Below are 72,089 nucleotides of genomic sequence, written 5' to 3'. Positions count from 1 at the left end.
TCGCAATGAGAAACTTGCACAACATCTTTTGTCCTACCAGCCGGTGGCAGCCGGGCCTCTAGGGAATCTACTGGAAATTAAGGTACTACTTTTAATAGAGCACCGGAGCAAAGCATTAACACTCCGTGAACACATGTGATCCTCATATCACCGCCTTCCCCTTCGGTTGTCCCAATTTCTGTCACTTTGGGGCCTCGGGTTCCGGACAACAATACGTGTATACAACTTGCGGGTAAGATCATAAAGCAATGAATATCATCATGAATTGATAACATGTTCAGATCTGAGATCATGGCACTCGGGCCCTAGTGACAAGCATTAAGCATAACAAGTTGCAAAAATATCATAAAAGTACCAATTACGGACACTAGGCACTATGCCCTAACAATCTTATGCTATTACATGACCAATCTCATCCAATCCCTACCACCCCCTTCAGCCTACAGCGGGGGAATTACTCACACATGGATGGGGGAAACATGGATGGTCGATGGAGAGGCGTCGGTGGTGATGATGGCGATGATCTCCTCCAATTCCCCGTCCCGGCGGAGTGCCAGAACGGAGTTTCTGGTCCCGAGACGGAGTTTCGCGATGGTGGCGGCGTTCTGGATGTCTTCTGGCGATTTTGTCTAACCCCCGTGCGTTTTTAGGTCGAAGGCGTTAAGTAGTCCAGAGAGGGGCGTCGGAGGCCAGCCGAGGGGGCCACATGCTAGGGCGGCGCGCCCCCCTCCAGGCCGCGCCGGCCTAGTGTGTGGGGGCCCTGGGCCTCCCCCATGCCTGCCCTTCTGGCTCCGTGATTCTTCTGGAAAAATAAGCCCTTCGCCATAAATTCCGAGGATTTTCCTGAAAGTTGAATTTCTGCACAAAAACGAGACACCAGAGCAATTCTGCTGAAAAAAGCGTTAGTCCGTGTTAGTTGCATCCAAAATACACAAATTAGAGGCAAAACAATAGCAAAAGTGTTCGGGAAAGTAGATACATTGTGGACGTATCAATGCTATTGAGTGAAACCGTTGAATCAAGGTTTTTGTTCAGATTGTTATCCATCATCATATCACCTTTGATCATGTTCCATATGATGTCTTGTGAGTAGTTCGTTTAGTTCTTGAGGACATGGGTGAAGTCTAAATGTTAGTAGTGAACTATGTTGAGTAATATTTAATGGTTTGATATTTAAGTTGTGGTGTTATTCTTCTAGTGGTGTCATGTGAACGTCGACTACATTACACTTCACCTTTATGGGCCTAGGGGAATGCATCTTGTATTCGTTTGCTAATTGTGGGGTTGCCGGAGTGACAGCAACCTGAACCCCCGTTGGTATATCGATGCATGAGGGATAACATGATCTCAGAGTTTAAGGCTGTGGTTAGATTTATCTTAATTACTTTCTTGTATTTGCGGATGCTTGCAAGGGGTTTAATCACAAGTATGTATTAGTCCTAGGAAGGGTGGTGCATTAGCATAGGTTCACCCACACAACACTTATCAAAACAATGAAGATTAATCAACTATATGAAGCGAAAGCACTAGACTAAATTCCCGTGTGTCCTCAAGAACGTTTGGTCATCATAAGTAAACAAACCGGCTTGTCCTTTGTGCTAAAAAGGATTGGGCCACTTGCTTCAATTATTATTCTCACATTTTACTTACTTGTATTTTATTTATCTGCTATATCAAAACCTCCTGAAAACTTGTCTGTGCGCATTTAGAGTGAATCCTTCATCGAAACTGCTTGTCAACACCTTCTGCTTCTCGTTGGGTTCGACACTCTTATTTATCGAAAGTACTACGATACACCCCCTATACTTGTGGGTCATCAAGACTATTTTCTGGCGCCGTTGCCGGGAGTGAAGTGCTATTGGTAAGTGGAATTGGTAAGGAAAACTTTTACCGTACGTGCTGTTTTTATTTCGCCTCGTTGCTATAATTCATTATGGAGAGATCTTCTCTTGAATTCCTATTTGGAAAATCTACTACTACTGCAAAGGTAGTGGATGAGGCGCCAGGTGAGAAAGTGATTCCATATAAAATACCTATGAAAATTATTGAACGTGTTGTGGATAACCGCTATGAAGGGGATGGAACTGTCCATCCTGGAGATCATTTATTGTTTTTACATGAATTATGCGGGTTATTTAAGTGTGCAGGTATTTCTATGGATGAAGTTAGGAAGAAACTATTCTCTATGTCGCTGTCTGGTAAAGCGGCACATTGGTATAAACTGCTGAAGAATGGGCATTCTCTTGATTGGAAGGATATTATGCCTCTATTTTATTCAAAATTCTATCCTCCAAGTGAAATTCACAAAGACCGAAACCGCATATATAATTTCTGGCCTCATGATGGAGAGAGTATTGCCCAAGCATGGGGGAGATTGAAGTCTTTAATGCTCAAATGCCCCATTCATGAGCTTCCTGGTAATATCATCATTGATAATTTCTATGCAAGACTTTCTTTTCAAGATAAAACCTTGTTGGATACTACTTGTTCGGGATCATTCACATGCAACAAAGAAGAGTTTAAATGGGACCTTCTTGATCGGATTCAGGAGAATACTCGAAGGATGGGAGAACGACAAAGGTAGAGAGTCGGTATAAATTATGATTATGAATGCATTGAAACTTTTATGGATACTGATAAATTTCGAAATATGAGTGCTACTTATGGTCTTGACTCTCAAGTTATTGCAAATTTTTATAAAGCTTTTGCCTCTCATTTTGAATTGCCTAGGAAGAGTTTTGATAAGTATCATGAACCTTACAAAGATAAAACTGATTCACCTATAGGTAAATGTATTGAAGTTAAAACTGTTGATCACATTTTTCCTGAAGCTTATATTGAAAAAATTCCCTTTCCTGCTAAAATGAAGGAGTATTCTGTTATAACTAGTGTGGTTAACAAAAGTGCAAAGAAACCTATAGAACCTGAGGAGCAAATAAATGTTGAACCTCGTTGTTGCAATAGTTAAAGACCTTGTGACTCGAAAATGTAGAAGATGGTCACATCATTTTTTGTGAAGATGCTTCTAATATTGTTTCACATCCTAGTAAGTCTAGGAAAGCCAGTGTTCCTATGCTCTCTGTTAGAATTGGTGATCATTATTATTATGGTTTATGCGATATTGGTGCAAGTTCTAGTGCCATTCCTTATGAGATTTACAGGGAAATCATGCATGAAATTGGTTCTTGTGAACTTGAAGATATTGATGTGGTTATTCGGCTAGCTAATAGAGAAACTATCTTTCCTATTGGTATTGTTCAAGATGTGGAAGTTCTATGTGGTAAGATTAAATATCCTGCTGACTTTTTGGTACTTGGTTCTGCTGCTAGTAAGACTTGTCCTATCATTTTTGGCAGACCTTTTCTAAATACTTGTGGAGCTATTATAGATTGCAAGAAAGACAAAATTGTGACTAAATTTGCTGGTGAATCTTATGAGTTTAATTTCTCTAAATTTGCCAAAGTTCCTTATGAAGCTGAATTGCCTAATGATGATTTTAGAGTTGAACAGCTTGCATCTTTTGCTCTTGCTCCTAATAATCCTTTGCAGCAATATTTGGAGGATCATGAGAGTGAAGTCTTTAGGGAAGAAAGGAATGAGCTTGATGAAATTTTCCTTCATCAACCCATTCTTAAACATGACTTACCGGTCGAAGATCTAGGTACAACACCACCACCAAAGGAAGATCCTGTTTTTGATTTGAAACCGTTACTCGATAATCTTAAGTATGCTTATATTGATGATAAGAAAACATATCCTATTATTATTAGTGCTAAGCTTTCAGATTTTGAGGAAGAAAGATTATTGGAAATATTGAAGAAACACCGAGGAGCTATTGGCTACACTCTTGATGATTTGAAGGGGATTTCCCCCTCTATTTTCCAACATGCCATCAACATGGAAGATGATGCAAAGCCTGTTGTTCAACATCAGCGTCGTCTAATTCCTAAGATGAAGGATGTGGTAAGGAATGAGGTATTGAAACTTCTTGAAGCTGGTATTATATATCCTATTGCTGATAGTAGATGGGTTAGTCTTGTGCATTGTGTTCCTAAGAAAGGAGGAATAAGCTGTTGTACCTAATGATAATGATGAGCTCATCCCTCAAAGAGTAGTTGTAGGGTATAGAATGTGCATTGATTTTCGAAAGGTTAATAAAGTTACTAAGAAAGATCATTACCCTTTACCTTTTATTGATCAAATGCTAGAAAGGTTATATAAAAATACTCATTTCTCGCTTTCTTGATGGTTATTCGGGTTTTCACAAATTGCTTGTTAAAGCTAAAGATCAAGAGAAAACCACTTTCACTTGTCCCTATGGAACTTATGCTTATAGGCGTATGCCTTTTGGTTTATGTAATGCTCCTGCTACTTTTCAAAGATGCATGTCTGCTATTTTTCATGGCTTTTGTGAAAAGATTGTAGAGGTATTCATGGATGATTTTTCTGTCTATGGGAATTCTTTTGATAATTGTTTGCAAAACCTTGATAAAGTTTTGCAGAGATGTGAAGAAACTAACCTTGTTCTTAATTGGGAGAAATGCCACTTTATGGTTAATGAAGGAATTGTATTGGGACATAAAACTTCTGAGAGAGGTATTGAAGTTGATAGAGCTAAAGTTGAAGCAATTGAGAAGATGCCCTATCCTAGGGATGTTAAAGGTATTCGTAGTATTCTTGATCATGCTGGTTTTTATAGGAGATTTATTAAAGATTTCTCTAAAATTTCAAAGCCTCTTACTAATCTTCTTCAAAAAGATGTACCTTTTGTTTTTGATGATGATTGTAAGGAAGCTTTTGAAACTCTAAAGAAAGCCTTAACAACCGCTCCTGTAGTTGAACCTCCTGATTGGAATTTACCTTTTGAAATTATGTGTGATGCTAGTGATTTTGCTGTAGGTGCTGTTCTTGGACAGCGAGTAGATAAAAAGTTGAATGTTATTCATTATGCTAGTAAAACTCTTGATGCTGCTCAAAGAAATTATGCTACAACTGAAAAAGAGTTATTAGCTGTAGTTTTTGCTTGTGACAAGTTTAGACCTTATATTGTTGATTCAAAAGTCACAATTCATACTGATCATGTTGCAATTAGGTACCTTATGGAAAAGAAAGATGCTAAGCCAAGGCTTATTAGATGGGTGCTTCTTTTGCAAGAATTTGATTTACATATTGTAGATAGGAAAGGTGCTGATAATCCTGTTGCTGATAATTTCTCTAGATTGGAAAATATTTCTTATGATCCTGTTCTCGTTAATGATAGTTTTCCAAATGAACAATTGGCTGCAATAAAGGTGAGCTCGCGGGATAGTCCTTGGTATGCTGATTATGCTAACTTTATTGTTTCCAAGTACTTGCCTCCAACCTTTTCAGCTCAGCAAAGGAGGAAATTCTTTTCCGACTTGAGGCATTATTTTTGGGATGACCCACACTTATATAAAGAAGGAGTGGATGGTATTATGCGAAGATGTGTCCCCGAATATGAACAACAAGAGATATTGACTAAGTGTCATGGTAGTGTTTATGTAGGACATCACGCCGGAGATAGAACCACACAAAAGGTTCTACAGTCAGGTTTTTATTGGCCAACTCTCTTTAAAGATGCAAGAAAGTTTATTTTATCTTGTGATGAATGTCAAAGAGTTGGTAATATCTCTAGACGCAATGAAATTCCTATGAATTATACTCTTGTTATTGAACCATTTGATTGTTGGGGATTTGACTTCATGGGTCCTTTCCCTTCTTCAGAAGGTAACACTCATATACTTGTTGTTGTTGATTATGTTACTGAATGGGTGGAAGCCACACCCACAAAAAGTGCTGATGGTGAGACCTCTTTAAAAATGCTTTTAGATGTTATTTTTCCTAGGTTTGGAGTACCTAGATATCTTATGACTGATGGAGGTTCTCATTTTATTCATGGTGGTTTTAGAAAAACTCTTGCTAAATATGGTATTAATCATAGAATTGCTTCAGCTTATCATCCTCAAACTAGTGGGCAACTAGAATTATCAAATAGAGAAATTAAATCCATCTTGCAAAAGATTGTTAATAAATCTAGGAAAAATTGGGCTAGTAAGTTGAAGGAAGCGTTGTGGGCTTACAGAACTGCTTATACAAATCCTATGGGTATGTCTCCTTAATTATAAAATGGTTTATGGAAAAGCTTGTCATTTACCTTTAGAGCTAGAGCACAAAGCTTATTGGGCTGTAAGAGAACTTAATAAAGATTTTAAACTTGCCGGTAAGAAATGGTTGCTACAATTGAGTTCTTTGGATGAGTGGAGAAGTGAAGCTTATGAAAATGCTAGACTTTTTAAGGAGAAAGTTAAGAAATGGCATGATAGAAGAATTATTAAAATAGAATTTAATATTGGAGATAAAATCCTATTGTATCGGTCTCGTCTCAGATTTTTTGCAGGGAAATTACTCTCAAAATGGGAAGGACCATATGTCATTGTGGAGGTGTATCGTTCAGGGGCAGTAAAAATTGCTTCGCTGAAAGATGATGCCACACAAGTGGTGAATGGACAAAGACTCAAACATTATATTTCTGGAGATTCTTATAATGAAGATGTTGATGTTATTCGAGTGGTGACTCCGGAAACTTTCATCAAAGATCAAATTGATAGTTCTACAGAGTTCGACTTCGAATAGGTAACAGTTTTGGTAGTAAAAAGTCCGCGTTTAACTTTCCGAACAATATTTTTGCTATTTTTAGAAAATATGAAAAATTACGAGATCGAATCGGAGTGGAGGAGACGCACGAGGGCGCGTCCCCACGTGGTGGCACGGGCCCCACCCTGGCCGCGCCGCCATATGGGGACGGATCCTTGGAGTCCCTCTCCCACTCGGTTTCGACCTGGTACTTTCCTTTTGTCGTGAATTTTTTTGTTATATAATCCCCCGGATCCCCCGAGGTCCGTATATCGTCTTCTCATCGTGTTTTGTTTCGAGCTGTTTTCTGCCAGATATTGTTTTCAGATCTAGAGCCACCATGTCTTCGTCGGGAACTCCGAAGGACAGCTTCTTTGAGAACGTCGTCAACCCGTACATGAACGAGCTGAAGATGCATCCCAAGGAATCGCTGCTCGTAGATGGAGAGTTGCAGATAGAAGATGTCCGGGGTCCTTGATGGCGCGTGATGCACACGTCCATTGGGAACCCCAAGAGGAAGGTGTGATGCGCACAGCAGTAAGTTTTCCCTCAGAAAGAAACCAAGGTTATCGAACCAGTAGGAGATGAAGGCCACGTGAAGGTTGTTGGTGGAGCAGTGTAGTGCGGCGCAACACCGGGGATTCCGGCGCCAACGTGGAACCTGCACAACACAATCAAAATACTTTGCCCCAACTTAACGGTGAGGTTGTCAATCTCACCGGCTTGCTGTAAACAAAGGATTAAACGTATGGTGTGGAGAATGATGTTTGTTTGCGAAGAACAACAAAGAACAGAGTTTGCAGTAGATTGTATTTCAGATGTAAAAGAATGGACCGGGGTCCACAGTTCATTAGTGGTGTCTCTCCAATAAGAAATAGCATGTTGGGTGAACAAATTACAATTGGGCAATTGACAAATAGAGAGGGCATAACAATGCACATACATATCACGATGACTAATATGAGATTTAATCAGGGCATTACGACAAAGTACATAGACCGCTATCCGAGCATGCATCTATGCCTAAAAGTCCACCTTCGGGTTAGCATCCGCACCCCTTCCGGTATTAAGTTGCAAACAACAGACAATTGCATTAAGTATGGTGCGTAATGTAATCAACACAAATATCCTTAGACAAAGCATTGATGTTTTATCCCTAGTGGCAACGAGCACATCCACAACCTTAGAACTTTCTGTCATTGTCCCGGATTCAATGGAGGCATGAACCCACTATCGAGCATAAATACTCCCTCTTGGAGTCACAAGTATCAACTTGGCCGGAGCCTCTACTAGCAACGGAGAGCATGCAAGAACATAAACAACACATATATGATAGATCAATAATCAACTTGACATTGTATTCCATATTCATCGGATCCCAACAAACACAACATGTAGCATTACAAATAGACGATCTTGATCATGATAAGCAGCTCACAAGATCTAACATGATAGCACAAGAGGAGAAGACAACCATCTAGCTACTCCTATGGACCCATAGTCCAAGGATGAACTACTCACACATCAGTCCGGAGGCGATCATGGTGATGTAGAGTCCTCCGGGTGATGATTACCCTCTCCGGCAGGGTGCCGGAGGCGATCTCCTGAATCCCCCGAGATGGGATTGGCGGCGGCGGCGTCTCTGGAACTTTTTCCGTATCGTGGCTCTCGGTAATAGGGTTTTCGCGACGGAGAGTATAAGTATGTGGAAGGGCAGAGTCGGGAGGCTAGCGAGGGGCCCACACCATAGGGCGGCGCGGGCCCCCCTTGGTCGCGCCGCCTTGTGGTGTCGCCACCTCGTGGCCCCACTTCGTATCCTCTTCGGTCTTCTGGAAGCTCCGTGGAAAAATAAGACCCTGGGCGTTCGTTTCGTCCAATTCCGAGAATATTTCTGTGTAGGATTTCGAAACCAAAAACAGCACAAAACAGGAACTGGCACTTCAGCATCTCGTTAATAGGTTAGTGCCAGAAAATGCATAATAATGATGTGAAGTGTGTATAAAACATGTGAGTATTATCATAAAACTAGCATGGAACATAAGAAATTATAGATACCTTTGAGACGTATCAAGCATCCCCAAGCTTAGTTCCTACTCGCCCTCGAGTAGGTAAACGATAACAAGGATAATTTCTGAAGTGACATGCTATCATAATCTTGATCAATACTATTGTAAAGCATATGAAATGAATGAAGTGATTCGAAGCAATGGTAAAGACAATGACTTAAACAACTGAATCATATAGCAAAGACTTTTCATGAATAGTACTTTCAAGACAAGCATCAGTAAGACTTGCCCAGGAGTTAACTCATAAAGCAATAAATTCTTAGTAGAAAGTTTTGAAGCAACACAAAGGAGGATCTAAGTTTCAGCGGTTGCTTTCAACTTCAACATGTTTATCTCATGGATATATCTCATGGATAATTGTCAACACAAAGTAATATGATGAATGCAAATAAGCAAGTATGTAGGAATCAATGCACACAGTTGACACAAGTGTTTGCTCCTAAGATAGAAAGAAATAGGTAAACTGACTCAACATAAAGTAAAAGAATGGACCCTTCGCGGAGGGAAGCATGGATTACTGTTTTTGTGCTAGAGCTTTTCATTTTGAAAACATAGAAACAATTTTGTCAACGGTAGTAATAATTCACATGTGTTATGCATAAGATGTCATATAAGTTGCAAGCCTCATGCATCGAGTACCAATAGTGCTCGCACCTTGTCCTAATTAGCTTGGATTTTCATGGATTATCATTGCATAACATATGTTTCAACCAAGTGTCACAAAGGGTACCTCTATGTCACCTGTACAAAGGTCCAAGGAGATAGATCGCATTTGATTTCTTGTTTTTGATAGATCTCAACTTAGGACATCCATACCGGGACAACATAGACAACAGATAATGGACTCCTCTTTAATGCTTAAGCATTCAACAACAGATAATATTCTCATAAGAGATTTGAGGATTAATGTCCAAACTAAAACTTCCACCATGATTCATGGTTTTAGTTAGCGGCCCAATGTTCTTCTCTAACAATATGCATACTCAAACCATTTGATCATGATAAATCACCCTTACTTCAGACAAGACGAACATGCATAGCAACTCGCATGATATTCAACAAAGGTGTAATAGTTGATGGCGTCCCCAGAAACATGGTTATCTCTCAACAAGCAACTTATAAGAAATAAGACACATAAGCTACATATTCAATACCACAATAGTTTTTAAGGCTATTTTCCCATGAGCTATGTATTGCAAAGACAAGGAATGAAATTTTAAAGGTAGCACTCAAGTAATTTACTTTGGAATGGCAGAGAAATACCACGTAGTAGGTAGGTATGGTGGACACAAGGTATTTCTCTGCCATTTCTCTGCCATGGTGGACACATGGTAGGTAGGTATGGTGGACACAAGGTATTTCTCTGCCATTTCTCTGCCATTCCAAAGTAAATTACTTAAGTGCTACCTTTAAAATTTCATTCCTTGTCTTTGCAATATATAGCTCATGGGAAAATAGCCTTAAAAACTATTGTGGTATTGAATATGTAGCTTATGTATCTTATTTCTTATAAGTTGCTTGTTGAGCGGTAACCATGTTTCTGGGGACGCCATCAACTATTACACCTTTGTTGAATATCATGTGAGTTGCTATGCATGTTCGTCTTGTTTGAAGTAAGGGTGATTTATCATGATCAAATGGTTTGAGTATGCACATTGTTAGAGAAGAACATTGGGCCGCTAACTAAAGCCATGAATCATGGTGGAAGTTTCAGTTTGAACATTAATCCTCAATCTCTTATGAGTATATTATCTGTTGTTGAATGCTTATGCATTAAAGAGGAGTCCATTATCTGTTTTCTATGTTGTCCCGGTATGGATGTCCTAAGTTGAGATTTATCCAAAACGAGAAATCAAATGCGATCTATCTCCTTGGACCTTTGTACAGGCGACATAGAGGTACCCCTTTGTGACACTTGGTTGAAACATATGTTATGCAATGATAATCCATGTAAATCCAAGCTAATTAGGTAAAGGTGCGAGCACTATTGGTATTCTATGCATGAGGCTTGCAACTTATAGGATGTTGATACCACCACCAAAGGAAGATCCTGTTTTTGATTTAAAACCATTGCCTGATAATCTTAAGTATGCTCATATTGATGATAAGAAAATATATACTGTTATTATTAGTTCTAAGCTTTCAGATATTGAGGAAGAAAGGTTATTGGAAATATTGAAGAAACACCGAGGGGCTATTGGCTACACTCTTGATGACTTGAAGGGGATTTCTCCCTCTATTTGCCAACATGCTATTGATACGTCCAATTTGCATCACTATTTTATATCATAATTTGCTGTTATTCATTGATATATTTCATATTTGGAGATAATACTTATGTTATTTCATCTATTTTGCATGTTTCATGATTATTGGAGGATCGCGCACCGGAGCCAGGATTCTGCTGGAAAAAGCACCGTCAGAATGCAATATTTCGGAAGATCAACAATTGACGGGAATTACACGAAAAATCCTATTTTTCCAAATGACGAAGGGATCCAGAAGGGGGAGAAGAGGGGAAATTCCCTCCCGGAGGGGGAAATCGACGCCATCGTCACCGTCATCGAGCTGGACATCATCTCCATCACCATTGTCGTCGTGGTGAACGAGCAGATGCCATAGGATGGCTTAAGTTGGGGCCGAATGGACGTATGAGGATTCGGGGGAGGGTTTGCGATTAGATGAGAAGAACTTCCGGATGCTTTCCTCAAGAACACAACCAAAGGTCGGTACACAAGAAGAGAGACAAGAGGAAGAACTCTTTACTAGATCGCTAGCTTCATTGATCTCAACATGGTTACAAGTTCTTGTTCACCGATCTCTCTCGTGGTCTCGCGCCCGTAAGAGGCGTACTCCCTCTCCTTATATAGAGGAGAGGGTGGCTTACACTAGAAGAAACCCTAATGGCATCTTTGACTAGACAAACTACTTTACAAAGCTACTTTAATCATAGATGACACCGGAGTCCTCTTTAATCGTGGGCGCCGGCGTCCTCCGGCTTCTTTGACCGTCATCCTTCTCTTTATCGTCGGCCCTTCGTCTAAAGTTACTTTGCTTAGCTCATCTTTGTCTTCTAGCTCGGAGAGAATCTTTGACCAGTCCCGCCGACCTGCTCGTCCTTCCGGAGGTCCGGTATCTTTACTCGGTTCCGGTATACCCCTCTTGGGGATACCGGCTTAGCTCCACTTAGGTAAACCTTTATCTTTTAGTTCCGGTACGAACATTAAACCGGTATCTTGATGGCTCAAACCATCCGGTTTGGCATGCCTTTGGCATACCGGGGGTCATCCCCCCAACATTAGTCCCCGAAGCTGGTATAGTCTGGCGGATCCTATCCGACAGACCATGCCAGGTTCTTTCTTTTTAGGATACCGGTTTAATCTATCCGGCCTTAGGCTTGGATCCGGCATCTTTGCCCAGATCGCCACTATCTCTTCTCCTTAAGGTGTTATCCGGTGTCTTATCTTCCGGTATCTATGGTCATTAAATACTTCCTCGGCGGTGTCGAGAATATTTTGGGCCCCGCGCCTGTCAGTGACATGCGCACTGTGACTGTCGTAGCAGTGTCAGTTGTCACTTCGTTTCGACTCCCGCGCGCCCATTTAATGCACCACCGCGGATCCCACTAACCGGCTCTGGATCTCGTGTGCGCCTCCGTGTGGCCACCTCTTTTCTCGCGTGTACCTCTTCGCCACGTGGCGGCCCGCGGCGCGAACCGTCGCGGCCCGCGAGGCGAACCGCCGCGGCCCGGCCGGTTTTCAGCCCATCTTCTCTCTCCTTTATAAGCACAACTGCCCCTTCTTCTTCCTCTCCTTCGCATTCCTCTTCCTTCGCGCACAGTGCTTCTCGCCTCTGTGCCTCCGCCGCTCTTCGTCCGCCGTCGCTTGCACCAGCTCCGGCGCCCGACGAACTCACGCCGCGCCTCCGCCGGACTTCGCTGTGCAGGAGGCCCTAGCAGCAGTTCCACCGCGCCCGCTGCATTCACGCTTCTTCGCGAGCTTCTCCGCCTCGCCGTCGACGGAGCTCGTCGGCGACCGTAGGTCCGTTCCAGCACCGGCGAACATCTTCCTCTGCGACTGCGCCGCTCCAGGTTGGTACCAATCTTGCTTTGCTCGCTATTTGCTTGCTTTTCAGATCTTGGGTCCTCGGTGTTCTTATTCCCTCTTTTTTCTTTGGTTTTCTTCTTACTCGTAGATCTTCACGCGGGGTTCAAGTGTGGGATTTCTGTTTTTTCACCTTCCCATTCAATGTCCGACGAATCCTCCTCCGCATCTTCTTCTTCTTCCCCTTCCGTTAAACACCGTGATCAATCTCCCGGTGGATCCAACGCTCCAGATCCGATGGAGACCGATTCCGGCAACCAGCAAGGATCCGGTAGCCACCAAGAATCCGGTGGACCTCTAGAATCCGGTAGCTTTAGCCAAGCTTCCGGTAGCCAAGAGGCGAGTAGTTCTGGCGAAGCATCCGGTAGCTCCAGCCAATCATCCGGCGCTGAGCCTTCCCCAATCACCCGCGGAGCCTGGATGGGTTCCAGTGTCACTGAGTATGAGATCGATTGGTTGTACCGGTCTCGACGGATTCCGGAAGGAGTTTCTTGCCGGATTCCCGACAACGAAATCGAACCGGACCCTGAGCCCGATGAATATGTTGTTTTCCTCGCTCACTTTGAGCGCGGCTTCGGCCTTCCTGCCTCCCCTTTCTTCCGTGAGTTTTTAGATTTCTACAAACTCCAACCTCACCATCTCCCTGGCAACGCCATCTTCTACCTCTCTTGCTACGCCACCTTCATGGAGGCCTACATCGGCATTCGTCCCACTCGCGAGACGTTTGCCCGCTTCTTTGCTCTTCGGATCAATTCCGTTCGGGGCAAGGATATTCCTAAACCCAAACCCCCGTTCAATGCGGGTCTTGCATCATCGGCTCCCGTCAAGGGAGCCCCTTTTTTAAGTTTTCCGGCCTCGAATCTTGCCGGTTGTGGCAAGGGACTTTCTTCTATGTGAAGAACAGCGGCCGCGCCGATCTTATCGATCTTCCTCCTTTCGAAGCGGGGCCTCCCAGCAGGACCAACTGGAGCTACAACCCGAAGTCTGATCATGCTGAAACCAGCCGGGTGGTACGCTTCTTGGCCTCTTTGAAGAAGGAGACCAACATCTGCTCGGATGATATCATCCGCACGTTTATCTCACGCCGGGTGCTTCCTCTGAAGCGCCGTGCGCATAGGATGAGCGAGATGTACGGCCCAAGCGATCCTACCAAGATCACAGGCCGTCCGCTTAGCAAGAAGGACGTTGTTCGCAAGGCTAGCGGATCTGCCAAACTGCTATGCCATTTGACCGGGAATGGGGCCTCCTCCCCTTCAAGCACCGATAACCCTCCGACCCAAGAAGTAAGGGATTATGCGACCGGGGTCGTTTTTGGCCGGTAGCTTTCTCGCTCTTGCTAATCTTACTTTTTTCTTGTTTCGGGCCAAGGACCGCTTCCCCTCATTGAAGCGGCAGCGGCGTGGACCTTGCCAGCCTCGCGCCCTTGACTCCTTTGACCCAGATCCCTACATTTTCTGGAAGGATCTGAAGATGGGCAAGACTCCGGCAGCGCACCTTGGCCGGTCTCCGCCAAAGCCAACCGGGTCCGCTGACGACTTGACCACGTTGGAGGTATTTTCTTTTCCGGTTTCCTTTACCTTCCGTTATCACTTTCCTGCGAATTGCTTCTTAGCCAAACTTGATTCATAGATCCATGAGCGCGTGCCGCCCCTGCGCGCCGAGGCCGGCTCCGAGTTCGTGGACAAGCTCATGGCCCAGGGCCAAAAGAACAAGCAGCCGGCATCTGATGCCGGTGCCAGTCAGGCCCCTCCCTCCAAGCGCTTCCGGACCGAGCCCGTGGGGGAGAAGCAGGTGGGCATGCGTCGCTACGGGCGCAAGGCGATGCCAACCTCTTCCGGGTAAGTTATTCATTTTCCGGCCTACTTCTTTTTTGCCAAGTCTTTTTCCGGTTTCTCTTTCCCAACCGTCTTTCTCTCTTTTTCTCAGCACTGCGCTCAAGCTTGGCCCAAGACAATCGGGCTCTGAAGACTCCGCAAGGACTTCAACCCCTCCTCCTCGCTCAAGCCGGCACCACCCGGTGCCGGCAACATCTCTCGCCTCCCTTTCGGGGGCACAACAAATTCGGGGCGTGCGGCCCCTTCATCATCAGATCACCGCACGGAGGAGGATCCTTCCTTCCCTCCAGAGACTCAGGATACCGGCGCCAGCAACATCGGCGCCGGAGAAGAAAAAGCTGCCGGGCGGGCGGAGCCTCCAGCTCCTCCCGTCCTTGAAAAGACAACAACTTCCGCGCCGGAATCTTCCGCGCCGGAAGGTTCCAAACCGGGTGATGCGTCCAGCGCTCTCCAGTCTCCACGAACCCTCCTGATGCCGCCACCAGGTGCTCCTCGCGCCAAACCTCTCGGGGCCGCCTCTGCCGCGCCGCCGCCCAAGACCTCCAAGCTTATCAAGGGGAAGGCGACGGCCTCCAGCGCCCTTCCGCGGCCGCGCAGCCTCCGGTGCTGCACGTCTCCAAGGCCGCCAGGGATACCGCCACGAAGGCCACCGGTCTTCTTGGCCGTATAACTGAGTTCCAACACCGAGGCCGGGACCTGGGGCATCTCCTGCCCTACGCCCAGAAGTGGAACGCCGCGGACATGACTCCGGCGACCCGCGGCTTGGGCAAGGACAGGCTGCCGGCACCTGATCCAGTTGGGGACCGGTCGTCCGAGGAGCACTTCATGCGGCTCCGCAGCGCCGTGAAAGAGCTTGATAGTGCGTGGTATGATGCCACGAACAACTTGATTGTACGTTTTTCTAACTTTTCTTAGTTGCTACCGGTTTCCTTGCTTCCGGATTTGTTTTATTTTTTCTTTAGTTTCATGCCGGTTTTTCTCTTGTCTATCTTCCCAGTCCCCGAGTTTTGTGGTGAGAGCGCAGCTTTTAGCGCAAAACTTAACTTAAAAACTTAGCGCAAAACCGGCACTGCCAGTCCCCGAGCTTCGGGTTAAGAACCTTGTTCTTAGCGCAAAACTTAGCTTAAAAACTTAGCGCAAAACCGGCACTGCCAGCCCCCGAGTTTCGGGTTAAGAACCTTGTTCTTAGCGCAAAACTTAGCTTAAAAACTTAGCGCAAAACCGGCACTGCCAGTCCCCGAGTTTCGGGTTAAGAACCTTGTTCTTAGCGCAAAACTTTGCTTAAAAACTTAGCGCAAAACCGGCACTGCCAGTCCCCGAGTTTCGGGTTAAGAACCTTGTTCTTAGCGCAAAACTTTATCTTAGAAACTTAGCGCAAAACCGGCACTGCCGATCCCGAGTTTCGGGTTAAGAACCTTGTTCCTAGCGCAAAACTTTATCTTAGAAACTTAGCGCAAAACCGGCACTGCCAGTCCCCGAGTTTCGGGTTAAGAACCTTGTTCCTAGCGCAAAACTTTATCTTAGAAACTTAGCGCAAAACCGGCACTGCCAGTCCCCGAGTTTTGGGTTAAGAACCTTGTTCTTAGCGCAAAACTTTGCTAACTTCTTTTTCTTGAACAGCTCACGGCTGACGCTCGGAAGGCCCTCTTTGAGGAGCTCTTATGGGAGCACCGGGCGCTCGCTGAGGCACACGACAAGTGCCAAGGTAAATTTTTGTTCTGCCGGCATCTTTCATACCGGAAACCTTTTTTCTTCCTAACATTCACAATTTCTGCTTAACAGTGATCCCGGAAGCTTCCATCAACGCTCTCAAGGAGCAGCTCGCCACCGCCCAACGTATAACTTTTCCCCTTTCTCCTGTTAACTTGATTTTCTTCTCACGTTTATTAGCATAATCTTGTTAACATCTTCTCTCCGGGTTGCAGTGGAGAAGGACCAGCTCATCCGGCAGCATAAGGAGGAGCTGGACGCCCTCAAGACCAGCCATCGGGAGCTCAAGGCCCAGCTCATCCAACTGGGGCTTGACCATGCCAAGGCCCTCGAAGCCGCTGAAGCTGACGCAGCGGCCAAGATGGAGGAGGCTCTGGAGGACGCCGGTAACGCCAACGTGGTGCTGCAAGCATGGACGCCCAATGACCATCTGGTCGCGCTCAACGCGCGGGTGTCCCATATGCGCGCCATAGATCGCAATTTATCTGACATTCCTGATGTAGCTACCCAGCTCTTCAGGACCCTGTGGCCTGGCGAAGAGGTGCCTGATACCTTCTCCCTTATTAGCGACCGTCTCAAGGGCGCCGGCAAGAGGATCCGCGAGTGGCGGTGCTCCGCTGCCCGCGCCGGGAGCAGACGCTGCCCTCCGCGTTGCTTGTTCCTGGTACCCGGAGCTCGACCTGGGTGCCCTCACCGGAGTGCGCGAAGGCGCGGAAACCGATTCGGACCCGATTCTCACCGCTAAGCGGCAGGATTGTGCGTACCATATCGCGGAGTACGCCGAGATGCGCACCTTCATCCCTCCCCCTCCTGACGTTCAAGATTATCTTGATTATCTTTTATTCATAGCATATAAGGTACAAAAAAAGGAACTTCTTACACCACCACTTCAAGAGTAGAAAGGACGCAACAGAGCTATGTTCCATGGACGCTTGCTCTCCTCTCCGGACCTGTCCGCCTTTCCTTCTTTCCACTCCTGTGCATCAATTAGGTAGTATGCATCATTGTGAAGCACCTTGCTTACAATGAAGGGGCCTTCCCAAGGTGGCAAGAGCTTATGCCGGCCTTCAGTGCGCTGCACCAGGCGAAGCACAAGATCTCCTTCCCGGAAAACTCTTGGATTAACTTTCCGGTCATGATAGCGTCTGAGGTTTTGCTGGTAAATGGCTGTTCTTGCCAAAGCCAGCTCTCTTGCTTCTTCTAGCAAGTCCACATCATTTTCTCTGGCCTCTTTGACCTCTTGCTCAGTATAGAGCTGTACTCTTGGTGAATCATGGATGATGTCGGTTGGTATGACCGCTTCTGCTCCATAAACCATGAAGAACGGAGTGTATCCGGTAGACCGGTTTGGAGTTGTTCTTATACTCCACAACACTGATGGTATCTCATCAAGCCAACACCCTGGTGATTTTTCCACTGCGTCAATGAGTCTGGGTTTGATACCGGAGAGTACCAAAGCATTCATTCTTTCCACTTGGCCGTTGCCTTGTGGGTGCGCCACTGAGCACAAATCCAACCGGATGTTTTTATCCTCACAAAACCTTTTGAACTCACCTTGAGCAAAGTTGGTTCCATTGTCAGTGATAATGCTGTGCGGGTATCCATACCGCAAAATGACATCTTTTAAGAACTTCACTGCTGTGTGCCCATCACATTTTGCGACAGGTTTCACTTCTACCCACTTGGTGAATTTGTCCACCATAACCAAGATGTGTGTCATGCTGCTTCTTGCAGTCTTGAATGGGCCAACCATGTCAAGGCACCAAACGGCGAACGGCCATGTTAATGGTATTGTCTTTAAACCGGACGCTGGGGTATGATTTTGCTTGGCGTACCTCTGGCACCCGTTGCATTTTCTCACCAAATCCTCAGCGTTCTCCAAAGCAGTGGGCCAGTAGAATCCATGCCGGAATACTTTCGCTACCAGCGCCCTTGATGAGGCATGGTGCCCACATTCTCCTTGGTGAATTTCCTCAAGCATTTCTTTCCCTTCTTCCGGTTCCACACATCTTTGAAGGACACCGGTAACGCTTCTCTTGTACACTTCACCATTGATGAACGTATAGGCCTTGGACCTTCTTTGGATTCTCCTTGATTCACTTTCGTCAGCCGGCAAGGTGCCGCTGATCAGGAATTCCTTAATAGGTTTAACCCAGGACGGAGTTTCCCGAACCAGGAACACCGGTACGTCAATGTCCATGCTATCTACCAGCATTGTTTCTTCCGGTACCGGCGAGGCAGCGTTCGACCCTACCGGAACAGTCCCCGAGCTTACCGGAACAGTCCCCGGGTTTCCTTCGTCGATATCCATTGGTACAATGTGTGACTCCGGTACGAAAATTGATTCCGACTCTGGACTTGGCTTGATTGATGGTACTCTCAGGTGTGCCAAGGCTATTCCGGGAGGAATTTCTTGTCGGGATGAGCCTATCTTGGACAAAGCATCCGCAGCTTCATTTTCTGGCACGCGGTACATGGTGAAATTCACAGCCTTCGAAGAAGCCGGCAATCTTTTGCACGTGAAACCGGTACGAGGCCATGTTGGCATCTTTTGCGTCCCGGTCCCCGAACACCTGCTGCACCACAAGGTCTGAATCTCCATAGCAAATGATCCGGTGTGCACCGATTTCTTTTGCGACTTTAAGCCTGTGGATCAAGGCCTCATATTCAGCGACATTGTTTGATGCCCTGAAATGCACTTGCAAAACATACCGGAGATGATCTCCCCTTGGTGAGGTTAGCACCACACCGGCACCTAGACCCTCCTTGAGCTTGGATCCATCAAAGTGCATCTTCCAGTATTCCAGTCTCGATCCGGGGGCTTGTATTGCATTTCCGCCCAATCAACCAAAAAATCAGCTAAAGCTTGCGACTTGATGGCGTCTCTTCTTTCGTACACCGGAACATACGGTGATATCTGTATTGCCCATTTAGCAATCCTGCCGCTTGCGTCCTTGTTGCACATGATATCGGAGATGGGTGCTTCACTCACCACCTTCATAGGATGTTCCTCGAAGTAGTGCTTGAGCTTTGTGGCGGCCATAAACACGCCATAGGTCATTTTCTGGAAGTGCGGGTAGTTTTGCTTTGAGAGGGAGAGCACCTCGCTCGGGTAGTATACCGGCCTCCTGGACGGTTTTTCCTTCCTCTTCTCTTTCTACTACCACAACAACACTCACGACCCGGTTGGTTGCTGCTATGTATAGCAACATTGGTTCTCTTTCCAACGGCGAAGCCAGTATTGGCGCGGTAGCTAACATCGTTTTCAGCTCCTTGAATGCTGCGTCTGCCTGAGGGGTCCAGACGAACTTATCGGATTTTCTCATTAAAGCATACAACGGTAAGGCCTTTTCCCCTAACCTGCTTATGAACCGACTTAGCGATGCTAAGCTTCCGGTAAACTTTTGTATGTCCTTCAGATCCTGCGGTACCGTCATTCTCTCAATTGCCTGGATCTTTACCGGATTGACCTCAATGCCTCGGCTTGAGACGAGGAAACCCAGCAGCTTGCCGGTAGGGACACCGAAAGTACATTTTGCCGGATTGAGTTTCATCCGGAACCTTCTTAGGTTATCAAACGTTTGCCGGATATCATCGATTAGGGTATCTTTTACCTTAGTTTTTATCACGATGTCATCCACATACACCTGCACATTCTTTCCGATTTGATCAAACAAGCATTTTTGCATACATCGCTGGTACGTTGCACCAGCGTCGCGCAAACCAAAAGGCATAGTGATATAGCAGTAAGCCCCGTGCGGGGTAATGAACGCAGTTTTTATTTGATCTTCCTTTTTCAAGGGGATTTGGTGGAAACCGGAGTACGCATCCAGGAAAGACAACAACTCACACCCAGCAGTAGAATCAATCACTTGATCGATCCGCGGTAAAGGAAAAGGGTCTCTTGGGCAAGCCTTGTTGAGGTTGGTGTAGTCGATGCACATGCGCCACACCTTCGGAGCCTTTGCCTCCAGGTTCTCGTCTTTCTTCTTTTCAACCATCACCGGATTGGCTAGCCACTCAGTATGCGTGACTTCCACAATGAAACCGGCAACCAGCATCTTCGTCACCTCTTCTCCAATGATCTTCCTCCTATCTTCAGCGAACCGGCGCAATGGTTGTCGCACCGGCTTGGCATCCTTCCGAACGTTTAGAGAGTGCTTAGCCAGCTCCCTCGGAACACCTACCAAGTCATCAGTAGACCAGGCAAAGATATTCCGATTCTCACGGAGGAAGCTGACGCGCGCGCTTTCCTATGCCTCACTGAGGCCGGCACCGATACGAACGGTACGCTCAGGGAAAGCCGGGTCCAGCACGATGTCCTTTGTTTCTTTTGTCGGTTTGAACGCTGGAGCGCTCAGACTTGCACTCATTGCAGCTAAGCTCAACTGTGAGGACTGAGCTAGCGCAACTGCAGTTTGCATCCTTCTTTTTTCCTCTGCGATCACCAGCGATTCCGCTAGGTTTGATCCGGCAGATGCTGTTTCCAGTGAGATCTTGTAGTTTCCCACCACAGTCAGAGGTCCACGAGGTGCCGGCATCTTCATCTTGAGATACGCCGTGTGGGTCGAGGCCATGAAGGCCGCCAGCGCCGGTCTCCCCAGCAATGTATGGTACGGACTATCTAAGTCCACCACCTCAAACTCAAGGTTTTCAACCCGGCAATTGTCACGTCCTCCAAACGACACATCCACCCGGACTTTTCCAACCGGTGCGCAGGACAAACCCGGAACGATTCCATGGAACGTCGTGTGCGTTGGCTGAAGCATGTTTTCTGTTATGCCCAGGGTATGCATGGTGTGCTTGTACATTATGTTTATGCTCCTCCCATTGTCTATCAGCACCTTGCTGAACTTGACGCGAGTCGTGGGCCCCTTCATGATTGGGTCCACCACGAGAGCGTAGCCACCCGGGTTTGGCATGATTTTAGGATGATCCCGGTATGACCATGAAAGTTCCTGCTCTGACCAGGGCATGTATTTCGGCACTGCCGACATTACTGCGTTCACCTCCATGGAACGACGGTGCAGGCTTTGCTTGTCTGTCGGCTCAGTTACGAACACGACACAGCACACATCAGGGTCCTTATAAACGTTCCGGCCCAAGGGCGTCGGTGGAGGTGGTTGGCCGTAGCCTTCTCCCACCCGATTGACTTGCCGATACTGCTGTCTGTTTTGCGGAGGGTGTACCGGTAAGGCGTTTGCCCCGGTAAGCGGTGGCGGTGGTGGTAGCTGCTGCTGTCGCGGCATGTCCGGTGGTGGCATCATTGCATTGCCTCCTTGCCCTTGGGCATCTTTTACCGCCCCCTTTTCCATCAAGTACTTGGTCCAGGTACAATCTTTCGTCAAGTGGTTCGACGGGTGAGCCGGATTCGGCGTGTGCCACCGGCAAGGTTGATCCATGGCAGCTTACATGGTGTATTTTGCAGGTTCTTGCCAGTTCTTTTTCTGGCCCCAGGGTTTCTTTTCAACCCACTGCTTCTTAGGACCAGCCCATGGCTGCGATCCGGTTCTTTGCTCTCCGGCTGCCGCCGGCATCGAGTTTTCCTCGCACAACGGCAACTTGCTGCGAGCCATACCTTCGATCCGGGAAATCTTCCCTCCTCTTGTTGTTCCGGTTGTCTCGATACTGCTGTTGAGGCGGGTTTGATTGTTCCGGCTCAGCTTGTATCGCCGGTTGCATTGGGTCTCCCAACGCGTAGTTATCCGCCACACGCATCATCTCCGCCAACGTTGTTGGCATGTTCCTCTGCAGCCTTTGCCACAAAGGCGAACCTCGCCGGCATCCTTGGCTAAACCATGCGATGGCTTGTGCCTCTATCACTCCTTCACAAGAATTTCTGGTGGAGTTCCACCGGGTCAGGTAATCCCGGTCTGTTTCCTGCGGGCGCTGCACGCACAAAGCAAGCTGCTGAGGCCTGTTTGGCCTTCTGTAGGTGCTGCTGAAGTTGCTCACAAAAGCTTCCTCGAAATCCAACCAGCCATTTATGCTTCCTTCCGGCAAGTTGTTCAGCCAGATTCTTGCCGGTCCTACTAGGAACGTCGGCACAATTCTCACGGCCCAACGCCGGTTTCCTCCTCCGGCTATGACTCCTCCGCCACCAAGCAACGTATACCGCGGTCACGTAATCCGCGAGCCGATCTTCCGGCTTAGTGGTGCCATCGTATGTTTTGGTGTCACGGGGCAACCGAAAGTTGCGGATCGGTGGTGGTTCTTTCATGATCCTTGGGCCAAAGCATTTTGGACCCGGAGGACCCTCTGCCTCAATCATTTCGGACAGGTACACTCTGTCCAGACGGTGCCTCGCATCCCGTTCCGGTAAGTTTCTTTCTCCCAACCGCTCTCCCAAAGGTTTCCGGTAAGCGGTGAGTCTTGTTGAGTCAGCTTCATCGTAACGTTCTGGTGCCGCGGCCCTTGCCTGCCGGTACCTTGGTGGAGGCATTTCCTCCTCATCATCATACGCCGCCCTTGCAGCCGGATAGTTTTGCCCGGTTTCATGTTTACCGGCATGATTGTTTCTGGCATAGCCTTCCTTGGCGTAGCCTCGCTCTGCCCCTTGGCTTTTTCTACCGGCATCGTGTTGCCCGGCTTTTTGTTTACCGGCAAGGACCGGATCGTACACAGTCATCTGCCGTGCGTTCACTTCTTTTTCTTTTCTTCTGTCCGGATGGGGGGACGAGGCCTGCCCATGGGACTTGCTTCCGGCATTCTTTGTTGAACACGCGGATTCCGAGGCTATTGCCTTGTTCAGCTTAGCCAGCTGCTCGCCGTTCTGCTGCTCTACGATATCTAGCAGCTCTCTGACACGCTCTTGTTGTTTTGCCAGAGCCTCTCCGGTAAGCGAGTTACACAGATCTACAGCAGCCTTAGCAGCTTTTATGGTTTTATCCGGGCTACTGTACTTAGGTTTCTCTACAATGCTAACAGACGCAGAGGTACTCTTGCCGGTAAGAACTTCCTTACGCAAATCCTGATCTAGATTGCGAGCCTTAAGCCGGTTTTCCGGTATCCTAGCGGCATGAGCGCTAACAGAAGCAAAGCCATGGGCAGCGTTATACTCACGTACGGTTAGGTTCAGCTCGCGCTGCGCCCGACGACGTCCTTGCCGCTCTCGAGTATCTTCTGGCGCTGCGCCTCCAGCTCCGCCTGAGCCATTGCCGGGTCGATGTTCTGCGCGATGGGGGTTGCCAGCGCGTTCATCGCCGCTTGAAGAGGTGTTGCCGGTGGTGCGGAAGACGCTCCCGGTGCGCCGGTGTCGCGCTCCAGCGGTGGCTTGGCCGCACGGGTCGCAGCCGCACGACCAGCAACTTCGTCTGCAGCCTCCTTACCCGCGCCGGCTACGCCAGCCATCATCACCTCGACGCTTCCGGCGGCGCGGCCTGCACAAAGCCACCTTGGCGGGTTCGGTGCCACCAGCACCGGCGAGAGGCGCTGGCGCACGGGGACGGTGCCGAAGTAGACGCGGTGGCTGCCGAACTCGATGATGCGGCCGTTCTTGGGGAAGATGCCGCCGTTGGCGAAGCAGCCCGCGTTGTCGTTGATGAAGTCGATGGAGTAGAAGCTCTGGACGAGCGCAGACACTGTCCGCTCGCCGGCGAACTCGAGGAGGCCCGCCCGAATATGTATTCCAGCATGCGCCACTTCATGCCCCATGGTGGGCGCCAACTGTCGTCGTGGTGAACGAGCAGATGCCATAGGATGGGTTAAGTTGGGGCCGAATGGACGTATGAGGATTCGGGGGAGGGTTTGCGATTAGATGGGAAGAACTTCCGGATGCTTTCCTCAAGAACACAACCAAAGGTCGGTACACAAGAAGAGAGACAAGAGGAAGAACTCTTTACTAGATCGCTAGCTTCATTGATCTCAACATGGTTACAAGTTCTTGTTCACTGATCTCTCTGTGGTCTCGCGCCTGTAAGAGGCAGTACCCCCTCTCCTTATATAGAGGAGAGGGTGGCTTACACTAGAAGAAACCCTAATGGCATCTTTGACTAGACAAACTACTTTACAAAGCTACTTTAATCATAGATGACACCGGAGTCCTCTTTAATCAGGGGCGCTGGCGTCCTCCGGCTTCTTTGACCGTCATCCTTCTCTTTATCGTCGGCCCTTCGTCTAAAGTTACTTTGCTTAGCTCATCTTTGTCTTCTAGCTCGGAGAGAATCTTTGACCGGTCCTGCCGACCTGCTCGTCCTTCCGGAGGTCCGGTATCTTCTTACCTGGTTCCGGTATACCCCTCTTGGGGATACCGGCTTAGCTCCACTTAGGTAAACCTTTATCTTTTAGTTCCGGTACGAACATTAAACCGGTATCTTGATGGCTCAAACCATCCGGTTTGGCATGCCTTTGGCATACCGGGGGTCATCCCCCCAACAACCATCACCATCATCTTCATCATCACAACCGCCGTCTCCACCGCTGCACCTCGTCACCGCTGTAGCAATTTGGGTTTGATCTTGATTGTTTGATAGGGGAAACTCTCCCGGTGTTGATTTCTACTTGTTATTGATGCTATTGAGTGAAACCGTTGAACCAAGGTTTATGTTCAGATTGTTATTCATTATCATATCACCTCTGATCATGTTCCATATGATGTCTCGTGAGTAGTTCGTTTAGTTCTTGAGGACATGGGTGAAGTCTAAATGTTAGTAGTGAAGTATGGTTGAGTAATATTCAATGTTATGATATTTAAGTTGTGGTGTTATTCTTCTAGTGGTGTCGTGTGAACGTCGACTACACGACACTTCACCTTTATGGGCCTAGGGGAATGCATCTTGTACTCGTTTGCCAATTGCGGGGTTGCCGGAGTGACGAAACCCGAGCCCCCGTTGGTATATCGATGCGGGAGGGATCGCAGGATCTCGCAGTTTAAGGACTGTGGTTAGATTTATCTTAATTACTTTCTTGTAGTTGCGGATGCTTGCAAGGGGTATAATCACAAGTGTGTATTAGTCCTAGGAAGGGCGGTACACTAGCATAGGTTCACCCACACAACACTTATCAAAACAATGAAGATTAATTAGCCGTATGTAGCGAAAGCACTAGACTAAAATCCCGTGTGTCCTCGAGAACATTTGGTCATTATAAGTAAACAAACCGGCTTGTCCTTTGTGCTAAAAAGGATTGGGCCACTCGCTGCAATTGTTACTCTCGCACTTTATTTACTCGTACTTTATTCATCCGTTACATCAAAACCCCCACGAATACTTGTCACGTGAGCATTTACGAGTGAATCCTTCATCGAAGCTGCTTGTCAACACCTTCTGCTCCTCGTTGGGATCGACATTCTTACTTATCGAAGATACTGCGATACACCCCCTATACTTGTGGGTCATCAAGACTATTTTTACGGCGCCGTTGCCGGGGAGTGAAGCGCTATTGGTAAGTGGAATTGGTAAGGGAGATTTCTACTGTTTGTGCTGATTTTAATTCCGCCTGTTGCTATAACTCATTATGGAGAGATCTTCTCTTGAGTGTTTATTTGGGAGATCCACTACTACTGCAAAGGTAGTGGATGAGGCGCCAGGTAAGGAAGAATTACCATACAAAATACCTATGAAAATTATTGAACGTGTAGTGGGTAACCGTTATACTGGGGATGGAACCTGTCCACCCCGGAGATCATTTACTTGTTCTTACATGAATTATGCGGTTTATTCAAGTGTGCGGGTATTGCTATGGATGAAGTGAGGAAGAAATTATTCTCCGTATCGTTGTCCGGTAAAGCGGCGCATTGGTATAAATTACTTGGATAATGGGGATTCTCTTGAATGGAATGATATTGTGCCCCGGTTTTATTCTAAGTTCTATCCTCCAAGTGAGATTCACAAAGATCGGAATCGCATATATAATTTTTGGCCTCATGAAGGAGAGAGTATTGCCCAAGCGTGGGGGAGATTGAAGTCTTTAATGCTCAAATGCCCCATTCATGAGCTTCCAGGTAATATTATTATTGATAATTTCTATGCAAGACTTTCTTTTCAAGACAAGACCTTGCTGGATACTTCTTGTTCTGGATCATTTACATGCAACAAGGAAGAGTATAAAAGGGGCCTTCTTAATCGGATCCAAGAAAATACTGAAGGATGGGAGAACGACAAGGATAGAGAATCAGGTATAATTTATGATTATAAATGCATTGAAGCTTTTATGGATACTGATAAATTTCGTAATATGAGTGCTACTTATGGTCTTGATTCTCAAGTTGTTGCAAATCTTTATAAAGCTTTTGCTTCTCATTATGAATTGCCTAAGAAGAACTTTGATAAGTATCATGAACCGTATAAAGATAAAATTGATTCATCTATAAATAAATGTGTTGTAGTTGAAACTGTTGATCATGTTATTCCTGAAGCCTATATTGAAAAAACTCCTTTCCCTGCTAAAATGAAAGAGTACTCTTTTATAAATAGTGCGGTTCATAAAAGTGAAAAGAAACCTATAGAACCTGAAGAACAAATAAAAGTTGAACCTGCTGTTGCAATTGTTAAAGATCTTGTGATCTGATAATGTAGAAGATGGTCATATTATTTTCTGTGAAGATGCTTCTAATATTGTTTCGCATCCTAATAAGTCTAGGAAAGCTAGTGTTCCTATGCTATCTCGTTAGAATTGGTGATCATTGTTATTATGGATTATGTGATATTGGTGCAAGTATTAGTGCTATTCCTTATGAGCTTTACACGGAGATTATGCACGAAATTGGTTCTTGTGAACTTGAAGATATTGATGTGGTTATTCGGCTGGCTAATAGAGAAACTATCTCTCTAATTGGTATTATTCGAGATGTGGAAGTTCTATGTGGTAAGATTAAATATCCTGCTGACTTTTTGGTACTTGGTTCTGCTTGCTAGTAAATATTGTCCTATCATTTTTGGTAGACCTTTTCTAAATACATGTGGAGCTATTATAGATTGCAAGAAAGAGAAAATTTTGACTAAATTTGTTTGGTGAATCTTATGAGTTTAACTTCTCTAATTTTACCAAAACCCCTTATAAAATTGATTCGCCTAATAGTGATTTTAAAGTTGAACAGGTGTGCATCTATTGTTCTTGCTCCTAATAATCCTTTGCGAGCAACATTTGGAGAATAGTGAGAGTGAAGTTTTTAGGGAAGAAAGAAATGAGCTTGATGAAATTTTCCTTCGTCAACCTATTCTTAAGCATGATTTACCGGTGGAAGACTTGGGTACAACACCACCACCAAAGGAAGATCCTGTCTTTGATTTAAAACCATTGCACGATAATCTTAAATATGCTCATATTGATGATAAGAAAATATATCCTGTTATTATTAGTTCTAAGCTTTCGAGTTTGAAGAAGAAAGGTTATTGGAAATACTGAAGAAACACCGAGGTGCTATTGGCTACACTCTTGATGACTTGAAGGGGATTTCTCCCTCTATTTGCCAACACGCCATTAATATGGAAGATGATGCGAAGCCTGTTGTTGAACCTCGGCGTCGTCTAATTCCTAAGATGAAGGATGTGGTAAGAAATGAGGTATTAAGACTCCTTGAAGGCTGGTATTATATATCCTATTGCTGATAGTAGATGGGTTAGTCCTGTGCATTGTGTTCCTAAGAAAGGAGGAATGATCGTTGTGCCTAATGATAATGATGAGCTCATACCTCAAAGAGTAGTTGTAGGTTATAGAATGTGCATTGATTATCGAAAAGTTAATAAGGTTACTAAGAAAGATCATTACCCTTTGCCTTTTATTGATCAAATGTTAGAAAGGTTATCTAAAAATACTCATTTTTGCTTTCTTGATGGTTATTCGGGTTTTCACAAATTCGCTGTTAAAACTAAAGATCAAGAGAAAACCACTTTCACTTGTCCCTATGGAACTTATGCTTATAGGCGTATGCCTTTTGGTTTATGTAATGCTCCTGCCACTTTTCAAAGATGCATGTCTGCTATTTTTCATGGCTTTTGTGAGAGTATTGTAGAGGTATTCATGGATGATTTTTCTGTCTATGGGAATTCTTTTGATAGTTGCTTGCGGAACCTTGATAAAGTTTTGCAGAGATGTGAAGAAACTAACCTTGTTCTTAATTGGGAGAAATGCCACTTTATGGTTAATGAAGGAATTGTATTGGGACATAAAATTTCCGAGAGAGGTATTGAAGTTGATAGAGCTAAAGTTGAAGCCATTGAGAAGATGCCCTATCCTAGGGATGTTAAAGGTATTCGTAGTGTTCTTGGTCATGCTGGGTTTTATAGGAGATTTATTAAAGATTTCTCCAAGATTTCAAAGCCTCTTACTAATCTTCCTCAAAAAGACGTACCTTTTGTTTTTGATGATGATTGTAAGGAAGCTTTTGAAACTCTAAAGAAAGCCTTAACAATTGCCCCTATAGTTGAACCTCCTGATTGGAATTTACCGTTTGAAATTATGTGTGATGCTAGTGATTTTGCTGTAGGCGCTGTTCTTGGACAGCGAGTAGATAAAAAACTGAATGCTATTCATTATGCTAGTAAAACTCTTGATGCTGCTCAAAGAAATTATGCTACTACTGAAAAAGAATTGTTAGCTGTAGTCTTTGCTTGTGATAAATTTAGATCTTATATTGTTGATTCAAAAGTTACAATTCATACTGATCATGCTGCAATTAGATACCTTATGACAAAGAAAGATGCTAAGCCAAGGCTTATTAGATGGGTACTTCTTTTGCAAGAATTTGATTTACATATTGTAGATAGGAAAGGTGCTGATAATCCTGTTCGTCGATAATTTGTCTAGATTGGAAAATATTGCTTATGATCCTATTCCACGTTAATGATAGTTTTCCAAATGAACAATTGGCTGTAATAAAGGTGAGCTCGCGAGACAGTCCTTGGTATGCTGATTATGCTAACTTTATTGTTTCCAAGTACTTGCCTCCAACCTTTTCAGCTCAGCAAAGGAGGAAATTCCTTTATGACTTGAGGCATTATTTTTGGGATGACCCACACTTATATAAAGAAGGAGTGGATGGTATTCTGCGAAGATGTGTTCCCGAATATGAACAACAAGAGATATTGAGTAAATGTCATGGTACTGCTTATGGAGGACATCACGCCGGAGATAGAACCGCGCAAAAGGTTCTACAATCAGGTTTTTATTGGCCAACTCTCTTCAAAGATGCAAGGAAGTTTATTTTATCTTGTGATGAATGTCAAAGGGTTGGTAATATCTCCGAGACGCAATGAAATGCCTATGAATTATACTCTTGTTATTGAACCGTTTGATTGTTGGGGATTTGACTTCATGGGACCTTTTCCCTCTTCAGAAGGTAACACTCATATACTTGTTGCTTGTTGATTATGTTACTAAATGGGTGGAAGCCATACCTACAAAAAGTGCTTGATGGTGAGACCTCTTTAAGAATGCTTTTAGACATTATTTTTCCTAGATTTGGAGTTCCTAGATATATTATGACAGATGGAGGTTCTCATTTTATTCATGGTGGTTTTAGAAAAACTCTTGCTAAATATGGTATTAATCATAGAATTGCTTCGCTTATCATCCTCAAACTAGTGGGCAAGTAGAACTATCAAATAGAGAAATTAAATCTATCTTGCGAAAGACTGTTAATAAAACTAGAAAAAATTGGGCTAGTAAATTGAAGGAAGCACTATGGGCTTATAGAACTGCTTATAAAAACCCCATGGGAATGCCACCTTATAAAATGGTTTATGGAAAAGCTTGTCATTTACCTTTAGAACTAGAGCACAAAGCTTATTGGGCTGTTAGAGAGCTAAATAAAGATCCTAAACTAGCCGGTGATAAGAGGTTGCTGCAATTAAGTTCTCTAGATGAATGGAGAAGTGAAGCTTATGAAAATGCTAAACTCTTTAAAGAGAAAGTTAAGAAATGGCATGATAGAAGGATTATCAAAAGAGAGTTTAATATTGGGGATAAAGTCCTATTGTATCGGTCTCGTCTCGGATTCTTTGCGGGGAAATTACTCTCGAAATGGGAAGGACCATATGTTGTTGAGGAGGTGTATCGTTCAGGAGCAATTAAAATTAGTACTCTCCAAGGCAATGCCACGCAAGTGGTGAATGGACAAAGACTCAAGCATTATATCTCAGGTGATTCTTATAATGTTGATGTTGATATTATTCGAGTGGAAACACCGGAGGCTTTCATCAAAGGTCAAATTGACAGTCCGCCGAACTCGACTTTGAATAGGTAACGATACGAGGTAATAAAAAGTTCGCGATTTACTTTCCGAACAATGTTTTTCTTTGTTTTTGGAAAATATGAAAAATTACGAGATCGAAACGGAGTGGAGGAGGCGCACGAGGGCGTGCCCCCATAGGCCGGTGCGGGCCCCAGCCTGGCCGCGCCGCCCTATGAGGACACCGCCTCGTTGCCTCTTTCCGACTCTGGTTCGACCTGGTACTTTCCGTTTGTTGCGAAAACTCCTGCTATATAATCCCCCGGACCCCTAGAGGTCCGTATATCGTTTTCTCGTCGTGTTTTGTTTTGAGCTGTTTCTGCCAGGATTTGTCTTTGGTCTAGAGCACCATGGCCTTCGACAACAAGGGCAAAGGGCCTTCGAAGGAAGAAGTGAAAAGGGTGTCGTCAAAACAAGAGCAACAAGCTGTTGGGAGTAAGCAAGTCTTGGTGGGATCTGTTGATACTCGACGTTCTTTCTCTCATAACTTGCGGGGACCCTTACCACCTGCTCTTGGCCTCGACTCTTTCCCTGTGCTTTGGAAGAAGCTCTACGGACTACCGATGAGTTTTGTGGTCAATACCGGGCTCTAAGAAGAGAAGTGGAGATACTCGGGGAGGAGAATTACCGACTCAGTAGAATCGCTGGAATATTACTCGATGCCCATCACCAGAGTCGCCACCGCCAACTTCAGATAACAATGAATCTCTTCGAGTCTTAGTGCAGATTTGCCAAGCTGAGAAGCTGAAGCTGAAGGAGATCTGTAAGAAGCGCATGAGGAATTCATCACCACCATCGCCAAAGGAGTAATTCATCATCGGTATTGGCATCCCCTTGGTTTGTTCCAAGCTTGGGGGAGTGCCGCGGTATCACATCATCACTACCTTTTTACTTTTTACTATCAAGTAGTGTCATATCATGAGTAGGGAAGTTATCGTATAAGATGGGTTGCAGTGTGGAAGTATCTCTCCTTTAGTTTGTCTATGTATCCCTTGGTGTGAGTTATCGTTATGAAATATTAATGAGAAGTCTTATCATTTACATATTGCACACCTTATTTTAGTTTGCAATTTCTATTATATGATTGATCTTGATTTTAGTATTGGTACCACTTTGGGAGCATTGAGTAAATCTATTTGGTTTTGGCAAACTTAGCATTGGTCAATAGCAACAACACCTTGAGGTTTAAGTAGAAAAGAGAAATACATATAGTTGTTTCATTGTTTTCCTTTCTTGTTAGCTCATAGCTTATTATTCTGAAGTTAGAATTGTTTGTGCTTGCAAGAAAGATGCATGATTGTTTCTATCACATGTATATTCGTTTGTTTCCCTCAACTCTTATGCTGGCTAATTAACCTTGCTAGCCAAAGACCTGTACTGAGAGGGAATGCTTCTCGTGCATCCAAACCTGAACACAAACCTATGCCATTTGTGTCCACCATATCTACCTACTGCATGGTATTTCCTGCCATTCCAAGTAAATACTTCATGTGCTACCTTTAAACAATTCAAAACTTATTACTTCTTATTTGTGTCAATGTTTTATAGCTCATGAGGAAGTATGTGGTGTTTTATCTTTCGGTCTTGTTAGGCAGCCTCCACTAATGGACTAGTGGCTTCATCCACTTATCCTATAATTTTGCAATAAGAGCTGGCAACGGGGTTCCCGGCCCCAATTAATCAACTTCCATTAATAATTCTCTTCACATGTTTTGCTCCGATTCATCGGTAAGCAACTTAATTTTGCAATAGACACTCCTCCATGTTATGAGATTGTTGGAAGGCACCCGAGGATTCGGTTAGCCATGGCTTGTGTAAGCAAAGGTTGGGGGAGTGTCATCCTTAAATAAACTAAAGTACATGTGTAAACAAAAGAGAAGAAGGATGATCTACCTTGCTTGGTGGAGATAACGTCCTTCATGGGAGCCGCTCTTTGGAGGTCCGTTTGGCAAGGGGGTTAGAGTACCCGCTACCGGTCGTTGACAACAACAAACACCTCTCAAAATATTACTTTTATTCTCTTTATATGATTTCAAAACTGAAAAAGCTCTAGCACATGATTTAATCCACTGCTTCCCTCTGCGAAGGGCCTGTCTTTTACTTTATGTTGAGTCAGTAAACCTATTTCCCTCCATCTCAAGCAAGCATTTTAGTTGTTGTGATCAAACTATTATATTGTGATTTGCTTCATCATGTCTTTTATTCTTCCTTGTTTAGTACAAGTTTTGTCTGAATGAATGAAGTTTTGAAAGTTATCAATGATAATTATGATTGAGTATGCAAGATGAGCCACATAAGCTTTAATATGAGAGCGCTGCTCAATAGATAAGTATAATCTGTTAACTGTTCTCTGACCAAGAACAAAGTTTGTCATCCCCAATTATGATTTCTTATGCACCTTTATTTGTGATTACCTTATACTTGTTTCAAGTTGAGTTATATGAGGAAGTTGTTTACTAGAATGTCTTGTGTGAATGAATATGATGCTTCTTGTCCGTATTTGATTTATCGACTCTTCACTCCATAAACATGTGGTCCTGTTTACCGAGTTCAGTTTCGCTTGGGGACAAGCGAGGTCTAAGCTTGGGGGAGTTGATACGTCCAATTTGCATCACTATTTTATATCATAATTTGCTGTTATTCATTGATATATTTCATATTTGGAGATAATACTTATGTTATTTCATCTATTTTGCATGTTTCATGATTATTGGAGGATCGCGCACGGAGCCGGGATTCTCGTTGGGAAAAGCACCGTCAGAATGCAATATTTCGGAAGATCAACAATTGACGGGAATTACACGAAAAATCCTATTTTTCCAAATGACGAAGGGAGCCAGAAGGGGGAGAAGAGGGGACCCGAGGTGGGCCCACCCCATAGGCCGGCGCGGCCCAAGGCCTGGCCGCGCCGCCCTATGAGGAGGGGGGCCCACAGCCCCTCTCGCCTCCTTTTCTTCGCGTATGCGTTCGTCCCGAAAACCTAAGCCAGAAGGGGTACGTCGCGAAGGGTCACAGCCGCCTCTGCGGGGCGGAGAAGACCAGAGAGAAAAGAGCTCTCCGGCGGGCAGGAATCCGCCGGGGAAATTCCCTCCCGGAGGGGGAAATCGACGCCATCGTCACCGTCATCGAGCTGGACATCATCTCCATCACCATCACCATCATCTTCATCATCATCACCGCCGTCTCCACCGCTGCACCTCGTCACCGCTGTAGCAATTTGGGTTTGATCTTGATTGTTTGATAGGGGAAACTCTCCCGGTGTTGATTTCTACTTGTTATTGATGCTATTGAGTGAAACCGTTGAACCAAGGTTTATGTTCAGATTGTTATTCATTATCATATCACCTCTGATCATGTTCCATATGATGTCTCGTGAGTAGTTCGTTTAGTTCTTGAGGACATGGGTGAAGTCTAAATGTTAGTAGTGAAGTATGGTTGAGTAATATTCAATGTTATGATATTTAAGTTGTGGTGTTATTCTTCTAGTGGTGTCGTGTGAACGTCGACTACACGACACTTCACCTTTATGGGCCTAGGGGAATGCATCTTGTACTCGTTTGCCAATTGCGGGGTTGCCGGAGTGACGAAACCCGAGCCCCCGTTGGTATATCGATGCGAGGAGGGATCGCAGGATCTCGCAGTTTAAGGTCTGTGGTTAGATTTATCTTAATTACTTTCTTGTAGTTGCGGATGCTTGCAAGGGGTATAATCACAAGTGTGTATTAGTCCTAGGAAGGGCGGTACACTAGCATAGGTTCACCCACACAACACTTATCAAAACAATGAAGATTAATTAGCCGTATGTAGCGAAAGCACTAGACTAAAATCCCGTGTGTCCTCGAGAACGTTTGGTCATTATAAGTAAACAAACCGGCTTGTCCTTTGTGCTAAAAAGGATTGGGCCACTCGCTGCAATTGTTACTCTCGCACTTTATTTACTCGTACTTTATTCATCTGTTACATCAAAACCCCCTGAATACTTGTATGTGAGCATTTACAGTGAATCCTTCATCGAAACTGCTTGTCAACACCTTCTGCTCCTCGTTGGGATCGACATTCTTACTTATCGAAGATACTGCGATACACCCCCTATACTTGTGGGTCATCAGCTATCAATATGGAAGATGATGCAAAGCCTGTTGTTGAACATCAACGCCGTCTAATTCCGAAGATGAAGGATGTGGTAAGGAATGAGGTATTAAAACTTCTTGAAGCTGGTATTATATATCCTATTGTTGATAGTAGATGGGTTAGTCCTGTGCATTGTGTTCCTAAGAAAGGAGGAATGACTGTTGTGCCTAATGATAATGATGAGCTCATCCCTCAAAGAGTAGTTGTAGGGTATAGAATGTGCATTGATTATCGAAAAGTTAATAAGGTTACTAAGAAAGATCATTACCCTTTACCTTTTATTGATCAAATGTTAGAGAGGTTGTCTAAAAATACTCATTTTTGCTTTCTTGATGGTTATTCTGGTTTTCACAAATTGTCGTTAAAACTAAAGATCAAGAGAAAACCACTTTCACTTGTCCCTATGGAACTTATGCTTATAGGCGTATGCCTTTTGGTTTATGTAATGCTCCTGCTACTTTTCAAAGATGCATGTCTGCTATTTTTCATGGCTTTTGTGAGAGTATTGTAGAGGTATTCATGGATGACTTTTCTGTCTATGGGAATTCTTTTGATAATTGCTTGCGGAACCTTGATAAAGTATTGCAGAGATGTGAAGAAACTAACCTTGTTCTTAATTGGGAGAAGTGCCACTTTATGGTTAATGAAGGAATTGTATTGGGACATAAATTTTCGAGAGAGGTATTGAAGTTGATAGAGCTAAAGTTGAAGCAATTGAGAAGATGCCCTATCCTAGGGATGTTAAAGGTATTCGTAGTGTTCTTGGTCATGCTGGGTTTTATAGGAGATTTATTAAAGACTTTTCTAAGATTTCAAAGCCTCTTACTAATCTTCTTCAAAAAGATGTACCTTTTGTTTTTGATGATGATTGTAAAGAAGCTTTTGAAACTCTAAAGAATGCCTTAACAACTGCTCCTGTAGTTGAACCTCCTGATTGGAATTTACCTTTTGAAATTATGTGTGATGCTAGTGATTTTGTTGTAGGTGCTGTTCTTGGACAGCGAGTAGATAAGAAATTAAATGTTATTCATTATGCTAGCAAAACTCTTGATGCTGCTCAAAGAAATTATGCTACAACTGAAAAGGAATTGTTAGCTGTAGTCTTTGCTTGTGACAAGTTTAGATCTTATATTGTTGATTCAAAAGTTACAATTCATACTGATCATGCTGCAATTAGATACCTTATGGAAAAGAAAGATGCTAAGCCAAGGCTTATTAGATGGGTGCTTCTCTTGCAAGAATTTGATTTACATATTATAGATAGAAAAGGTGCTGACAATCCTGTTGCTGATAATCTGTCTAGATTGGAAAATATTGCTTATGATCCTGTTCCTGTTAATGATAGTTTTCCAAATGAACAATTGGCTGTAATAAAGGTGAGCTCGCGAGATAGTCCTTGGTATGCTGATTATGCTAACTTTATTGTTTCCAAGTACCTTTACAGCCCAGCAAAGGAGGAAATTCTTTTATGACTTGAGGCATTATTTTTGGGATGACCCACACTTATATAAAGAAGGAGCGGATGGTATTCTGCGAAGATGTGTCCCTGAATATGAACAACAAGAGATATTGAATAAGTGTCATGGAAGTGTCTATGGAGGACATCACGCCGGAGATAGGACCGCGCAAAAGGTTCTACAATCAGGTTTTTATTGGCCAACTCTCTTCAAAAATGCAAGGAAGTTTATTTTATCTTGTGATGAATGTCAAAGGGTTGGTAATATCTCCAGACGCAATGAAATGCCTATGAATTATACTCTTGTTATTGAACCATTCGATTGTTGGGGATTTGACTTCATGGGTCCTTTCCCTTCTTCAGAAGGTAACACTCATATACTTGTCATTGTTGATTATGTTACTAAATGGGTGGAAGCCATACCTACAAAAAGTGCTGATGGTGAGACCTCTTTAAGAATGCTTTTAGATATTATTTTTCCTAGATTTGGAGTTCCTAGATATATTATGACTGATGGAGGTTCTCATTTTATTCATGGTGGTTTTAGAAAAACTCTTGCTAAGTATGGTATTAATCATAGAATTGCTTCGCTTATCATCCTCAAACTAGTGGGCAAGTAGAATTATCAAATAGAGAGATTAAATCTATCTTGCAAAAGAATGTTAATAAATCTAGAAAGAACTGGGCTATTAAATTGAAAGAAGCACTATGGGCTTATAGAATCGCTTATAAAAATCCCATGGGTATGTCACCGTATAAAATGGTTTATGGGAAAGCTTGTCATTTACCTTTAGAACTAGAGCACAAAGCTTATTGGGCTATAAGAGAACTAAATAAAGATCCTAAACTTGCCGGTAAGAAAAGATTGCTACAATTGAGTTCTCTAGATGAATGGAGAAGTGAGGCTTATGAAAATGCTAAACTCTTTAAAGATAAAGTTAAGAAATGGCATGATAGAAGAATTATCAAAAGAGAATTTAATGTTGGAGATAAAGTCCTGTTGTATCGGTCTCGTCTCAGATTTTTTGCAGGGAAATTACTCTCAAAATGGGAAGGACCATATGTCATTGATGAGGTGTATCGATCAGGAGCAATTAAAATTAGCTCTCTGCAAGGTAATGCCACCCAAGTGGTGAATGGACAAAGACTCAAGCATTATATCTCTGGTGATTCTTATAATAAAGATGTTGATGTTATTCAAGTGGTAACTCCGGAGGCCTTCATCAAAGGTCAAGTTGACAGTCCTGCAGAGTTCGACTTCGAATAGGTAACAGTTCTGGTAAGAAAAAGTCCGCGTTTAACTTTCCGAACAATGTTTTCGCAACTTTCGGAAAATATGAAAAATTACGAGATCGAAACGGAGTGGAGGAGGCGCACGAGGGGGTGCCCTCATAGGCCGGCGCGGGCCCCAGCCTGGCCGCGCCGCCCTGTGAGGAGGCCACCTCGTTGCCTCTCTCCGACTCTGGTTCGACCTGGTACTTTCCTTTTGTCGTGAAATTTTTTGCCATATAATCCCCCGGACCCCTGGAGGTCCGTATATCGTTTTCTCGTCGCGTTTTGTTTCGCGCTATTTTCTGCCAGGATCTTCGTCGGATCTAGAGCCATCATGTCTTCGTCGGGAACTCCGAAGGACAGCTTCCTTAAGGACGTCGTCAACCCGTACATGAGCGAGTTGAAGATGCACCCCAAGGAATTGCTGCTCGTCAATGGAGAGTTGCAGATTGAAGATGTCCGGGGTCCTAAGGGAGAAGGAAGCTTGGAAGACAGGATGGAGAAGCTAGAACAAGAGGTATTTAACTACAAGAAGATGGCTGAGCGTGAAGTGGACATCTTCCACAAGATCGTGTCTGAACTTATTGATGAACACGAGAAGGAGACTGCAAAGCTGTGGAGCGATATCTTCTCACTTCACGACACCACCAACAAACTCCAAGCTCAACTCTATGATGTTCGAATCAAATCGTGAGTATGAAAACAGGTTTAAACACATAAGCTATGCTGCTAGTTTTAGGATCCCTGAGACCAAGATGTCGTTTGTTGATGGAGAGTCTCTTCCTTGGAAGTATGATGATGGGAAGAATTCACTACCGCCGAAGGAGTAATTCATCATCGGTATTGGCATCCCCTTGGTTTGTTCCAAGCTTGGGGGAGTGCCGCGGTATCACATCATCACTACCTTTTACCTTTTTACTATCAAGTAGTGTCATATCATGAGTAGGGAAATTATCATATAAGATGTGTTGCGGTATGGAAGTATCTCTCTTTTAGTGGTTATCTATGTATCCCTTGGTGTGAGTTATCGTTATGGAATATTAATGAGAAGTCCTATCATTTACATATTGCACATCTTATTTTAGTTTGCAATCTCTATTATATGATTGATCTTGTTGTTAGTATTGGTATCACTTTGGGAGCATTGAGTATATCTATTTGGTTTTGGCAAACTTAGCATTGGTCAATAGCAACAACACCTTGAGTTTAAGTAGAAAAGAGGAAACACATGTAGAGATGTTATTATCTTTCTTGTTAGTTCCTAGCTTAGTATTCTGAAGTTAAAATTGTTTGTGCTTACAAGGAAGATGCATGCTTGTTTCTATCACATGTATATTTGTTTGTTTCCCTCAACTCTTATGCTTGCTAATTAACCTTGCTAGCCAAAGACCTGTACCGAGAGGGAATACTTCTCGTGCATCCAAACCCTTAAACCAAACCTATACCATCAGTGTCCACCATAACTACCTATTATGTGGTATTTCCCTGCCATTCCAAGTAAATACTTCATGTGCTACCTTTAAACAATTCAAAAATTACTACCTTTTATTTGTGTTAATGTTTTATAGCTCATGAGGAAGTATGTGGTGTTTTATCTTTCAGTCTTGTTAGGAAGCTTCCATTAATGGACTAGTGGCTTCATCCACTTATCCTATAATTTTGCAAAAAGAGCTGGCAACAGGGTTCCAAGCCCCAATTAATCAACTTTCGTTAATAATTCTCTTCACATGTTTTGCCCTGATTAATCAGTAAGCAACTTAATTTTGCAATAGACACTCCTCCATGGTATGTGAAATGTTGGAAGGCACCCGAGGATTCGGTTAGCCATGGCTTGAGAAAGCAAAGGTTGGGAGGAGTGTCATCCTTAAATAAACTAAAGTACATGTGTAAACAAAAGAGAAGAGGGATGATCTACCTTGCTGGTAGAGATAACGTCCTTCATGGGAGCCTCTCTTTGGAAGTCTGTTTGGCAAGGGGGTTAGAGTACCCACTACCATTCGTTGACAACAACAAGCACCTCTCAAAACTTTACTTTTATGCTCTCTATATGATTTCAAAACTCAAAAAGCTCTAGCACATAATTTGATCCCTGCTTCCCTCTGTGAACGGCCTGTCTTTTACTTTATGTTGAGTCAGTAAACCTATTTCCATCCATCTCAAGCAAGCATTTGAGTTGTTGTGATCAAGCCATCTATGTTGTGATTTATTTCATCATGTCTTTTATTCTTCCTTGTTTAAGTACAAGTTTTATCTGAATGAATATAGCTGTGCAAGTTATCAATGATTATGAGGAGATTATTATGATTGAGTCTGCAAGTTTATTATAAGCTTTAATATGAGAGTGCTGCTCAATAGATAAGTATAATCTGTTAACTGTTCTCTGACCAAGAACAAAGTTTGCCATCACCAATTATGATTTCCTATGCACCTTTATTTGTGATTTCCTTTTACTTGTTTCAAGTTGAATTATATGAGGAAGTTGTCTACTAGAATGTCTTGTGTGAATGAATATGATGCTTCTTGTCCGTATTTTATTTATCGACTCTGCACTCCATAAACATGTGGTCCTGTTTACCGAGTTCAGTTTCGCTTGGGGACAAGCGAAGTCTAAGCTTGGGGGAAGTTGATACGTCCATTTGGCATCACTATTTTGTATCATAATTTGTTGTTATTCATTGATATATTTCATATTTGGAGATGATACTTATGTTATTTCATCTATTTTGCATGATCCATGATTATTCGAGGATCGCGCACCGGAGTCAGGATTCTGCTGGAAAAAGCGCCGTCAGAATGCAATATTTCGGAAGATCAACAGTTGACGGAAATTATATGAAAAATCCTATTTTTCCAGAAGACAAAGGGAGCCGGAAGGGGAGCCGAGGGGAGCCGAGGTGGGCCCACCTCATAGGCCGGCGCGGCCCAAGGCCCGGCCGCGCCGCCTCGTGAGGAGGGGGCCCACAGCCCCCTCCGGCCGCCTCTCCTTCGCGTACATCTTCGTCCCGAAAACCTAAGCTCCGGGGGATAGTCGCGAAGAGTCACGGCTCGCCTCGCGGGGCGGAAAACACCGAGAGAAAAGAGCTCTCCGGCAGGCTGAAATCCGCCGGGAAATTCCCTCCGGAGGGGAAATCGACGCCATCGTCATCGTCATCGAGCTGGACATCATCTCCATCATCACCACCATCATCTTCATCATCATCACCGCCATCTCCACCGCTGCACCTCGTCACCGCTGTAACAATTTGGGTTTGATCTTGATTGTTTGATAGGGGAAACTCTCCCGGTGTTGATTTCTACTTGTTATTGATGCTATTGAGTGAAACCGTTGAACCGAGGTTTATGTTCAGATTGTTATTCATCATCATATCACCTCTGATCATGTTCCATATGATGTCTCGTGAGTAGTTCGTTTAGTTCTTGAGGACATGAGTGAAGTCTAAATGTTAGTAGTGAATTATGTTGGTTAGTATTCAATGTTATGATATTTAAGTTGTGGTGTTACTCTTCTAGTGGTATCATGTGAACGTCGACTACATGATACTTCACCATTTATGGGCCTAGGGGAGTGCATCTTGTATTCGGTTGCTAATTGCGGGGTTGCCGGAGTGACAGAAACCTAAACCCTCGTTAGTATATCGATGCAGGAGGGAGAGCAGGATCTCAGAGTTTAAGGCTGTGGTTAGATTTATCTTAATTACTTTCTTGTATTTGCGGATGCTTGCAAGGGGTATAATCACAAGTATGTATTAGTCCTAGGAAGGGCGGTGCATTAGCATAGGTTCACCCACACAACACTTACCAAAACAATGAAGATTAATCAGCTATATGAAGCGAAAGCACTAGACTAAATTCCCGTGTGTCCTCAAGAACGTTTGGTCATTATAAGTAAACAAACCGGCTTGTCCTTTATGCTAAAAAGGATTGGGCCACTCGCTGAAATTATTTCTCTCGCACTTTACTTACTTGTACTTTATTCATCTGCTATACTAAAACCCCCCTGAATACTTGTCTGTGAGCATTTACAGTGAATCCTTCATCGAAACTGCTTGTCAACACCTTCTGCTCCTCGTTGGGTTCGACACTCTTATTTATCAAAAGTACTACGATACACCCCCTATACTTGTGGGTCATCAGATGTCTTATGCATAACACATATGAATTATTAGTACCGTTGACAAAATTGTTTCTATGTTTTCAAAATGAAAAGCTCTAGCAAAAAAATAGTAATCCATGCTTCCCTCTGCGAAGGGTCTTTCTTTTACTTTATGTTGAGTCAGTCTGCCTACTTCTTCTATCTTAGAAGCAAACACTTGTGTCAACTGTGTGCATTGATTCCTACATACTTGCTTATTTGCATTCATCATATTACTTTGTGTTGACAATTATCCATGAGATATACATCCATGAGATAAACATGTTGAAGTTGGAAGCAACCGCTGAAACTTATATCTTCCTTTGTGTTGCTTCAAAACTTTCTACTAAGAATCTATTGCTTTATGAGTTAACTCTTATGCAAGACTTATTGATGCTTGTCTTGAAAGTACTATTCATGAAAAGTCTTTGCTATATGATTCAGTTGTTAAAGTCATTGTCTTTACCATTGCTTCGAATCACTTCATTCATCTCATATGCTTTACAATAGTATTGATCTAGATTATGATAGCATGTCACTTCAGAAACTATCCTTGTTATCGTTTACCTACTCGAGGGCGAGTAGGAACTAAGCTTGGGGATGCTTGATACGTCTCAAACGTATCTATAATTTCTTATGTTCCATGCTACTTTTATGACAATACTCACATGTTTTATACACACTTTACATCATTTATATGCATTTTCCGGCACTAACCTATTAACGAGATGCCGAAGCGCCGGTTCTCGTTTTGTGTCTGTTTTTGGTTTCAGAAATCCTACACAGGAAATATTCTCGGAATTGGACGAAATTAACGCCCAGGGTCTTATTTTTCCACGGAGCTTCCAGAAGACCGAAGGAGATACGTAGTGGGGCCACTGGGCGTCGACACCATAAGGCGGCGCGGCCAAGGAGGGGCCCGCGCCGCCCTAGTGTGTGGGCCCCTCGTGAGCCCCCCGACTCTTCCCTTCCGCCTACTTAAACTCTCCATCACGAAAACCCTATTATCGAGAGCCACGATACGAGAAAAGTTCCAGAGACGCCGCCGCCAATCCCATCTCGGGGGATTCAGGAGATCGCCTCCGGCACCCTGCCGGAGAGGGGAATCATCGCCCGGAGGACTCTACATCACCATGATCGCCTCCGGACTGATGTGTGAGTAGTTCATCCTTGGACTATGGGTCCATAGCGAGTAGCTAGATGGTTGTCTTCTCCTCTTGTGCTATCATGTTAGATCTTGTGAGCTGCCTATCATGATCAAGATCGTCTATTTGTAATGCTACATGTTGTGTTTGTTGGGATCCGATGAATATGGAATACAATGTCAAGTTGATTATTGATCTATCATATATGTGTTGTTTATGTTCTTGCATGCTCTCCGTTGCTAGTAGAGGCTCTGGCCAAGTTGATACTTGTGACTCCAAGAGGGAGTATTTATGCTCGATAGTGGGTTCATGCCTCCATTGAATGCGGGACGAGTGACGGAAAGTTCTAAGGTTGTGGATGTGCTTGTTGCCACTAGGGATAAAACGTCAATGCTTTGTCTAAGGATATTTGTGTTGATTACATTACGCACCATACTTAATGCAATTGTACGTTGTTTGCAACTTAATGCTGGAAGGGGTGCGGATGCTAACTCGAAGGTGGACTTTTAGGCATAGATGCATGCTCGGATAGCGGTTGATGACCCACAAGTATAGGGGGTGTATCGTAGTATCTTCGATAAGTAAGAATGTCGATCCCAACGAGGAGCGGAAGGTGTTGACGAGCAGTTTTGATGAAGGATTCACTGTAAATGCTCACAAACAAGTATTCGAGGGGTTTTGATGTAACGGATGAATAAAGTACGAGTAAGTAAAATGCGAGAGAAATAATTGCAGCGAGTGGCCCAATCCTTTTTAGCACAAAGGACAAGCCGGTTTGTTTACTTATAATGACCAAACGTTCTCGAGGACACACGGGATTTTAGTCTAGTGCTTTCGCTACTTACAGTTGATTAATCTTCATTGTTTTGATAAGTGTTGTGTGGGTGAACCTATGCTAATGTACCGCCCTTCCTAGGACTAATACATACTTGTGATTATACCCCTTGCAAGCATCCGCAACTACAAGAAAGTAATTAAGATAAATCTAACCACAGCCTTAAACTCGAGATCCTCGCGATCCCTCCCTGCACCGATATACCAACGGGGGTTTAGGTTTCGTCACTCCGGCAACCCCGCAATTGGCAAACGAGTACAAGATGCATTCCCCTAGGCCCATAAATGGTGAAGTGTCATGTAGTCGACGTTCACACGACACCACTAGAAGAATAACACCACAACTTAAATATCATAACATTGAATATTACTCAACCATAGTTCACTACTAACAATTAGACTTCACCCATGTCCTCAAGAACTAAACGAACTACTCACGAGACATCATATGGAACATGATCAGAGGTGATATGATGATGAATAACAATCTGAACATAGACCTTGGTTCAATGGTTTCACTCAATAGCATAAACAACAAGTAGAAATCAGTATCGGGAGAGTTTCCCCTATCAAACAATCAAGATCAAACCCAAATTGCTACAGCGGTGACGATGACCAGCGGTGGAGATGGCGGTGATGATGGTGGAGATGATGATGATGGTGATGGAGATGATGTCCAGCTCGTTGGCGGTGACGATGGCGTCGATTTCCCCCTCCGGGAGGGAATTTCCCCGGCGGATTCCTCGCCCGCCGGAGAGCTCTTTGCTCTCCGGTGTTCTCCGCCCCGCGAGGCGGCCGTAACCCTTCGTGAGGATTCCTCTCGTGGCTTCGGTCTTCGGGACGAAGGGTTTCGCGAAGAAAAGGAGGCGAAAGAGGCCGAGGGGGCCCCACACCACATGGTGGCGCGGCCGTGCCATGGGCCGCGCCACCCTATGGTGTGGGCTCACCCCGGGTCCAAGCTGGCTCCCCTTCCGGCTTCCTCCGTCATCCGGAAAAATAGGATTTTTGGTAAAACTTCCTTCCACAGCTTGATCTTCCGAAATATCGCATCCCGACGGTGCTTTTTCCAGCAGTAATCCCGGCTCCGGTGCTCGATCTCCAAATAATCATGAAACATGCAAAATAGATGAAATAACATAAGTATTGTGTCCCAATATGAAATATATCAATGAATAACAGCAAATTATGATATAAAATAGTGATGCATATTGGACGTATCAGCGGTCTATGTACTTTGTCATAATGCCCTGATTAAATCTCATATTAGTCATCGTGATATGTATGTGCATTGTTATGCCCTCTTTATTTGTCAATTGCCCAACTGTAATTTGTTCACCCAACATGCTATTTCTTATTGGAGAGACACCACTAGTGAACTCGTGGACCCCGGTCCATTCTTTTACATCTGAAATACAATCTATCGCAAACTCTGTTCTCTGTTGTTCTTCGCAAACAAACATCATTCTCTACACCATACGTTTAATCCTTTGTTTACAGCAAGCCGGTGAGATTGACAACCTCACTGTTAAGTTGGGGCAACGTATTTTGATTGTGTTGTGCAGGTTCCATGTTGGCGCCGGAATCCCTGGTGTTGCGCCGCACTACACTCCTTCGCCAACAACCTTCATGTGGCCTTCATCTCCTACTGGATCGATAACCTTGGTTTCTTACCGAGGGAAAACTTGCCGCTGTACGCATCACACCTTCCTCTTGGGGTTCCCAATAGACGTGTGTGTCCCACGCGCCATCAAGCAGGTGCCAACTGTCGTTGCCTATTCGACGGTACCTCGGAGGAGGGATCCTCACGAGGGGGAAAAGAAGTAGGGGCCATAGGACGGAGAGTCCTCGGGATGGTGGTACACGATTTACCCAGCTTCGGAACACCTGCTCGAAGACAGGGCCTACTGCTGCTTGTCTGAAATTATCTGGGCGCTTTCGTGTTGTTACAATGAGTTGTGGTTGTGCCTCTAGGGCTCCCAGGTTCCGGCTTATAAAGGCGCACGGATCTAGGGTTTACATGGAGAGTCCTAGCCGGAATACAAGTTGCCTAACTACGGTACAATATCTTGCCGTGTACATCAAGGATCCTCCTTCCTTCAAGGCCGTACTGGATCCGGATACTTCATGGGCCTTCACGGATCCGGCCTCCTTCGTAGGTCGGTTGAGATCCGGCTCCATGCTCCTGGGCTGGACTTCATCCTTCACAATCTACAGTAACTAGGCTACCCGATGGGCCACATGCCACATCACCGTTTGTGGGCCACCCGGGCTTGCCGGATCTAGGCCATGCCATTGATATACCCATAAAGTATACCCACAACAGTCCCTCACACACAAACCCTAGCGCCTCTCTCCCCAACCCTAGCCGCCACCATCTCAAGAGTCGACACCATGGCTGGTAGAGGCAGAGGCAGAGGCCGAGGTCGCGGCCGTGGTCGTGGCCGCGGCAGAGCTGCATGGTCGTTGTCGCCTGCGAAGTTGTCTTCTTCATCATCGGACCTGCATGAGGAGGACCAAGTGTTATTCGAGTTCGTCGTCGTCCTTAAGGGCGACCCACTCAGCATCCAGAGGCTTTCGGACAAGTTCGCCGACTTCGTCACTGGCAACGAGCCGGTCGCGCTGCATCTGCGGGAGGCTGGCTATGATTGCTGCCGGTGGCCGGTGGACATGCTCTTCGATGGGCGCGGCAAGATGTACCTCCACACCGGTTGGGAGAAGTTCGCGCGCTACCCCACGACCTCGAAGCCGGTTGCATGCTCAGATTCTCCTACCTTGGCGACGCGGATATGAGCGTCAAGGTGTTCGACGACACGCGCTGCCGCTGGCACTACCATGGCGACATCGATGAGGAGGACGATTGAACACGCCGAGTGTTCTTTCTTTGCAGCGAAAATAGGCACGGAGGTTTCTGCATGTTCTTCCTCGAAAGGACCAACATGGCTATCATCACCAGCTGGATTTTCCAGTTTGGATGAGTCGGAGTGCCTCGGAGGGTTCTTTCTTGGCAGCGAACACACGAAATCTGTGATGCCAACACTAGTTAGGTTTCCTCATTTTTCAATGTTTTAACTATGTATTAGTTTGTGAAAACCATGTTCCAAACTATGTCTTAGTTTGTGTAAAACCATGTTCCCAACCATGTTCCCAATTACTATGTATTAGTTTGTGGAATGTTCCTTCTCTCTATTTAAATAAAAATGCAAAAAAATAGTATTTTAATGTTTAAAAAGTTTAGGAGCGGCGTTTGGGGGTGGCGGTGGGGGGACGCGACTGGGGAGCGACGTCCCCTAAACGTGACACGAACAAAACACGTCCCGCAAACGCACGATCCGACACCCTTCATTTTAACTTTGGTGACGCTTTTCGCCGGGTTTTTATTTCAAAAATTGTCAGATGACCCAATACGAGCTGCGTCTACAAATGAAATTCGCGCTCTACAAAGGACAGTTTTTCATCAAATAAATCAGTGTACTTAACGAAGTGAAGTGTTAGAGTTAGAACACGACAAAAAGCTTGCAGCTTGATGACTCCACCTCCGACCCGCCGGCAACTGCAAGTTCATCTTTCCAAGTCATGAGTCATGATGATGTTATTAGCTTGATGACTTCATCATCAACTTGCAGCTGCCGCTCCGGTCGACTCCAGCTACGTGACGCCACCTCCTACCCCGGCCCGCCCACCCCGTCACCTTCCGTCCGACGTCACGCTCCCATGTGATGATGTGAACCTCCTCCTATATACACCCAGGACTCCCTCCCTGTGTCCTCCCGCCGGATCTTGACGGCGACCGCACAATCAGGGGCAGGCAGCTACTTCATGCCGTTACCCACACGCTACTTCCTCATCGCAGGCCCCCCACCCAAGACCCCAACACCCGACCATCATCTCCTTCTCGCCGTCGCGCGCGCACATGCAGGACGGAGGGGGCGTGAGCTGCGCGGTGGCCGGAGAGGCGCCGGCGCCGACGCCGGCGAGCCGCTGCGCCGGTGCCGGGCTTCTGGGCCTCACCATCAACCCACCGGGCGGTGAGCCTCCGGCGGAGCGCATCGGGCGGCTGGTCCGCGAGAGCCCCGTGGTCATCTTCGCGCGGCGCGGCTGCTGCATGTGCCACGTCATGCGCCGCCTCCTGGCCGCCGTGGGCGCGCACGCCACCGTCATCGAGCTCGACGAGGCCGCCGAGGAGGCCGCCGCGTCGGCCGCGGCCGCAGCCACCGTGCCGGCGCTCTTCGTCGGCGGCTTGCCGGTGGGCGGGCTCGACGGCCTCATGGGGCTTCACCTCAGCGGCCACCTCGTCCCACGCCTCAGGGAGGTGGGCGCCCTCTGTGGCTAGCCTGCCCTTGCCGTCCGGCAGGTCACGTGTGCGCCCCGTCGGCCCGTTCTGTCCTCATCTTGTTTGCTGTAGATACACTATAGTTACCGTAATTTAGTTCAAAGCGAGGGAGTCTGATGCGAAAGTGACGGTGAATAAGTTGTTGTGCTGTCTGGCGGGACAGCGGAGCTGGGTTGTGATAGTAAGATAAAGTTGAGGGTCTGTGCGATATAAGTCTGGGTCGAAATGTAATTAATATACTTGGAGTTTTACAACCAATATCACTCTCCTTCTTAGTTCGTCTGCAGCAGCGTTTTTTTTTTGAGCAAATATGTCGTCTTTTGCGTTCCCTCTTCTTTGTCCAATCTTGTAAACACTGTACAATTTATTTAGTTGCAATATGTACAAATTTACTGTGCAATATGAACGGACTACACGTATATATGCACATATGTTATGACCGAGATAAGGTATTAAAGCAGGGGAGATGGTCATGTTGTTGACGTCACTCAAAAGAAGGCCGTCCTAATCAAGACAGTTTAGCTTCTAGCCTCCTCTGAGAAGTACGACAAAAGTTTCATCAATGGTAAGATCGATTTCGACCTGAGCATATTGCAAACCGCATTTAAAGTTAAATACCCAGCAGAAAAGGAAAGTAATATCCACGTAAAGTGCAGTGGTACACATGCCATCTTACATGTACACATGCACATCCTGCGGAAAAACTTTTTTTACACTAGAGTGATGTCAACAATGATATCATCCATGTGCTGATCAATCTTTTTACAAAATTATGAAACATAATTAAATATAACTGAAACATAATTAAATATAACTGAAACACAATGTTCTGTCCCCTCTTTATCTTCCGTAGATACAATACTGTAACATAATTTAGATCAAACCAAGGAAGTCAGTTGAAATAGCACAGTTAATAAGTTGTTGTGGTGTCTGGTGTGCCATGAATTATCCAAGGCAACAGGGCTAGGTTATGATAGTAAGATAAAATGAAGGGCCTGTGCGGTATATGTCTGGGTCGAAATGTAATTAAATACTTGGAGTTTTACAGCCGTTCAAATCTCTTTCACTCCCTTGCATTCTTTTTTTTTGGTGAATCAAGGAGCTTTTTATTTTTGAGAAACACAGTACAAACTAGACGCTCACATACATGCACATACACAACGAGATTTATTAATTACTCACGACTATTACAATCTTTCTCAAGAATAGTACTCCGTACTCCTAGCTAAAAATTGTGGTATATAGTTTAACCACATACATCTTCTTCTCACACTAGAAACCCTATTATAGGGCATATGTGGAGATGCTCTAGTCGAGATAGTTTACCTTTTGGTCTTCCGCGACAATATGACAAAAGTTTCATCAAATGGTAAAATCGATTTCGAGCTGTGCATATTTCCAGCAGAAAAGGAAAGTATATCCACGTAAAGTGCAGCGGTACACATGTCATCGCCTAACTAAAATAATTAGCCTCCACTGCCGATCGGTTCAGAAGTGAATTTCTAAGATTACATAAATGCTTAAAGATCTATGCATGGTGTGTTGTCGTGAGCTTTAAGATGTTTTGCCCCACCACAATGCTTGAGTGCTTTGGCACATCTCGCTATGATCACATACGTCAGCGAAAAGAAGTCAAGTTTGAGTGGGGTTGAAAGATTGACTTCTCGAGAAAGCAAACAGTGGATCAAATCTCTCAATTTGTTTCCCTTTGTACAAGGATTGCAGATTTCATCTTTTTTCATTAGGATTATGACATCTCGTGATTTTCTCTTGGATTGACATTAACTATATATTTTTTTCGATAAAGGGATAATATCAAAAGATACCAATTACACACAGCCTCTGCAACAACTCACCACCCAAATGGCACTACGAATGCACACAACCAAAAAAATGAAAAAAAAAATAAGAAACAAAAGTCCCGCTATAGTATCTCAGACCTAACAACAACAATACATCCACCACCAAGACAACACCTGAAATACAGACTCTCCAAAAGCGACGCCTCCAAGAAAGGAACAGTGCTCCAACACCGTCGTCGTCTGATGGCGTGTAACTCACACGTTCGTTGGGAACCCCAAGAGGAAGGTATGATGCGCACATCAGCAAGTTTTCCCTCAGAAAGAAACCAAGGTTTATCGAACCAGGAGGAGCCAAGAAGCACGTTGAAGGTTGATGGCGGCGGGATGTAGTGCGGCGCAACACCGGAGATTCCGGCGCCAACGTGGAACCCGCACAACACAACCAAAGTACTTTGCCCCAACGAAACAAGTGAGGTTGTCAATCTCACCGGCTTGTCTGTAACAAAGGATTAACCGTATTGTGTGGAAGATGATTGTTTGCAGAGAAAACAAGAAAAACAAGTATTGCAACGAGATTTGTATTTCAAGATAAAAGAATGGACCGGGGTCCACAGCTCACTAGAGGTGTCTCTCCCATAAGATAAAAGCATGTTGGGTGAACAAATTACAATCGGGCAATTGACAAATAGAGAGGGCATAACAATGCACATACATGTCATGATAAGTACAAGTGAGATTTAATTGGGCATTACGACAAAGTACATAGACCGCCATCCAACCGCATCTATGCCTAAAAAGTCCACCTTCAGGTTATCATCCGAACCCCTTCCAAGTATTAAGTTGCATAGCAACAGTACAATTGCATTAAGTATGGTGCGTAATGTAATCAACAACTACATCCTTAGACATAGCATCAATGTTTTATCCCTAGTGGCAACAAAGACAACACAACCTTAGAACTTTCTCGTCATCGTCCCAGTGTCAATGCAGTGCATGAACCCACTATCGAGCATAAATACTCCCTCTTGGAGTTAAGAGCAAAAACTTGGCCGCAGCCTCTACTAATAACGGAGAGCATGCAAGATCATAAACAACACATAGGTAATAACTTGATAATTAACATAACATGGTATTCTCTATCCATCGGATCCCGACAAACACAACATATAGCATTACGGATAGATGATCTTGATCATGTTAGGCAGCTCACAAGATCCAACAATGAGGCACAATGAGGAGAAGACAACCATCTAGCTACTGCTATGGACCCATAGTCCAGGGGTGAACTACTCACTCATCACTCCGGAGGCGACCATGGCGGTGAAGAGTCCTCCGGGAGATGAATCCCCTCTCCGGCAGGGTGCCGGAGGAGATCTCCGTAATCCCCCAAGATGGGATTGGCGGCGGCGGCGTCTCCGGAAGGTTTTCCGTATCGTGGTTCTTCGTATCGGGGTTTTCGCGACGGAGGCTTTAAGTAGGCGGAAGGGCAACGTGGGGGCCACACGAGGGCCCCACACCACAGGTCGGCGCGCCAAGGCCTCGGGCCGCGCCGCCCTATGGTGGCGGCCCCTCGTGGCCCCACTTCGACTCCTCTTCGGTCTTCCGGAAGCTTCGTGGCAAAATAGGACCCCGGGCGTTGATTTCGTCCAATTCCGAGAATATTTCGTTACTAGGATTTCGAAACCAAAAACAGCAGTAAAACAGCAACTAGCTCTTCGGCATCTTGTTAATAGGTTAGTTCCGGAAAATGCACGAATATGACATAAAGTGTGCATAAAACATGTAGGTATCATCAATAATATGGCATGGAACATAAGAAATTATCGATACGTCGGAGACGTATCAGCATCCCCAAGCTTAGTTCTCGCTCGTCCCGAGCGGTAAAACGATAACAAAGATAATTTCTGAAGTGACATGCCATCATAACCTTGATCATACTATTTGTAAACATATGTAATGAATGCAGCGATCAAAACAATGGTAGTGACATGAGTAAACAAGTGAATCATAAAGCAAAGACTTTTCATGAATAGTACTTCAAGACAAGCATCAATAAGTCTTGCATAAGAGTTAACTCATAAAGCAATAAATCAAAGTAAAGGTATTGAAGCAACACAAAGGAAGATTAAGTTTCAGCGGTTGCTTTCAACTTGTAACATGTATATCTCATGGATAATTGTCAACATAGAGTAATATAACAAGTGCAATATGCAAGTATGTAGGAATCAATGCACAGTTCACACAAGTGTTTGCTTCTTGAGGTGGAGAGAAATAGGTGAACTGACTCAACATAAAAGTAAAAAGAATGGTCCTTCAAAGAGGAAAGCATCGATTGCTATATTTGTGCTAGAGCTTTTATTTTGAAAACATGAAACAATTTTGTCAACGGTAGTAATAAAGCATATGAGTTATGTAAATTATATCTTACAAGTTGCAAGTCTCATGCATAGTATACTAATAGTGCCCGCACCTTGTCCTAATTAGCTTGGACTACCGGATCATTGCAATACACATGTTTTAACCAAGTGTCACAAAGGGGTACCTCCATGCCGCATGTACAAAGGTCTAAGGAGAAAGCTCGCATTTTGGATTTCTCGCTTTGATTATTCTCAACTTAGACATCCATACCGGGACAACATGGACAACAGATAATGGACTCCTCTTAAATGCATAAGCATGTGGCAACAATTATTATTCTCATATGAGATTGAGGATATATGTCCAAAACTGAAACTTCCACCATGAATCATGGCTTTAGTTAGCGGCCCAATGTTCTTCTCTAACAAAATGTATGCTCCAACCATTAAGGTGGTAGATCTCTCTTACTTCAGACAAGACGGACATGCATAGCAACTCACATGATATTCAACAAAGAGTAGTTGATGGCGTCCCCAGAAGCATGGTTATCGCACAATGATGTCTACGGGAGCTTTGATACGTCTCCAACGTATCGATAATTTCTTGTGTTCCATGCCACATTATTGATGTTATCTACATGTTATATGCACACTTTATGTCATATTCGTGCATTTTCTGGAACTAACCTATTAACAAGATGCCGAAGTGCCGTTCCTCGTTTTCTCGCTGTTTTTGGTTTCGTAAATCCTAGTAACGAAATATTCTCGAATCGGACGAAATCAACGCCCAGGTTCCTATTTTACCCGAAGCATCCAGAACACACGAGAACCGCCAGAGAAGAGGCACGGGGCCACCAAACCCTAGCCCGGCGCGGCCGAGGGGGGCGCCCCCTAGGGTGTGGGCCCCCTTCGACCTTCCGCGCGCCTCTCCGCCTATAAAAGCCCCCGGATCAGAAAACCCGATACCAATTGACGAAACCCACGTAAACCTGCCGGAGCCGCCGCCATCGCGAAGCCAAGATCCGGGGGACAGGATCTCCGTTCCCGACACGCCGCCGGAGCGGGAAGTGCCCCGAAGGCTTCTCCATCGACACCGCTGCCATCTCCACCGCCATCTTCATCACCGCTGCTGCTCCCATGAGGAGGGAGTAGTTCTCCATCGAGGCTCTGGGCTGTACCGGTAGCTATGTGGTTCATCTCTCTCCTATGTGCTTCAATACAATAATCTCATGAGCTGCCTTACATGATTGAGATTCATATGATGATGCTTGTAATCTAGATGTCATTATGCTAGTCAAGTGAGTTTTACTTATGTGATCTCCGGAGACTCCTAGTCCCACGTGTGTAAAGGTGACAAGTGTGTGCACCGTGTGGGTCTCTTAGGCTAGATTTCACGAATACTTACTCATTGAATGGCATAGTGAGGTGCTTATTTATATCTCTTTATGATTGCAGCATGTTGTATCACAATTTATCTATGTGCTACTCTAGTGATGTGTTATTAAAGTAGTTTATTCCTCCCGCATGTGTGCAAAGGTGACAAGTGCGTGCACCGTGTTAGTACTTGGTTTATGCTATGATTATGATCTCTTGTAGATTATGAAGTTAACTATTGCTATGATATATTGATGTGATCTATTCCTCCTACATATGCATGAAGGTGACAAGTGTGCATGCTATGCTAGTACTTGGTTTAGTAGCGTTGATCTATCTTACACTAAAGGTTACTTAAACATGAGCATTATTGTGGAGCTTGTTAACTCCGGCATTGAGGGTTCGTGTAATCCTACGCAATGTGTTCATCATCCAACAAAAGTGTAGAGTATGCATTTATCTGTTCCGTTATGTGATCAATGTTGAGAGTGTCCACTAGTGAAAGTGTAATCCCTAGGCCTTGTTCCTAAATACTGCTGAGTTACTACTGCTTGTTTACTACTGCTGCGTTACTACTGCTGAGTTACTACTGCTTGTTTATCGTATTCTATGCGTTACTATCGTTGCAATACCACCACCATCAACTACACGCCAAGCACTTTTCTGGCACCGTTGCTACTGCTCATACTTATTTATACCACGTGTATTTCACTAACTCTTCGCCGAACTAGTGCACCTATTAGGTGTGTTGGGGACACAAGAGACTTCTTGCTTTGTGGTTGCAGGGTTGCATGAGAGGGATATCTTTGACCTCTTCCTCCCTGAGTTCGATAAACCTTGGGTATCCACTTAAGGGAAACTTGCTGCTGTTCTACAAACCTCCGCTCTTGGAGGCCCAACACCGTCTACAAGAATAGAAGCTCCCGTAGACATCAAGCACTTTTCCGGCGCCGTTGCCGGGAGGAAAGGTAAAAGGCTCTCATACTACGGTCTCGGTGTAAAGTATTTTTCTCGGCGCCGTCGTGTGTGTGCTCGAAGCTATTTCCTTTAGATCCTGCAATTGCATCTTGTTGTTTCTTGTTTACACTAGTTTGGCATAATGTACAAGAGTGAGCTTCTTATTCTATTTCCTGATTTAAAACATGGATTGTTTGATGCGAAAATTAAAAAACCTATGAAATCTTCTTTGCATGCTGGTAGTAATATTAGTATGAACGCTTTGAACACCATTGTTGACAATAATATAGAAAGTTCTAAGCTTGGGGAAGTTGGTTTTCATGATATTTTTAGTCCCCCAAGCATTGAGGAGAAAATTTTCTTTGATGATACTTTGCCTCCTATTTATGATGATTATAATGATAGTGGTCTCTTGGTGCCACCTACTATGGAGAGTAAATTTTGTTGTGATTATACTATGCCTCCTACACTTGATGAGAATAATAATGATAGCTACTTTGTTGAATTTGCTCCCACTACAACTAATAAAATTGATTATGCTTATGTGGAGAGTAATAATTTTATGCATGAGACTCATGATAAGAATGCTTTATGTGATAGTTATATTGTTGAGTTTGCTCATGATGCTACTGAAAGTTATTATGAGAGAGGAAAATATGGTTGTAGAAATTTTCATGTTACTAAAATGCCTCTCTATGTGCTGAAATTTTTGATGCTACACTTGTTTTATCTTCCTATGCTTGTTACTTTGCTCTTCATGAACTTGTTTATTTACAAGATTCCCTTGCATAGGAAGCATGTTAGACTTAAATGTGTTTTGAATTTGCCTCTTGATGCTCTCTTTTGCTTCAAATACTATTTCTTGCGAGTGCATTATTAAAACCGCTGAGCCCATCTTAATGGCTATAAAGAAAGAACTTCTTGGGAGATAACCCATGTGTTATTTTGCTACAGTACTTTGTTTTATATTTGTGTCTTGGAAGTTGTTTACTACTGTAGCAACCTCTCCTTATCTTAGTTTTGAGTTTTGTTGTGCCAAGTTAAGCCGTTGATAGAAAAGTAAGTACTAGATTTGGATTACTGCGCAGTTCCAGATTTCTTTGCTGTCACGAATCTGAGCCCACTGCCCTGCAGGAAGCTCAGAAAATTATGCCAATTTACGAGCATGATCCTCAGATATGTACGCAACTTTCATTCAATTTGAGCATTTTCGTTTGAGCAGGTCTGGTGGCCTAATAAAATCCATCTTTACGGACTGTTCTGTTTTGACAGATTCTGCCTTTTATTTCGCATTGCCTCTTTTGCTATGTTGGATGAATTTCTTTGATCCATTAATGTCCAGTAGCTTTATGCAATGTCCAGAAGTGTTAAGAATGATTGTGTCACCTCTGAACATGTGAATTTTTATTGTCCACTAACCCTCTAACGAGTTGTTTCGAGTTTGGTGTGGAGGAAGTTTTCAAGGGTCAAGAGAGGAGGATGATATACTATGATCAAGGAGAGTGAAAGCTCTAAGCTTGGGGATGCCCCGGTGGTTCACCCCTGCATATATCAAGAAGACTCAAGCGTCTAAGCTTGGGGATGCCCAAGGCATCCCCTTCTTCATCGACAAATTATCGGGTTCCTCCCCCGAAACTATATTTTTATTCCATCACATCTTATGTGCTTTTTCTTGGAGCGTCTGTTTGTTTGCTTTTGTTTTTGTTTGTGTTTGAATAAATTGTATTACATCATGCTTGTGTGGGAGAGAGACACGCTCCGCTGGTTCGTATGAACACATGTGTTCTTAGCTCATAATATTCATGGCGAAGTTTCCTCTTCGTTAAATTGTTATATGGTTGGAATTGGAAAATGATACATGTAGTAATTGCTATAAATGTCTTGGGTAATGTGATACTTGGCAATTGTTGTGCTCATGTTTAAGCTCTTGCATCATATGCTTTGCACCCATTAGTGAAGAAATACATAGAGCTTGCTAAAATTTGGTTTGCATATTTGGTTTCTCTAAGGTCTAGATAATTTCTAGTATTGAGTTTGAACAACAAGGAAGACGGTGTAGAGTCTTATAATATTTTCAATATGTCTTTTATGTGAGTTTTGCTGCACCGGTTCATCCTTGTGTTTGTTTCAAATAAGCCTTGCTAGCCTAAACCTTGTATCGAGAGGGAATACTTCTCATGCATCCAAAATCCTTGAGCCAACCACTATGCCATTTGTGTCCACCATACCTACCTACTACATGGTATTTATCCGCCATTCCAAAGTAAATTGCTTGAGTGCTACCTTTAAAATTCCATCATTCACCTTTGCAATATATAGCTCATGGGACAAATAGCTTAAAAACTATTGTGGTATTGAATATGTAATTATGCACTTTATCTCTTATTAAGTTGCTTGTTGTGCGATAACCATGTTTACGGGGAACGCCATCAACTCATTGTTGAATTTCATGTGAGTTGCTATGCATGTTCGTCTTGTCCGAAGTAAGGGCGATCTACACCGAGTTGAATGGTTTGAGCATGCATATTGTGAGAGAAGAACATTGGGCCGCTAACTAAAGCCATGATTCATGGTGGAAGTTTCAGTTTTGGACAAATATCCTCAAATCTCTAATGAGAAAAGAATTAATTGTTGTCAAATGCTTAAAGCATTAAAAGAGGAGTCCATTATCCGTTGTCTATGTTGTCCCGGTATGGATGTCTAAGTTGAGAATAATCAAAAGCGAGAAATCCAAATGCGAGCTTTCTCCTTAGACCTTTGTACAGGCGGCATAGAGGTACCCCTTTGTGATACTTGGTTAAAGCATATGTATTGCGGTGATAATCCAGGTAGTCCAAGCTAATTAGGACAAGGTGCGAGCACTATTAGTACACTATGCATGAGGCTTGCAACTTATAAGATATAATTTACATGATGCATATGCTTTATTACTACCGTTGACAAAATTGTTTCATGTTTTCAAAATCAAAGCTCTAGCACAAATATAGCAATCGATGCTTTTCCTCTATGAGGACCATTCTTTTACTTTCAATGTTGAGTCAGTTCACCTATTTCTCTCCACCTCAAGAAGCAAACACTTGTGTGAACTGTGCATTGATTCCTACATACTTGCTTATTGCACTTATTATATTACTCTATGTTGACAATATCCATGAGATATACATGTTACAAGTTGAAAGCAACCGCTGAAACTTAATCTTCTTTTGTGTTGCTTCAATGTCTTTACTTTGAATTATTGCTTTATGAGTTAACTCTTATGCAAGACTTATTGATGCTTGTCTAAAAGTGCTATTCATGAAAAGTCTTTGCTTTATGATTCACTTGTTTACTCATGTCATCACCATTGTTTTGATCGCTGCATTCTCTACATATGCTTTACAAATAGTATGATCAAGTTTATGATGGCATGTCACTCCAGAAATTATCTTTGTTATCGTTTTACCTGCTCGGGACGAGCAGAACTAAGCTTGGGGATGCTGATACGTCTCCAACGTATCGATAATTTCTTGTGTTCCATGCCACATTATTGATGTTATCTACATGTTATATGCACACTTTATGTCATATTCGTGCATTTTCTGGAACTAACCTATTAACAAGATGCCGAAGTGCCGGTTCTCGTTTCTCGCTGTTTTTGGTTTCAGAAATCCTAGTAACGAAATATTCTCGGAATCGGACGAAATCAACGCCCAGGTTCCTATTTTACCCGGAAGCATCCGAACACACGAGAACCGCCGGAGAAGAGGCACGGGGCCACCAAACCCTAGCCCGGCGCGGCCAAGGGGGCGCGCCCCTAGGGTGTGGGCCCCCTTCGACCTTCTGCGCCGCCTCTCCGCCTATAAAAAGCCCCTGGATCAGAAAACCCGATACCAATTGACGAAACCCACGAAACACTGCCAGAGCCGCCGCCATCGCGAAGCCAAGATCTGGGGGACATGATCTCTGTTCCGGCACGCTGCCGGAGCGGGGAAGTGCCCCCGGAAGGCTTCTCCATCGACACCGCTGCCATCTCCACCGCCATCTTCATCACCACTGCTGCTCCCATGAGGAGGGAGTAGTCCTCCATCGAGGCTCGGGGCATGCACGGTAGCTATGTGGTTCATCTCTCTCCTATGTGCTTCAATACAATAATCTCATGAGCTGCCTTACATGATTGAGATTCATATGATGATGCTTGTAATCTAGATGTCATTATGCTAGTCAAGTGAGTTTTACTTATGTGATCTCCGGAGACTCCTAGTCCCACGTGTGTAAAGGTGACAGTGTGTGCACCGTGTGGGTCTCTTAGGCTAGATTTCACGTGAATACTTACTCATTGAATGGCATAGTGAGGTGCTTATTTATATCTCTTTATGATTGCAGCATGTTGTATCACAATTTATCTATGTGCTACTCTAGTGATGTGTTATTAAAGTAGTTTATTCCTCCTGCATGTGTGCAAAGGTGACAAGTGCGTGCACCGTGTTAGTACTTGGTTTATGCTATGATTATGATCTCTTGTAGATTATGAAGTTAACTATTGCTATGATATATTGATGTGATCTATTCCTCCTACATATGCATGAAGGTGACAAGTGTGCATGCTATGCTAGTACTTGGTTTAGTAGCGTTGATCTATCTTACACTAAAGGTTACTAAAACATGAGCATTATTGTGGAGCTTGTTAACTCCGGCATTGAGGGTTCGTGTAATCCTACGCAATGTGTTCATCATCCAACAAAAGTGTAGAGTATGCATTTATCCATTCTGTTATGTGATCAATGTTGAGAGTGTCCACTAGTGAAAGTGTAATCCCTAGGCCTTGTTCCTAAATACTGCTCGAGTTACTACTGCTTGTTTACTACTGCTGCGTTACTACTGCTGAGTTACTACTTGCTTGTTTCTGTATTATCTGCGTTACTACTGCTGCAATACCACCACCATCAACTACACGCCAAGCACTTTTCCGGCACCGTTGCTACTGCTCATACTTATTTATACCACTGTATTTCACTAACTCTTCGCCGAACTAGTGCACCTATTAGGTGTGTTGGGGACACAAGAGACTTCTTGCTTTGTGGTTGCGGGGTTGCATGAGAGGGATATCTTTGACCTCTTCCTCCTCGAGTTCGATAAACCTTGGGTATCCACTTAAGGGAAACTTGCTGCTGTTCTACAAACCTCTGCTCTTGGAGGCCCAACACTGTCTACAAGAATAGAAGCTCCCGTAGACATCAAGCTTCTATTCTTGTAGACAGTGTTGGGCCTCCAAGAGCAGAGGTTTGTAGAACAGTAGCAAGTTTCCCTTAAGTGGATCACCCAAGGTTTATCGATCTCGGGAGGAAGAGGTCAAAGATATCCCTCTCATGCAACCCCGCAACCACAAAGCAAGAAGTCTCTTGTGTCCCCAACACACCTAATAGGTGCACTAGTTCGGCGAAGAGATAGTGAAATACAGGTGGTATGAATAAGTAGTAGCAACGACACCGAAAAAGTGCTTTGCCCAGGACAAGTAAACAAGCAAGAGTAGTAACGCTGATAGAAACAAGTAAACAAGCAGCGATAGCGTATTTAGGAACAAGGCCTAGGGAATAGACTTTCACTAGTGGACACTCTCAACTTTGATCACATAACAGAATAGATAAATGCATACTCTACACTCTTGTTGGATGATGAACACATTGCGTAGGATTACACGAACCCTCAATGCCGGAGTTAACAAGCTCCACAATAATGCTCATATTTTAGTAACCTTTAGTGTAAGATAGATCAAAAGACTAAACCAAGTACTAGCATAGCATGCACACTGTCACCTTCATGCATATGTAGGAGGAATAGATCACATCAATATTATCATAGCAATAGTTAACTTCGCAATCTACAAGAGATCATGATCATAGCATAAACCAAGTACTAACACGGTGCACACACTATCACCTTTGCACACGTGCAGAGGAATAAAACTACTTTAATAACATTGCTAGAGTAGCACGTAGATAAATTGTGATACAAAACACATTGCAATCATAAAGAGATATAAATAAGCACCTCACTATGCCATTCAACGATGAATAAGTATTCCGTGAAATATAGCCTAAGAGACCCACACGGTGCACACACTCGTCACCTTTACACTCGTGGGACAAGGAGTCTCCGGAGATCACATAAGTAAAACTCACTTGACTAGCATAATGACATCTAGATTACAAGCATCATCATATGAATCTCAATCATGTAAGGCAGCTCATGAGATTATTGTATTGAAGCACATAGGAGAGAGATGAACCACATAGCTACCGGTACAGCCCCGAGCCTCGATGGAGAACTACTCCCTCCTCATGGGAGCAGCAGCGGTGATGAAGATGGCGGTGGAGATGGCAGCGGTGTCGATGGAGAAGCCTTCCGGGGCACTTCCCCGCTCCGGCAGGTGCCGAACGAGACTCCTGTCCCCCGGATCTTGGCTTCGCGATGGCGGCGGCTCCGGAAGGTTTTCCGTATCGTGGTTCTTCGTATCGGGGGTTTCGCGACGGAGGCTTTATATAGGCGAAGAGGCGGCGCAGGAGGGTCGAAGGGGTGGCCACACCATATGGCGGCGCGGCCGGGGCCCGGGCCGCGCCGGCCTATGGTCCGGGGGCCCGTGCCCCCCTCCGGTCCTTCCCGGTGTTCGGATGCTTCCGGTGAAAATAGGAACCCGGGTCTTCGTTTCGTCCAATTCCGAGAATATTTCGTTACTAGGATTTCTGAAACCAAAAACAGCGAAAACAGAACCGGCACTTCGGCATCTTGTTAATAGGTTAGTTCCGAAAAATGCACGAATATGACATAAAGTGTGCATAAAACATGTAGGTATCATCAATAATATGGCATAGAACATAAGAAATTATCGATACGTCGGAGACGTATCAAGCATCCCCAAGCTTAGTTCTGCTCGTCCCGAGCAGTAAAACGATAACAAAGATAATTTCTGAAGTGATATGCCATCATAAACTTGATCATATTGTAAACATATGTAATGAATGCAGCGATCAAAACAATGGTAATGACATGAGTAAACAAGCTGAATCATAAAGCAATGACTTTTCATGAATAGTACTTCAAGACAAGCATCAATAAGTCTTGCATAAGAGTTAACTCATAAAGCAATAAATCAAAGTAAAGGTATTGAAGCAACACAAAGGAAGATTAAGTTTCAGCGGTTGCTTTCAACTTGTAACATGTATATCTCATAGATAGTTGTCAACATAGAGTAATATAACAAGTGCAATATGCAAATATGTAGGAACCAATGCACAGTTCACATAAGTGTTTGCTTCTTGAGGTGGAGAGAGATAGGTGAACTGACTCAACATAAAAGTAAAAGAGAATGGTCCTTCAAAGAGGAAAGCATCGATTGCTATATTTGTGCTAGAGCTTTTATTTTGAAAACATGAAACAATTTTGTCAACGGTAGTAATAAAGCATATGAGTTATGTACATTATATCTTACAAGTTGCAAGTCTCATGCATAGTATACTAATAGTGCCCGCACCTTGTCCTAATTAGCTTGGACTACCGGATCTTTGCAATGCACATGTTTTAACCAAGTGTCACAATGGGGTACCTCCATGCCGCTCTGTACAAAGGTCTAAGGAGAAAGCTCGCATTTTGGATTTCTCGCTTTTGATTATTCTCAACTTAGACATCCATACCGGGACAACATGGACAACGGATAATGGACTCCTCTTTAATGCATAAGCATGTGGCAACAATTATTATTCTCATATGAGATTGAGGATATATGTCCAAAACTGAAACTTCCACCATGAATCATGGCTTTAGTTAGCGGCCCAATGTTCTTCTCTAACAATATGCATGCTCCAACCATGAAGGTGGTAGATCTCTCTTACTTCGGACAAGACGGACATGCATAGCAACTCACATGATATTCAACAAACAATAGTTGATGGCGTCCCCGAAAACATGGTTATCGCACAACAAGCAACTTAATAAGAGATAAAGTGCATAAGTACATATTCAATACCACAATAGTTTTTAAGCTATTTGTCCCATGAGCTATATATTGCAAAGGTGAATGATGGAATTTTAAAGGTAGCACTCAAGCAATTTACTTTGGAATGGCGGATAAATACCATGTAGTAGGTAGGTATGGTGCACACAAATGGCATAGTGGTTGGCTCAAGTATTTTGGATGCATGAGAAGTATTCCCTCTCGATACAAGGTTTAGGCTAGCAAGGTTATTTGAAACAAACACAAGGATGAACGGTACAGCAAAACTCACATAAAAGACATATTGTAAACATTATAAGACTCCATACCGTCTTCCTTGTTGTTCAAAACTCAATACTAGATGTTATCTAGACTCTAGAGAAACCAAATATGCAAACCAAATTAGCAAGCTCTAAGTATTTCTTCATTAATGGGTGCAAAGTATATGATGCAAGAGCTTAAACATGAGCACAACAATTGCCAAGTATCAAATTATCCAAGACATTTTAGAGTTACTACATGTAGCATTTTCCAATTCCAACCATATAACAATTTAACGAAGAAGAAACTTCGCCATGAAAATTAAAAGCTAAGAACACATGTGTTCATATGAACCAGCGGAGCGTGTCTCTCTCCCACACAAGCATTTATTCAAACAAAAACAAAAACAAAAGCACACAGACGCTCCAAGTAAAGTACATAAGATGTGACCGAATAAAAATATAGTTTCAAGAGAAGGAACCCGATAATTTGTCGATGAAGAAGGGGATGCCTTGGGCATCCCCAAGCTTAGACGCTTGAGTCTTCTTAGAATATGCAGGGGTGAACCACCGGGGCATCCCCAAGCTTAGAGCTTTCACTCTCCTTGATCATATTGCATCATACTCCTCTCTTGATCCTTGAAAACTTCCTCCACACCAAACTCGAAACAACTCATTAGAGGGTTAATGCATAATAAAAATTCACATGTTCAGAGGTGACACAATCATTCTTAACACTTCTGGACATTGCATAAAGCTACTGGACATTAATGGATCAAAGAAATTCATCCAACATAGCAAAAGAGGCAATGCGAAATAAAAGGCAGAATCTGTCAAAACAGAACAGTCCGTAAAGATGGATTTTATTAGGCCACCAGACTTGCTCAAATGAAAATGCTCAAATTGAATGAAAGTTGCGTACATATCTGAGGATCATGCACGTAAATTGGCTTAATTTTCTGAGCTACCTACAGGGAGGTAGACCCAGATTCGTGACAGCAAAGAAATCTGTAACTGCGCAGTAATCCAAATCTAGTACTTACTTTACTATCAAAGACTTTACTTGGCACAACAAAACTCAAAACTATGATAAGGAGAGGTTGCTACAGTAGTAAACAACTTCCAAGACACAAATATAAAACAAAGTACTGTAGCAAAATAACACATGGGTTATCTCCCAAGAAGTTCTTTCTTTATAGCCATTAAGATGGGCTCAGCTGTTTTAATGATGCACTCGCAAGAAATAGTATTTGAAGCAAAAGAGAGCATCAAGAGGAAAATTCAAAACACATTTAAGTCTAACATGCTTCCTATGCATAGGAATCTTGTAAATAAACAAGTTCATGAAGAGCAAAGTAACAAGCATAGGAAGATAAAACAAGTATAGCTTCAAAAAATTTAGCACATAGAGAGGTGTTTTAGTAACATGAAGATTTCTACAACCATATTTTCCTCTCTCATAATAACTTTCAGTAGTATCATGAGCAAACTCAACAATATAACTATCACATAAAGCATTCTTATCATGAGTCTCATGCATAAAATTAGTACTACTCCCAACATAAGCATAGTTATTCTTATTAATTGTAGTAGGAGCAAATTCAACAAAGTAGCTATCATTATTATTCTCATCATCAAATATAGGAGGCATATTGTAATCATAATCAAATTTATCCTCCATAGTAGGTTGTACCAAAAGACCACTATTATAATCATCATAAATAGGAGGCAAAGTATCATCAAAGAAAATTTTCTCCTCAATGCTTGGGGGACTAAAAAGATCATGAAAACCAGCTTCCCCAAGCTTAGAACTTTCTACATTATTATCAACAATGGTGTTCAAAGCGTTCATACTAATATTACTACCAAGCATGCAAATAAGATTCCATAGGTTTTTTAATTTTCGCATCAAACAATCCAAGTTTTAAATCAGGAAATAGAATAAGAAGCTCATTGTTGTCCATTATGCCCAACTAGTGTAAACAAGAAACAAAAAGATGCAATTGCAGGATCTAAAGGAAATAGCTTCGAGCACACACACAACGGCGTCAGAAAAGTACTTTACCTGAGACCGGAGTATGAGTGCCTTTTTACCTTTCCTCCCCGGCAACGGCGCCAGAAAAGTGCTTGATGTCTACGGGAGCTTCTATTCTTGTAGACAGTGTTGGGCCTCCAAGAGCAGAGGTTTGTAGAACAGTAGCAAGTTTCCCTTAAGTGGATCACCCAAGGTTTATCGATCTCAGGGAGGAAGAGGTCAAAGATATCCCTCTCATGCAACCCTGCAACCACAAAGCAAGAAGTCTCTTGTGTCCCCAACACACCTAATAGGTGCACTAGTTCGGCGAAGAGATAGTGAAATACAGGTGGTATGAATAAGTAGTAGCAACGGCACCGAGAAAAGTGCTTTGCCCAGGACGAGTAAACAAGCAGTAGTAACGCAGATAAAAGCAATAAACAAGCAGCGATAGCGATATTTAGGAACAAGGCCTAGGGAATAGACTTTCACTAGTGGACACTCTCAACTTTGATCACATAACGTAATAGATAAATGCATACTCTACACTCTTGTTGGATGATGAACACATTGCGTAGGATTACACGAACCCTCAATGCCGGAGTTAACAAGCTCCACAATAATGCTCATATTTTAGTAACCTTTAGTGTAAGATAGATCAAAAGACTAAACCAAGTACTAGCATAGCATGCACACTCGTCACCTTCATGCATATGTAGGAGGAATAGATCACATCAATATTATCATAGCAATAGTTAACTTCGCAATCTACAAGAGATCATGATCATAGCATAAACCAAGTACTAACACGGTGCACACACTATCACCTTTGCACACGTGCAGGAGGAATAAAACTACTTTAATAACATTGCTAGAGTAGCACGTAGATAAATTGTGATACAAAACACATTGCAATCATAAAGAGATATAAATAAGCACCTCACTATGCCATTCAACAGTGAATAAGTATTCTGTGAAATATAGCCTAAGAGACCCACACGGTGCACACACTCGTCACCTTTACACTCGTGGGACAAGGAGTCTCCGGAGATCACATAAGTAAAACTCACTTGACTAGCATAATGACATCTAGATTACAAGCATCATCATATGAATCTCAATCATGTAAGGCAGCTCATGAGATTATTGTATTGAAGCACATAGGAGAGAGATGAACCACATAGCTACCGGTACAGCCCCGAGCCTCGATGGAGAACTACTCCCTCCTCATGGGAGCAAGCAGCGGTGATGAAGATGGCGGTGGAGATGGCAGCGGTGTCGATGGAGAAGCCTTCCGGGGGCACTTCCCCGCTCCGGCAGGGTGCCGAAACGAGACTCCTGTCCCCCGGATCTTGGCTTCGCGATGGCGGCGGCTCCGGAAGGTTTTCCGTATCGTGGTTCTTCGTATCGGGGTTTCGCGACGGAGGCTTTATATAGGCGAAGAGGCGGCGCGAGAGGGTCGAAGGGGTGGCCACACCATATGGCGGCGCGGCCAGGGCCCGGGCCGCGCCGGCCTATGGTCCGGGGGCCCGGTGCCCCCCTCCGGTCCTTCCCGGGTGTTCTGGATGCTTCCGGTGAAAATAGGAACCCGGGTCTTCGTTTCGTCCAATTCCGAGAATATTTCGTTACTAGGATTTCGAAACCAAAAACAGCAGAAAACGAGAACCGGCACTTCGGCATCTTGTTAATAGGTTAGTTCCAGAAAATGCACGAATATGACATAAAGTGTGCATAAAACATGTAGGTATCATCAATAATATGGCATAGAACATAAGAAATTATCGATACGTCGGAGACGTATCACACAACAAGCAACTTAATAAGAGATAACGTGCATAAGTACATATTCAATACCACAATAGTTTTTAAGCTATTTGTCCCATGAGCTATATATTGTAAAGGTGAATGATGGAATTTTTAAGGTAGCACTCAAGCAATTTACTTTGGAATGCCGGATAAATACCATGTAGTAGGTAGGTATGGTGGACACAAATGGCATAGTGGTTGGCTCAAGGATTTTGGATGCATGAGAAGTATTCCCTCTCGATACAAGGCTTAGGCTAGCAAGGTTATTTGAAACAAACACAAGGTTGAACGGTGCAGCAAAACTCACATAAAAGACATATTGTAAACATTATAAGATTCTACGCCGTCTTCCTTGTTGTTCAAAACTCAATACTAGATATTATCTAGACTCTAGAGAAACCAAATATGCAAACCAAATTAGCAAGCTCTAAGTGTTTCTTCATTAATGGGTGCAAAGTATATGATGCAAGAGCTTAAACATGAGCACAACAATTGCCAAGTATCAAATTATCCAAGACATTTTAGAGTTACTACATGTAACATTTTCCAATTCCAACCATATAACAATTTAACGAAGAAGAAACTTCGTCATGAATACTATGAGTAGAGCCTAAGGACATACTTGTCCATATGCTACAACGGAGCGTGTCTCTCTCCCACAAAGTGAATGCTAGGATCCATTTTATTCAAACAAAACAAAAAAACAAAAACAAACCGACGCTCCAAGCAAAGTGCATAAGATGTGACGGAATAAAAATATAGTTTCAGGGGAGGAACTCGATAATGTTGTCGATGAAGAAGGGGATGCCTTGGGCATCCCCAAGCTTAGACGCTTGAGTCTTCTTAGAATATGCAGGGGTGAACCACCGGGGCATCCCCAAGCTTAGAGCTTTCACTCTCCTTGATCATATTGCATCATACTCCTCTCTTGATCCTTGAAAACTTCCTCCACACCAAACTCGAAACAACTCATTAGAGGGTTAGTGCACAATAAAAATTAACATGTTCAGAGGTGACACAATCATTCTTAACACTTCTGGACATTGCATAAAGCTACTGGACATTAATGGATCAAAGAAATTTATCCAACATAGCAAAAGAGGCAATGCGAAATAAAAGGCAGAATCTGTCAAAACAGAACAGTCCGTAAATATGGATTTTATTAGGGCACCATACTTGCTCAAATGAAAATGCCCAAATTGAATGAAAGTTGCATACATATCTGAGGATCACTCACGTAAATTGGCTTAATTTTCTGAGTTACCTACAGAGAATTAGACCCAGATTCGTGACAGCAAAGAAATCTGTTTCCGCGCAGTAATCCAAATCTAGTATTTACTTTACTATCAAAGACTTTACTTGGCACAACAAAACATAAAACTAAGATAAGGAGAGGTTGCTACAGTAGTAAACAACTTCCAAGACTCAAATATAAAACAAAAATACTGTAGTAAAAACATGGGTTGTCTCCCATAAGCGCTTTTCTTTAACGCCTTTCGGCTAGGCGCGAAAGTGGAACTCAAGTAACATCGAGAGACGAAGCATCAACATCATAATTTGTTCTAATAATAGAATCATAAGGTAACTTCATTCTCTTTCTAGGGAAGTGTTCCATACCTTTCTTGAGAGGAAATTGATATTTAATATTACCTTCCTTCATATCAATAGTAGCACCAACGGTTCGAAGAAAAGGTCTTCCCAATATAATGGGGCAAGATGCATTGCATTCAATATCCAAGACAACAAAATCAACGGGGACAAGGTTATTGTTAACCATAATATGAACATTATCAATTCTCCCCAAAGGTTTCTTTTTAGCATTATCGACGAGATTAACATCCGGATAACAGTTTTTCAATGGTGGCAAGTCAAGCATATCATAGACTTTCTTAGGCATAACGAAATACTTGCACCAAGATCACATAAAGCATTACAATCAAAATCTTTAACTCTCATTTTAATGATGGGCTCCCAACCATCCTCTAGCTTTCTAGGAATAGAAGTTTCAAGTTTTAGTTTCTCTTCTCTAGCTTTTATGAGAGCATTTGTAATATGTTTTGTGAAAGCCAAGTTTACAGCGCTAGCATTAGGACTTTTAGCAAGTTTTTGTAAGAACTTTATAACTTCAGAGATGTGGCAATCATCAAAATCTAAATCATTACAATCTAAAGCAATGGGATTATCATCCCCAAGGTTGGAAAAAATTTCAGCAGCTTTATCACGAGCAGTTTCAGCAGTTTTAGCAGTTTCAGGTAATTTTGCGCGCTTTGCACTAGGAGTAGAAACATTGCCAACACCAATTATTTTACCATTGATAGTAGGAGGTGCAGCAACATGTGAATCATTAACATTGCTAGTGGTGGTAATAGTCCAAACTTTAGCTACATTTTTCTCTTTAGCTAGTTTTTCATTTTCTTCTCTATCCCACCTAGCACGCAGTTCAGCCATTAATCTTATATTCTCATTAATTCTAACTTGGATGGCATTTGCTGTAGTAACAATTTTATTTTCAATATCCCTATTAGGCATAACTTTCGATTTCAAAAGATCAACATCGGAGGCAAGACTATCAACCTTAGAAGCAAGAATATCAATTTTATTGAGCTTTTCCTCAACAGATTTGTTAAAGGCAGTTTGTGTACTAATAAATTCTTTAAGCATAGCTTCAAGTCCAGGGGGTGTATTCCTATTATTGTTGTAAGAATTCCCATCAGAATTAGCATAACCGTTACCATTATTATAAGGATATGGCCTATAGTTATTACTAGAATTGTTCCGATAAGCATTGTTGTTGAAATTATTATTTTTAATGAAGTTTACATCAACATGTTCTTCTTGGGCAACCAATGAAGCTAACGGAACATTATTAGGATCAACATTAGTCCTATCATTCGCAAGCATAGACATAATAGCATCAACCTTATCATTCAAGGAAGAGGATTCTTCAACAGAATTTACCTTCTTACCTTGTGGAGCTCTTTCCGTGTGCCATTCAGAGTAATTAATCATCATATCATCAAGAAGCTTTGTAGCCGCCCCCAAAGTGATGGACATAAAGGTACCTCCAGCAGCTGAATTCAATAAATTCCGTGAAGAAAAATTTAGTCCTGCATAGAAGGTTTGGATGATCATCCAAGTAGTCAGTCCATGGGTTGGGTAATTTTTAACCAAAGATTTCATTCTTTCCCAAGCTTGAGCAACATGTTCATTATCCAATTGTTTAAAATTCATTATGCTACTCCTCAAAGATATAATTTTAGCAGGGGATAATATCTACCAATAAAAGCATCCTTGCATTTAGTCCAGGAATCAATACTATTTTTAGGCAGAGATAGCAACCAATCTTTAGCTCTTCCTCTTAATGAGAAAGGGAACAATTTTAATTTTATAATGTCACCATCTACATCTTTATACTTTTGCATTTCACACAATTCAACAAAATTATTAAGATGGGCAGCAAGCATCATCGGAACTAACACTGAGAAAATTGCTCTCGCATAACAAGATTCGATAAAGCAGGTTTAATTTCAAAGAATTCTGCTGTAGTAGCAGGTGGAGCAATAGGTGTGCATAGGAAATCATTATTATTTGTGCTAGTGAAGTCACACAACTTAGTATTTTCAGGGGTGGCCATTTTAGCAGTAGTAAATAAAGCAAACTAGATAAAGTAAATGCAAGTAACTAATTTTTTTTTTGTTTTTAATATAGCAAACAAGACAGTAAATAAAGTAAAGCTAGCAACTAATTTTTTTGTGTTTTGATATAAGTGCAGCAAACAAAGTAGTAAATAAAATAAAGCAAGACAAAAACAAAGTAAAGAGGTTGAGAAGTGGAGACTCCCCTTGCAGCGTGTCTTGATCTCCCGACAACGGCGCCGGAAAAAGAGCTTGATGGCGTGTAACTCACACGTTCGTTGGGAACCCCAAGAGGAAGGTATGATGCGCACGAGGAGCAAGTTTTTCCTCAGAAAGAAACCAAGGTTTATCGAACCAGGAGGAGCCAAGAAGCACGTTGAAGGTTGATGGCGGCGGGATGTAGTGCGGCGCAACACCGGGGATTCGGCGCCAACGTGGAACCTGCACAACACAACCAAAGTACTTTGCCCCAACGAAACGAGTGAGGTTGTCAATCTCACCGGCTTGTTGTAACAAAGGATTAACCGTATTGTGTGGAAGATGATTGTTTGCGAGAGAAAACGAGTAAAAATAAGTATTGCAGCAGATTTATATTTCAGTATAAAAGAATGGACCGGGGTCCACGAGTTCACTAGAGGTGTCTCTCCCATAAGATAAAAGCATGTTGGGTGAACAAATTACAGTCGGGCAATTGACAAATAGAGAGGGCATAACAATGCACATACATGTCATGATAAGTACAGTGAGATTTAATTGGGCATTACGACAAAGTACATAGACCGCCATCCAACTCAATCTATGCCTAAAAAGTCCACCTTCAGGTTATCATCCGAACCCCCTCCGGTATTAAGTTGCTAAACAACAGACAATTGCATTAAGTATGGTGCGTAATGTAATCAACAACTACATCCTTAGGCATAGCATCCATGTTTTATCCCTAGTGGCAACGAGCACAACACAACCTTAGAACTTTACGTCACTCGTCCGGTGTCAATGCGGACATGAACCCACTATCGAGCATAAATACTCCCTCTTGGAGTTAAGAGCAAAAACTTGGCCAGAGCCTCTACTAATAACGGAGAGCATGCAAGATCATAAACAACACATAGGTAATAACTTGATAATTAACATAACATGGTATTCTCTATCCATCGGATCCCGACAAACACAACATATAGCATTACGGATAGATGATCTTGATCATGTTAGGCAGCTCACAAGATCCAACAATGAGGCACAATGAGGAGAAGACAACCATCTAGCTACTGCTATGGACCCATAGTCCAGGGGTGAACTACTCACTCATCACTCCGGAGGCGACCATGGCGGTGAAGATTCCTCCGGGAGATGAATCCCCTCTCGGCGGGGTGCCGGAGGAGATCTCCGGAATCTCCCGAGATGGAATTGGCGGCGGCGGCGTCTCGGAAGGTTTTCCGTATCGTGGTTCTTCGTATCGGGGTTTTCGCGACGGAGGCTTTAAGTAGGCGGAAGGGCAACGTGGGGGCCACACGAGGGCCCCACACCACAGGTCGGCGCGGCCAAGGCCTGGGCCGCGCCGCCCTATGGTGGCGGCCCCTCGTGGCCCCACTTCGACTCCTCTTCGGTCTTCTGGAAGCTTCGTGGCAAAATAGGACCCTGGGCGTTGATTTCGTCCAATTCCGAGAATATTTCGTTACTAGGATTTCTGAAACCAAAAACAGCAGAAAACAGCAACTGGCTCTTCGGCATCTTGTTAATAGGTTAGTTCCAGAAAATGCACGAATATGACATAAAGTGTGCATAAAACATGTAGGTATCATCAATAATATGGCATGGAACATAAGAAATTATCGATACGTCGGAATAAAAACATGGATGCGCGCGACCGAATACCACCCGATCCAACAAACTACATTAACCATATATTCACAACCCTTTGAAAAATCGTCGTGATGTTAAATCATGATGGTCAGCATTCGTCATGCACCCTACCCTTCCTCAAAAGGTTGTTGCCTCCATCGCTTCTCTAGTCATTTAGAAGATTTAGAACGAGATGAATGCTGGAACTTTTAGGCACACTACAAATGCCCTCTCCCATCATTCT

At 43.6% G+C, this 72,089-nt stretch overlaps 1 protein-coding gene across 1 annotated transcript; it reads left to right on the top strand.

The window, feature by feature from the left end:
* The first annotated feature begins 47,415 nt into the window (after positions 1–47,415).
* On the top strand, positions 47,416–48,113 carry LOC124647318 (glutaredoxin-C7-like). Its single transcript, XM_047187281.1, has one exon. It carries the CDS (start codon positions 47,416–47,418, stop codon positions 47,833–47,835), a length of 420 nt encoding a protein of 139 aa, XP_047043237.1. The 3' UTR covers positions 47,836–48,113.
* Positions 48,114–72,089: the final 23,976 nt, after the last annotated feature.

The sequence above is a fragment of the Lolium rigidum genome, chromosome 4 (assembly GCF_022539505.1).
Source record: "Lolium rigidum isolate FL_2022 chromosome 4, APGP_CSIRO_Lrig_0.1, whole genome shotgun sequence".
Lineage (NCBI taxonomy): Eukaryota > Viridiplantae > Streptophyta > Magnoliopsida > Poales > Poaceae > Lolium > Lolium rigidum.
This window is presented reverse-complemented; position numbering and strand designations above follow the sequence as displayed.

Coding starts and splice junctions, on each gene's coding strand:
- LOC124647318 (XM_047187281.1), top strand. CDS start 47,416: ATGCAGGACGGAGGGGGCGTGAGCTGCGCGGTGGCCGGAGAGGCGCCG.